Raw genomic sequence first — 72,089 nt, 5'->3', positions numbered from 1 at the left:
TCACTCCCCATCTCCTCCAGCCCTAGGCAACCACTAATCTACTTTCTATCTTCAGAGATTTGCCAATTCTGAATATTTCATATAAATGAAATCATACAATATATGGCTCTTTGTGTCCAGTTTATTTCACTTAGCATAATGTTTCCAAGATTCATTCATGTTGGAGTATGTGTCAGTACTTTAATTTTTTAATTACCGATAAAAGTATATTGTGTGGACACATCTATTTTGTTCATCCATTCATCTGTTATGGATATCAGGGTTGTTTCCACTTTGGGGCTATGGTGGATAATGCTGCTATGACTACTCGACTATTCGTGGACAAATTTTTGTGTGAACATATGTTTCCACTTCTCTTGGGTATGAACCTCAGAGTGGAATTGCTGGGTCATGTGGTAACTCAGTTAAACTTTTTGTGAGAGAGTGATATTTTCAAGGTAACTTTCAATATGTTCAGATTTAATTTTTGCAAGTAAATTATGCACAAACTTTTGATACTTTAGAATTATTTTTTAAATGACTTGCTAAACACTACACAAGCACTTACAGTGCATTGTTTCGAAGACGAAAAGACCCATGGGAGACAGAGTAGTAGAGGAGAGGTATTCATATAATGCTTGCTGATTGCTTAGCAGAAGGGTTAGCATGTAGATCCAACAGAACTGAGCAAACCCAGATGCCTGTTCTGCTCTTCCTTTGGTGAGGAATACCAAAGAGGCTGAAATATCTGAACTGACTTCTTGTTAGGCAGCTCTGTTAAAAGGCACTGTGGATTACACACCACTCTAAGGGGCTATGATTTCCATCTTTTTGCCTGGCTTTGAATGAAAGAAAACAGAGGGGCAAAGGACTGCAGGGCCCTGGAGATTTTCTATTGCTGGGAATGACTCTTCCCATTGTTTGTGTTCAAAGTTGATTTCCTTTCCTTGGGCTAGCTTGAATATTTTCTTGTTGGAAGTTTTATAATAAAAAAGGTAGTAGTGGAGCCTGTCTCCTCTTCTATAATGGTATGACTGTTCATCTGTCTTTCCAGAACAATCGCCAATGATTTCATCAAGTGAACAGTCTGACATGGAGGGATGCAGCATCTGATGAATTCACGTGTCATCTAAGAGGATGATCACTGTCTCCATGCCTCCATCCTCAATTTTCCTCCAAATAAGGTCTGTCCCTAAAGGATAAACTCATGAATCCCTTGGTGTATTTTGCCCCCCAGGATGAGAGGGGCGGAATTTACCTATTGCCAGATTATTATTTGTTTTCAGCAAACTCTGCTGCTACCAGAAATCTGTACCATGTGATCTGAGAGAAGAGTAGATTCCTTCTGCAATATGTTTTTCTCATTAGCTGTCTGCCAGGGCTATTATAGGGAGAGAAAACAGAAATCTTCAATACTGTGACCATATGGCCAATATATGTCCCTTTCTTTGGTTCCCAGGAAATTTCTTTTTTGAATTTCCAAACTGGGTGACTGGTTAATTTTCATTTTCTTGACCATCAGTGCCATAGTTGATTAATCCACAAATTCTTGTAAAGTATCAGCTTTTAAACAAAGAGACTTTGTGGCATAATGGCTTTGAAGTCAGGGATTTGAAACCTGATTGCAATTCAGTAGTTATATGTATGTACACACACACACACACACACAAACACACACACACACACTTATGTATCTTTGGGAAAGACACTTAACCTCTCTGAGCTTGGATTAAGTGAAATAAAGTATATCAAATTCTCATAACGGTGCTTATACATAGTGACATCTCAATAAACAACAAAGAATCTTTTTTATTATGTTATCACCATGTGATAAAGGCTATCACAATAGTATGGACAAGTTGCTGAGGTAACAGAGAAGGGATCAACCAACCAGCTTCCTTCATTCTCTCATGGCCCTTTTTGCTTTCTTTTTATTTCTTCTCCTGATGTAATGGTTTGTGTCTATTCAACTGCAGACGCTGGTCTAAGTATCGTCAAGACTCTCCTTTAACATATCTGGTCTGATTTTAACAGCTCTCCAGCTCCACAATTAGCACCCCCAACTCGCCCGGCGGTGATGAGCATGGAAACACAGCTGTTGAAGGCTGCATTCACTCTGGAGCCCCTTTTGTCTCTCCCTCCTGGCACTAGGCGTTCGCTGTGTCGGCTCTCCCCATCTCCCACTGCCGGCTCCGGTGCCCGTGGCACTGGCTTGCTGGGGTAGAGCCCGCATTAGCTCATGGTCTGTAGCAGAGCCGCAGTCGCAGTTCATCTGATTGATTTGCTCCTGAGTGCTAGAGAGCTCGACCAGCTCAGCAGCTCTTTATGACATCTGGCGCAGACAGCAAATTCCTTCCAGCTCAGCTCGTGGAGCTCAGCTCTGTCCTGCCTTAAAACCAGCCCCAGCTCCTCAATTACCTTCTGCCCTTATTCATGCCCTGCCAATTTCTCTTTGCTGGAATCTGAATGAGGCTGCTGCACATGCCAAGGCTGAGAATCATTTGTGAGGACTTAGGGGCCTCCTCTTTGTCAAGACGGTGCATGGAACTTGGCTGACGAAGCCTGATTCAGATATGGTTCATCATAGGTAAGAGGAAGATGGTAATCTTCGGGAGAGATCTTCCTTTAAGTCTGATGGGACAGAGCTATCCACTCTCTGACTCAGGCTGGGCTGGTACCCAGATCCAAAGATCACAGGGTGCAGCTTTGAAGAAAGGTTATTCTGAACGTGCCCAATGAGAAAGTACATGCACCCCCAAGTGACTGAGCCCATTGCTTTCATGCCTTTGAGATCATCTCCCTCAGGAAGGGGAACTTTCTCTCCTTCAGTCCTGAACTCAAGAGTTTTGCTACTTGGAGAAGCCACTCTTATAGGACTACTTGCTTCCCCTTCTCTGTAATAGAAGGACCTGCCACAAGGAGAAAACATGGGAAACTAAACTGTGCCACTGAACAGGGAGGCAGGTAGGTGGGGATGTTTACCTCAAGCTTGAGAGAAGTCCTGCAGAAGGCGTTTTTGAGTTTGCCCAGCTTTATTTCTTTCATCCCTTGTTTCTCTGTGGTTTTGCTGCGTGCCTGCCTAGACATGTCACACACAACAGCCTTATAACTAGAAAAGTCTCTGGCCTCACAGGAAGAGGGAGATCTCCCTGAACATAATCCCCAAAGGGTTGGCCAGGAGAAGGAAATGGGAGTCAAAGGGCACATCTGTAGGAGTAATTCCTCTTGCTGACATTTAGACCATCTTCCCTCTCTCCTCTTTTCTTTGATGATAGGAAGTGCACACACTCCAAGTTCTGTTTCCTCACACTCTGAAGTGAAAATATCCAGATAAGTAGCATCCCCGTAGAAAGGGATAAACTTAATTATTAAAATATGCATCCTTGTTTTGACATTCCAAACAATATTCAGCCCAAACTAGTCTCTAGACATCTGAGCCATAATAGACCATGAGCTGAGGAAGGGGATGGGAAAGAGTAATATCCAAGGAATCACTGGTCGCCACAGATTCTATGAGCTTGGACATCTCTCAATAACATGTCTCCACTGATTTCCCCATTCAAAGCCATTCCACTGAAAATCAAGCCACAGTTCACCTCCCTGTCCAAGTTCTGCTTTAGAAATTAAAACATCGTATTTGATGTCATAGAAATTTTGGCCAGATCATCAGCAGAAGTCCTTCTGTATTCATTAGCATTAGATGAAGGACGGCCTTTTTATCATTAATGGATGGAAAAAAGATTGAATACCGGGCCTCCCAGGTGGCGCAGTGGTTAAGAATCTGCCTGCCAATGCAGGGGAACCGGGTTCAATCCCTGCTCCAGGAAGATCGCACATGCCACAGAGCAACTAAGCCCATGTGCCACAACTATTGAGCCTGAGCTTTAGAGCCTGTGAGCCACAACTATTGAGCCCATGTGCTGCAACTACTGAAGCCCATGCGCTGCAACTACTGAAGCCCATGCACCTAGAGCCTGTGCTCCGCAACAAGAGAAGCCATGGCAATGAGGAGCCTGCGCACCACAACAAAGAGTAGCCCCCACTCACCGCAACTAAAGAAAGCCTGCGCACAGCAAAAAAAGACCCAACACAGCCAATAAAATAAATAAATAAATAAATAAATAAATAAATTTATAAAAAAATAAAAAGAGTGAATGCCATGACCAGAAATGTTTTGTTGGTCTCCCGTCTAAAATCAATGGGGTCCCTAGTGTGTTACCCCATTAGTTTTACTCAAGTGATTTTTAGATCCAAATGGATGTCATGGATGGCTTTGAGGATGAAAGCAAACTACACATGGGAAACTCAAGAGAAAGGCCAAGGTAGCTGTGGAAATTCAGTCCAACAAGTGCTCTAGGGATGAGGGACCCAAAGACAGCTATGACCCAGTCCCTGTTCTTGAGACACTAACAATCCAGTAGATAGTGTAGATAAATTAACAAACAATTACAGTGGAGTGTAGAAGTCTGAACAAGGTAGCTAAGTACTAAAATGAAGGGGAGGTTAATTTTTTTCCAAAATGATGGGGTCAGAGAAGATACCCCAGAGGAGGTGACCTTGTGAGGCAGAAGTAATTGTCACTCTCATTTAAAAGATGTGGAACCCACGGCTCAGAGAGATTAAATGATTTCCCAAAGGTAACATAGCTGTTAAAGGATGACCAGGTCTCCCAGCTCCTAGACTGTTTCCCTTTCCATTGCATCACAGCTTCCCTGGGTGTGGGATGGGGTGGTAGTGGGAAGGAGAGAAGCTTACAGGGGTAGTGGGCTAAGGCTAGTCAGAGAAGGACCAAATCAGCCAGTATGTCCTGGTTATAGCAGGAGAAATCTTAAAATCCTCAACAGGGCAGCTTGCATGCAAGCGGTGGGGGTAGCCACCTGTATGGCATGAATACATGCACTAAGATTTCTTGTTGAAAATTTTTTGACAAAAGGATGGAGTCTTTATTCTAATACCAAAGGTAAAATTTTAAAAAACATTTAATAAATGTTAAGAATCATCATCATCACCATTATTATTATTATGCTTTTAAAGATATTAGATTATTCCCTGAGAAAGGAAACACTGAGCATTCAAAGGATGAGAGAGTACAGGAAGATACACACCACGCTGTGGCATCAAAGGTTCATGAGAAGAAAGCTGTAAGTGGGAAGGAGACCCTATCCCAGCCTACCCATCCTGCCTCCTTTAAGAGGTGCACATGGGCTGGAAGTGTCAGGAGCATCTTCCTAAACTCCCCATCCCACCCCAGCTTCCATGAACCAAACATTTATCCAGCAACCAGAGAATTCGTCCATCAACATGGTCTCTGGAGTCAGACTGCCTGAATTCAGATCCTTGCTCTGTCTCTTAGCGACTATGCAAATGGGGAAAATTTCTTCATCATTCTGTACCTCCATTTTCCCATATATAAAATGAGTATAATAATCATAGTAGTAGCTTCCCTGATAAGGTAGATATGAGAGTTAAATCAAATCACTTAATCAGTTAAATTAAATATGTAAGAAGCAGCTATGCAGCCATTACTTTCATGTTGTAAGTGCTGACATTGTTATAATGTGTTATTATTAGCATGTACTAGGCAATAAAGCACAACCCCTGCTCACAATCTAGTAAACGAAAGACAGTTTGGAGATAAGTGCGGTGGTGGCAGAGATGAAGGGGAGGGTGAAATGCATCCTGGAAGAGGTAATATCCAAGCTGACTTTTTTTTTTTAATAAATTTATTTATTTATTGGCTGCATTGGGTCTTCATTGCTGCGCATGGGCTTTCTCTAGTTGCAGAGATCAGGGGTTACTCTTCGTTGTGGTGCACAGGCTTCTCATTGTGGTGGCTTCTCTTGTTGCGGAGCACGGGCTCTAGGCACGTGGTCTTCAGTAGTTGTGGCACATGGGCTCAATAGTTGTGGCTTGTGGGCTCACGGGCTCTAGAGCGGAGGCTCAGTAGTTGTGGCCCACGGGCTTAGTTGCTCCATGGCATGTGGGATCTTTCCCGACCAGGGCTTGAACCCATGTCCCCTGCATTGGCAGGTGGATTCTTAACCACTGCGCCACCAGGGAAGCCCCCAAATTGACTTTTTAAACAGCTAGGAAAAGGAGTAAAGGTGAGGGTATTCTAGAAAGAGAAAACTATTCAAAAGAAGAAGATATGACATGACATGGTGCTTCAGCAATTGTCTGTAATTAAAGATGGTGGGAGAACAGAACAGCAGGGAAATGAACTGCAGGGGTGGGTACATGGTGCCATAAATACCAAATGAGAATCCAGATCACATGCTCAGTTATGGATTTCAAAGAAGGGAGTGACATGATAAGACCTGTATCCATTCAAGATGGCTTGAAAGAAGTGTAGAAGGTGGGTTAGGAGAGGGGTTGAGATGACCAGCAGGAGAGACCTGCTAGGAGACTATTTTAGGAATTCAGAAGAAAGGATGAGTGAAGAAGATGAGATGTTAGGTATGGAGTAAAAAAAATATCAAATGAAATAGAAGTGTGATGATTTGGAAACCGATTAAATGGAGCATGTAAAGGGGAAGGAGTAGTTAGGGAGATGCCCGAGTTTCAGGTTGGGGTACCTAAGTGGATAGTGGTGCATTCACAGAGATGCGATAAGAAGATGGGGTTAGGGACAGGGAGAGAATATGTTCAAAATTGAAGTCTTGTTTTCAGCACAATTTACTTTAAGTTCAGTGAAAAATAATAAAGAGTTGCTATTTTAAATTTAGCCAATTTAATTTAGTAAAAGTTAAATATATATACCCCATCAGTATGCATGTGTACACACATACACACAAACACATACATATGGATACTGCTGAAGTTATACAAAACCTCAATTAAGATTACAGTGAAACTCACATATCAACACATTGCCAACAGGGGAAGAGTTGGTGTAACCCTTTGGAAATTAATTGCACCATATGATTGAATCATTTTGGAAGGTTTTAGTTACTCTTAGTAGAAAGCCCAGCTCAATTGACTTAAACACAAACAAATAAACATAAAAAGCTTTTTGCACATCAAAGGAAACCATCAACACCACCAAAAGGCAACCTACTGAATGGGAGGAGATATTTTCAAGTGATACATGTGTGATAAAGGTTTAATACCCCCCCAAATATATAAAGAGCTCATACAACTCAATATCAAAAAAAATCAAACAACCCTTTTAAAAATTGGGCAGAGGACCTGAATAGACCATTTTCCAAGGAACACATACTGATGGCCAACAGGTACATGCTAAGATGCTAAAGATGCTAAACATCACTAATCATCAGGGAAATGCCCTTATCAAATGAAAAGTATAATGAGATACCACCTCAACACCTGTCAGAATGGCTATCATCAAAAAGATGAGAAATAACAAATATTGGCAAGGGTGTGGAGAAAAGAGAACACTTGTACACTGTTAGTGAGAGTATCCATTAGTGCAGCCACTGTGGAAAACAGCATGGAGGTTTCTCAAAAAACTAAAAACAGAACTACCACACCAGCCAGCAATACCTCTCCTGGGTGTGTATCTGAAGAAGACAAAACCCCTAATTTGAAAAGATACACACACCCCAATATTCATAGCTGCATTATTCTCAATAGCCTCGATATGGAAGCAACCTAACTGTCCATCAACAGATGAATGGATAAAGAAGATATGGTATTACTTGGCCATTAAAAAAAAAAAAAAAAAAGGAATGAAATTTTGCACTTTGAGATAACACAAATGGACCTGGAGGGTATTATGCTTAGTGAAATAAGGCAGACAGAGAAAGACAAATACTGTATGCTTTCCCTTACATGTAAAAAAACAAATGAACAAATAGGATGAAACAGAAACAGACTCACAGATACAGAGAACTAGTGGTTACCTGAGGGGAGGTGGTGGGGGAAGAGGTAAAATAGGTGAAGGGGATTAAGAGGTACAAACTACTAAATATAAAATAAGTTATAACGATGTAATACAGCACAGGGAATACAGTCAATATCTTATAATAACTTTGTATGGAGTATAATCTATAAACTATGTGGTACACCTGAAACTAATATAATATTGTAAGTCAACTATACTTCAATAAAAAAAAGTTGGAAAATACTTTTTTCAAGCAATCGTAAATTTGATCGTATGCCAAACAAACATATTTTAAAAATCCATGTAATTTCACATGACAAGAACTGCAGAAGGAGGAAAAAGTTTAAGGGTTGATTTATTCAGTCATTCAAAGTGTAGTAAAGATAGAGGTTCTTTCTGTTTTTCTGCTCTGCCATCTGTGTTTGTTAGTTTTCCTCATCACCCCATGATGACTGCCAGAGCTCCATGCATCACATACTTACCTACCAATAACTAGAAATGCTGGCAGGGTGGGGGAGACTATCTCTTCCTTGAATCTATTTTTAAAGTCTAAGAAATTGTTCCCTGAAATTACCCCTGAAGACTTCCCCTCACCTGTATTGAAAAAGCTGTATAATATTTCCACATTTGTTGGATTAAAAAGTACCCTTATACTGGGGATATTTTAGATTGGATTTCTATGTGACCCTGCCAAAGAAAGTGTTTTTTTTTTCTTTTTTTCTTTTCCTGTCTTCTGTTAGGCCTTGTAGATGTCTTCAGCACATTCATTTTCCTCGATTTCTTTGGGGAAAAGAGTCAGCTAATCCAGCTTTTCATGCCTGAGGTCCAGAAGATGTACACCTGGGAAAGGCCACCGAACTTGAATTAGTCTTTCCTATTTCTGGGTCTCCTTGCACAACGGTCTTCCTCCTGTGCACGGCCCTGTTGTCAACTGTCATCCTGAAATGTTTATAAATACAGCGTGAAAAAAAGTATGAGGTCACCGCCCAGGATAAACCTTAAGCCACGTCTTTAGGACTGTTGCCATAGCAGAAATGTATCCAGGATTGAAAAACACTCTTGAGTCACAGGACTCTTATATGGTCCAGAAGCTGCAGAGCACCTGGTATGTGGAACACACACATCACAGCATGTGGGGACCAGGCTCAGTCAGAAGCCCCTGAAAAGAGGGGAAGCTTTTGTTTTTTTGAGTTATGTTCCTTCATCGTCTCTCAGTCACCTCGTCCTCAAGAAAGAATCAGGGGAGTACAGGGGAGACAGACTTGGTAAACGGCCAATGAGACACAAAAACGTAAAGACGTATTACCCATAATATTCGTTTTTAAAAATGGTGGGACGTTAACACCTCAGTGTAGGACAGATGGGGTTGTTGATATTCTTTCAACAGTTATGTAAACAGTTATGTAAAGACATCTAGAAGAGTTAGGCTGACTGTTGGTGAGGGGTGGCTCAGGGAAGAGGGACTGGCCATTGGGGCTTGTGCCTTTCTGTGCCCTCCCTTGTCCTCTGGGTTGAGTGTGTGCTGTGTGAAAAGTTCCATTGGCTGCAGAGCAGTGGTCCTTGCTTGCTTTTTGGTGACAAAGGAATTCGGATAATCTGGTGAGAGGATGGAACTTCTCCCCACAGAAATGCCCACATTCACATGAGTATACAATTTTGTACGTGCTTTTGAGGTCACTGAAGGGGACCCCCTGAAACTCATAAATTTCAGTGTCCATGGAACCCAGGGTTGAGAGTCCTTCCCCTAGAAAAGGGGTTGAAGGTGAGACCTTTAGTGGAGGAAGCGGTGAACGAGCTGATTGGGATTTGCTCTTGGCTCAAAGGATAGTTAAAGGAAACCTGAGGTTCCTTTGTGTGATGTCCCTACCTACTCCCTTCTCCCCAAAAATCCTAAACTCCACCCTAGTCATTCTGGCATCTTCCCATTCTGGCCATTGCCCAGAATGTACTCAAATTCTTTTATTATTCTATTGAGTATAAATCTACACACTATTCATATGACCAGATGCGTAGTATTTTCCCATATTTCACTGATTCCAAGTCCCATATATTTTTCACCTTTTTCACATCCTTGCAATTGGAATGAATCTTAAAATAGAAATAAATCTTAAAATAGAAATAATCGAGAGATTTTAGCATATCTTTCTCAGTAACACGAAACAAGCAGACAAGATAATGAGTAGGTACATGGAAGATGTAAACCATAAGATTAATCGATCTATTTGGCATATATAGAAAATAAAACAAATGGTTGCAGATATATGTTCTTTTCACATATACATGTAGGACTCACTAAAATTTACCAAATTCTGGGTTGATAAAAACAAGTGCCAACAAATTTTATAATACTGACAACAAACAAAAGTATGTTCTCTGACCACAGTGGCATTAAGCTAGAAATCAAAAATAAAAAGATAACCAGAAAATTTCCAAAATTTTAGAAATTAATCAATACCATGATGGATATTCCATGAGTCAAAGAATTCACTCCCAAACAAAACCCTTCTTTCTGGCCTTCAAGGCTCCACACCATCTGAATCCTCCCCACTCATCTAATTCTATTCCCACCTCACTCTAACTCTATGTTCAGACTTTTTTATTCACTAGCAACAAAATATATGGAATAGTGTACTGCTCCTATAGTGTATTACAATACAAACCTTTATCAGAAAAATACAATACTGACATTTATTAGAAAATAAATGCTATCTCTGTGCTTTAGGAGAGTAGCAGAATTCCACTTCAGGATAGGTGCCTCTGAGAAAACACTTAAAGGAGCTGTTAGACAAAGCTTGGACACAGGGTTTTACCTGGAGTGAAAGCAGTTGAGACAGCTTTTATTATGCAGACAATTGTTCTGTATAATGAAATAATAAGGATTTTTCTGCTTCCCCCTACTCCGCAGTCATGTTCTGAGAGATGAAAATTGGGGGAGTTCTGAAAGAGAGACTTTCAAAAGAAGAGGTGAGAGGGCAGGATGCTCTACGAAATCACGGCTGCAGGTCAGGATCCAAATGGCTACCTCCGCTGGGGTGGATACACAGATAACAGGGAATTGAGTTCCTGCTTAGTTGATGGAGTAGATGTGGGTCTCCCTGCCTGCAGAGAGGCTGTGCAGAGAATGACATGAGCACAGACAAAGAGGGGGAGAGTGGGAGAGACAGAGTAAGAGAGCAGGAGAGACCTGAAGACAGGTATCATTTGATACCCTGGGAATGACTCATGGGGTGGAGGTTCGGGTTGGGTGATGGTTGGTACAGAGTCAACAGCAAACAAAGGGAAGATAAAGACCACAGATAAAGAATCCAGGAATGTGGAGTGCCTGAAAGAACTTTCTTTCCCTCCACGTCTCTGAACAACTCTCAGCGGTGTTGGGATGTGAAAGGGAAGTGTGACCCGGAAGCCGGAGGGCTTAGAGGCAATGGAGCTACAGTTTGTAGTTATAGCTTGTTTTTAATTTTTTACTTTTGCTTCATGTATCAATCTCATTTCTCCAAGTAGACTTTTAGCTCCTAAAAGAAGACCAGATTTGCCATTTCCATCCAATTTATCTATCATCTGTCTATCTATCATCTATCTATCATCTATCTATCTATCTATCTATCTATCTATCTATCTATCTATCATCTGTCTATAATCTATCATCTATACCTAGCTAGCTAGCTACACAGAAAGATGTACACATATGTATATGTGTGTACATGTTAGTTATATACACACACATATATCTGTGAATGTGTGTATATGTACATATATGCACATGTATGTAAACACACACACTCATATTTCTATCTTTTAAAGGTCCCAGTCCCAATTAATTCACCTTGTAAATGGAAGGCCCTCTCCGATAGACTGCTAAATATGTCAGAAAAAAAAGATTCAGCAACCACTACTTTTGTGCCTATTTTTCGTTGCTGGGAGGCAAATCTTCGCAGTTTTTATAGCTAGTCTTTGCTGTGTTATGATTTTTAAATGGAAATCTCCAGTCACTATGATTGTACTTCACAGCTTTTATTTTATGTGTAATTTCTTTTTAAGCACATATACAGATTTCCTTTAAAATGTGGTGTCTATGTAGCACTTAAACAGGTATGATACACTTCTTGATTTTTAAAAACGCAATTTTTTTGACAAGCTGACTGCAAGCTATTCTGTCAGCATTTCTACAGAAATGTGGTCTTCAAGTTCACAATTGACATCATGTATATGTCAAGTAAGAGTTTGGGTGCTTCATCAAAACTGGCATTCGTGTAAATATGTAGGTTACTCCCATAACCAAGTGTCCTCTAACCTCTATTCAATGTCATCATAATTGTCAATTTCCAAAGCAAACTGAAAAAAAGTATTATATCAAAATACAGTAAGAAGTACTGTTTGCTAAACATAAAGAATAAGTACCGTTTATTCCTGGGGTTCAGTGACAAGAGAGAAAGAAAGAACACAGAGTCCTAGAGATGGGAACTAAAAATATAAGAGGCTCTTCTATTGCCCTGATGAATGCGCTTGAATAAGGCACTTCATTTTTCTGTGCCTCAATTTTAAGTTTTTGTCATAATAGTAAGGCAGCTTTTTGATGTCTTCCAGGAGGCCCCCCGGTCACTAATGAACTTCTGGCAGTTACTTTCCAACTTAGTGTTTATTACACTCGAGTACTGTTTACAGACCTTAAAGAAAAAATTGTGGACCTCAGTGCTATCCTAAATGAGCCATAAAAATAATGTCCCATAAACATGTACTAAAATAAAACTTGCTATAAATTTCCACAAAATAATAATAGATAATCTTTATTGAATGCTCTTGTGCCAGCAACTGTACCAAGCCCGCTATGTGCATTACCACATTTATCCTCATGTTTTTAGCATTAATGAAATTATATCACCGAAACCACAGTCAATAAAATTCAGTTTGACAATATGAATTTAAATGTGATGGATTATGTTGTTTTGCTGAAACTAAACCTTTGATGTGGGGTTTAATCATGGGGGAAAATTGAAGCCTTAGTTTTAATTTAAACCGGCTTTTGTGTTTTAACTTTAGTAATATTAATGCAGAGAATGCCTATTTACATACAACTAAATTGGCATTTGTAACGTCAAGGCTTTATTTGATAATTGAGGATAATCGAGTCTCATACTTAACCAAAACTCTGATGATGCACAATCCTCAGACATCAACTTTAATGGAGTGTCCCTTGATCTCTCTGTAAAGCTGACTTGTTCACATGGAAATAAGGTTAAGATGATGGTGTTATGAAAATCTGCATTAAATGGGTACCTAATCCCATGATTACAGGAGTCAGACATGGAAAAATTCCCCCTCAATGAAGATGAACTCCTGCTCTGGTTTGTTCAGTCTTTTTGAGTTCTCATGATAGTATCATGGTATATTTCATGACTCAATTCTTGCATTAGTGTTCTCCACTGGGACTCTTACGAAACCCGAATTTGTATAGTGAGCTGCGCTGTCAGTTGACCTTCACCCAGAAGAAATGCATTCATAAACATAAATGTAAATTTAAATACTGCAATAACTAAATAAATTTCTCAAAGAAATTGTGGATGTGCAAGGTTTCTTAGGCTTCAGTTTGAGAAACATAGTGTACACCATTCACTTGGCATTCTAGCATATTCTGCCTGATGCTGTTATTTAACCTTTTATGTATATTTCAACCTCTTATTTTACATGGAACTAATCTACACTTCTTTCGAAAAATACAAGAAGGCACTGGAAACCTTTTAAAAATATATCTATACTTATTTTGGAATAACTTGGCTTAAAATCATGCCAACTTTTGAAGGTCTTGTGTGAATGTATTTTTCAGAATACGTTGGTGAAGAGGGGGGCAGCTAATTACTTAATCAGGGTGCCAGGTGGTTTCCAAGACAGCATCTCCATACCCAGTTACCTTTTGATGCCATACAGGCCTGATTTTCCATGAAATCATGCTTTTGTTCTCAAGATATGTGCTTGTAATGGTTAGTTGTTTAAATATCTATTTAGTGAAACCACAATTATAAAATGTTAATTTTGTGATGGGCAACAGAGAAATAGGAAAGGTCTATTCACCTGAATCATATTTTTAATATAATTTTGTCATTCTTTTCATGGTCTCACGTTTTCCCTTCATCATCGTCTCTGTATTCAAGAAATTAAGCCTTTTGTTCTCCTTATCTCAAGGTAGAAGGCAAGAGATAAGAAATCCAAAAAAAAAAAGGATAAACATTCTGGCTTTGTGTTTCAAAAGCTATGAGGGATGATGAGGTGTAGAGAAAACAATGGAGAACAGCTATACTACTTCTCAACACACAACATACACACACACACATACTTCTCTCTCTCTCTCCCCCGCCGCACCCCGCCACAAAAAGAAAAAAAAAATCCCCAGGTAGGAAAAGCTTTCCAGAAAATAGAAAGAAGGGTATAAGTATGGGTGAACACTGTTTGGATGGCTTCCCATGAAGAACCCTGCAGAGGTGAAGACCAAGGTGCGTGATCTCTGAGAGCCCAGGGACCAGCCCTCTGCTTCCAGAGTACACTTCCGAAGATGCAGCAAGTCATAAGAAGGAAATGGTTACATGATGGGTTTTGACCAGTGGGACCACAGGGCCATAGACTAACCCATCCTTGTCCATCTTCTTGCTTCAGAGTTGTGTCATTCCTGAGTCTCTGAGTATGGCACAGAAGCAGTGCCAAGAAATCCTTTGTTAAGGATGCAGGCAAAGAAGAAAAAGGATCCTCCCCATAAAAACAACCTACATGAACAGAGAACTGGGGACCATATAAACTAATAGGATCCGATATTGATAAGCATTACTGAAGATTAGATGACCTGACCCCATATACATTCGTACTCAGTAAGTACTGACAACTTAGATACAATATGAGGACGCAGGAAACCTCAAATTGATAGAGATTATTCTGTCAGATAATATTGTTATATATGACAATGCATTGTTATGTCTTCTTGAGGAATTGGCCCTTTTATTATAATGAAATACCTATCTCTACCCCTTGTCATAATCTTCTCCCTAAAATCTATTTTATCTTTTCATAGGTAAAGTGTTGATTTCTTTTGGTAAGTCTTAGTATGGTACATCATTTTCCATCCTTTTACTATTATCTTATTTGTGTCTTTACATTTAAAGTGCCTCCTTTTTAGGCAGCATATACTTGGGTCATTTTTTTTAATCCAATTTTACAATCTCTACATTCTAACTGAGGTATTCTGACCATTTAAGTGTCATAGGATTATTTACATGGTTGAATTTAAGTCTTTCACCTTGTCATTTATTTTCAATTTATCCCATTTGTTTTTTGTTCCCCTTTCCCTCTTTTTTTTTTAACTTATTATAGATTAACAGAATTTTTTATGATTTCATTGTTGTCTCCTTTGTTGGCTTATTAGCTATAACTCTTTGTTTTGTTATTTTAGTGGTTGCTTTAGGGTTTACAGGATCCATTTTTAACTTACCAAGTGATGTTATACAACTTCATGTATTCAAATGATATTATACCGCTTCATATATAGAGCTAGAACTTTACAATAGTATTCTGCTATTTTTCCCCTCTCAGATTTTGTGCCACTATTGTCACAATTTTACTTTTATATATACTGCACGCACTAGTTATTATTTTTCTTTAAACAGTTATGTTTTAAAGTAATTTAAATATTAATTAAAACAGCTATATATTCATCAATATAAACACCATTTCCAGTCCCCTCCATTCTTTTGTTTAAATCCATATTTCCATCTGGTATCATTTTCCTTCAGTCTGAGGATTTCCACATTTCTTTTAGTGCAAGAATTCTTTCAGCTTTTATATGTTTAAAATGTCTTTAGTTTGCCTTTGGTTTTGAAAGACACTTACTGGGTATAAAAATCTATGTTGACAACTTTTTTCTTTCATTCTTTAAACTTTTCACTTCATTATCTTTTAACTTGCACTGTTTTAGATGAGAAATTTACTATCCTTCTTATCTTTGTTCCTAAGTATGTGATGATTTTTCTCCCCTTCTGTCTGCATTTAAGATTTTCTCATTATCACTGTTTTTGAACAATCTTATTAGGATGAGTCTTTTTGTGTTTTTTTCTATATTTCCTGTGCTTGAGGTTTATTGAGCCCCTTGGATCTTAAGATTACAGTCTTCATCAAATTTGGAAAAATATCAACTGTTATTTCTTCAAATATTTTTGTCCCTTCTCCTTTTGAGGACTCTATTTATACATACATTAGGCCGCTTAAAATTGTTTCACAGTTCACTGATGCTCTGTTCATTTTCTAAAATTTTCTTTTCTCTCTGTATTTTATTTAAATAATTTCTAGCACTGTCTTCAAATTCACGATTTTTTTTTTCTGCAGTGTCTACTCCTGTGTGTTTTTCACCTCAGACATTGTATTGTGTATGTCTGAATGACCATGTGACTAGTTAATTTTTTTCCACTTAACTTTGTAAACATACAGTGTACAGTTGTAATAACTATTTTACTGTCCTTGTCATCTAATTCTTATGTCCTTTTTAAAATAATCTTTTCTCCTCATCAGTGATAATGTTTTCCTCCTTTTTTTCACGCCTAGCAATTTTTGATTGGATGTCAGATTAATTTTACTTTTGGGGGTTATGAATATTTTTGTATTTCTTTACACATTCTTGAGTTTTGTTCTGTACCATGGTTAAGTAACTTGCAAACAATTTCAACCTTTCCAGTCTTACTTTTAAGGTCTGTTAGGCGAGTCTACAGCAGTACTCATTCCTTCCTAGTGAGGCAAGATCCCTTTCCCCTTAACGCCCTGTGAATCATGGGATTCTCTGTTTGGCTGATGGAAACAGGCAGTATTTTCAACGCTATGTGGCTGTGAGGCATTTGTATCTCTAACCATTTCAGGTGAGTTTTACCCTGGCCGTAAATAGTTTCCTCACATACATATCTGATGAGCACGCAGCTAAATGTTTGAGAGGCCCCTCGGTCAATACCCAGAATTCCTCTTCTGTGCAACTCTCCACCCTGCCGTGCTCTGCCCTGTATAACCCAGCCCTCCTGATCATGTCTGTCTCTCAGCTCTGCCTCCTTAACTCAGGGATTCTGCTAGGTTCTGCTTGGGTTCCTCTGCCTGCCCTTGCAACCTAGAAATTCTCTCAAAGTGGTAAATCTGGGGCAATTGTATAGCTGGCTTAATTAATTTGTTTTAAACTTTCTTTAATAGCTTGTTGGCCAGTGTCTTGAAAATCATTGTTCCACACACCTTGTTAGTTTTTTGTGGGGGGTTTTCGTGGGTTTTTTTTGGGGGGGGGGTTGTTTCAGGTAGGAAAGTAAATCTGGTCTCTGTTACTCCACCTTGGCCAGAAGCAGAAGTCTTATTATTTTTCGATTTGCCTCTTCTCCCAGCAGCACCTATAACTGATTTCCTGTGAGGTACAGAGAGTTCTGGTCCTTAACACATCTCCAAAATAATGGCTTGGACATTCGAATTTGCCATTGAGTCTCCAAGGTTACCCAAGTGAATGTCAGTGCTGTAACCATATGAGCATTTTCTTTGTCTGACAGAGGAAAATACAAAGTCGCAGATGAGTTTCCATGGAATATTATGCTTCCAGGTGTACTGGAGTAAAACATTATTGATTCAAAACTCTCTAACTGATAAGAGAAATCACGCAAATGATAGTAGACTAAGTTTATCTTTACTCCCTTGATTCTGTCTTCATTAAAAAAAAAAGACAAGTAGACAGTGTAAAGGATGGCAACAAGAAAAGATTTAAAGTATTTAAAAGGAAAACTACTTTTAACTTCAGCAGATAATTATGAACAAAAAGCTTTGATCATTTAAAATGAGCATTGTCTATTTAAATAAATTACTTAAGATCTCTAACAAGTAGTTAAATGAATGAGATTTTTTTAAAGCCTGCTTGAGTTATTCTGTCTCATCACTAGTTTTCCACAAATTCTTTTAGTTACCACATCAAACACTGATAAGAACCCCTACATGGCAGATGGCCCTTTCTCTTTTATACTTTAAAGTGACAAATTTTCTTTTCTGTTGAATATATTCTTCAATTCAGCCTGCTTTTCTAAGTCTAAATTATGTATTGATAAATGAGCAGAGTTTTTAAATAAATGAAGTCTTTTGGTGTGAAGATGCCAATACTCATATTTAGGAAATGTAAGTTTTCAGAAAAGATCTTCCCTGAGCCCAGCATGGCAGTCCCCATTTGCCAAAACAGCAATCTCTGACTTGCATTTTAGTCTTTCAGCAAGAAGGAGAAGATTATAAACTGAGAAAACTGACCCTCAAATAAAGGTTTACCTGTCTTTAAAAAGAGACAGAGGTATTGCTTATATTCAGAATCTAAAAAGGAATGATACAAATGAACTTATTTACAAAATAGAAACAGACTCACAGACGTAGAGAACAAATTTATGGTTACGGGGCGAAGGGTGGGAGTTAGGCATAGTTAGGGAATTTGGGATTGACATGTACCTACAGCTATATTTAAAATGGATAACCAACGAGGACCTACTGTATAGCACAGGGAACTCTGCTCAATATTCTGTAACAACCTAAATGGGAAAAGAATTTAAAAAAAAATAGATACATGTATATGTATAACTGAATCACTTTGCTGTACACCTGAAACTAACATAACATTGTTAATCTACTGTACTCCAATATAAAATAAAAAGTTAAAAGAGAGAGAGAGATGGCTTTCATAAACATATTTCAGTTTGCTTTAATTTATTAAACTCTTATGAGGAAATTTCATAAATTCTTATTACCTCTCTACAGTGATCTAAACACTGCATTTCTCTGCCTTTCAGGAATCCATGAGGATTTATCCCGCTTCTTGCTGGGAGTCTGGAGGAGGGAGAAGAAGAGACTGGGATCAGAAAAGGCTTCAACAGGTATGAGGTACTGAACACAGGACTTGAATCACAGATTACATTTCAGGGTGGTGCCAAAGGAGACAGTCAGAACATGAGTTGAGAGACAAGCAGGAAGAGGATGCATTTAGACAAGGGTGATTTTGCTAAAGCATCAAGTTTATGTGGAAGAATGACTGCCACTTATACTAGAAAGGGAAGTTCGACTTCACTGTAAAAGGGCTTCAACACTAAGCTGAGACACTTGACCTTAATTTAGCCACCAGTGGTGACTGTTAGACATTTCCGAGTCAAGAAATGATATGAAATGCCAGAGGGAAACTAGTTCATAGTTTACTGTACTTCCTTCCTGTCTTTTTTTTCCTACACAGATTGGAATTCATTTTTGAACGTTCATAACTGTGATAAAACCATATATTCTGAATTATTTTATAATACAACTCTGTACTGTTTTAAAAGCTTCATAGCACTCTAAACCAATGTAACCCAGTTTATTCAACCTTTCTCCTATTTTCAGACATTTTGCAGGTTTAAAATTTTTCACAAAAACAAGACAAGCAAAGTACTGATCATTGTCAAAGCTCTATGACAGGCACATGGGTTCATTTACCTAGTTTACTTTTGTGTATGTTAAAAGTTTCCACTCCAAAACCTTTCAATGTTTTCACTATAATGAATAATGCTATAATCACACACACAAAAAAGAAAGAAATGATATGAAAGGGATGAGATTTAGGAGGATTAATCTGGAAGCAGTGGTTGACCAGGTGGTGGGTAGAATTAGAAGGCGAACGGGGCTCTGAAGATCAGAAAAGAGGTGATGTTTCCCTAAATCTTCATGGTCTTTGACAGTTTACCATGTACTTTCACATACAGAGTCTTATTGATCCTTACAATAACCCTGCGATGTAAGTAGGAGAGACACCCTATTTCAGAGAAAAGAAAATCAAGGCTCAGTTCAGATCCTCTGATTTATGCCACGTGTTTTTCACTGTACCATATTGCTTTTTGACAATTCGGAGATTAGCTCTGCAACTGCAGGCCTTTAAATAGTGCTCAGCCTCGGAGATTCTGGACGTTCTTTCAAGGGTTGCAACTGTAGGCTTGAGGCAGTTCAGCCTCTTCCTCCCATAGCTGCTTTTCTTATATACTGGACTTTTGTATAAGATTTCCTTTGCTAAAGGGGTTCTAGAGGCCAACAAATAAATAAAAGACAAGTTAAAAATTGCCAGTCTATAGAACTTTTCAATTAACTATCAGGTGTGATGGAGAGAGGGAAGCAAAGACTTACCTTGCAAGACTTGTGCCTGGGTACTAGGTACTAGGAACAATGGTAGCAGGAGCAGTAGGAATGAAGAAGGCAGAGGGCTGGCTTGGAAGGCAATTATGATAAGTTTGGTTTTGAATGAAGAAAAAGATATTATTGAAGCATCCTGCAGGATCTGGAGGCTAACAAAGACCAATTTCTACTCACAAAGATTTGATATTTTAATAAAAGATCCTAGTGAATGATGCTTAACAGTTACACTGAAATGAATAACTCGGTCAATAAGTACTTCAAAGACAGGAACTAGTATAAACTGAAGTAGTCAGAGAATTTTTTATGGAAAGTTTGGAATTGAGCTAGGCCATACATTATGTTTGGATGCTTGATAGAGGATTTTGGTCAGTAGAGAGTCAGGCACTCACATAACTTGCCAACTCTGCTTGGCATTAATTTGGCAAAAGGTAATGCTTTATAACTTTGCAAATGTGTTAGGATAAATTCATTGTCTGCCATTAGCACAGGAAAATGCACAGAGAGATTCTCCCAGAACCAAGAGAACCTCCTGTGGACCAGGGAAATCAAATAACGAAAGCTGGATGTGAGATGGTATTGATGACAGCAGCTAAATCAACACGCAGGAGCCAATCACTGGCTCCTCCATCACATCAGCTGATGAGGTTGAGTCTAGACAACAGACAGTAGAATGTGAGCTTCTAGCGTCATGGACGTTTCTACAGTATCACTAAAAGGATCAGACAGGAATGAACCTTATTCAGGAAGAGGCAGCAAGGAAAGTAGCAGCGGTACCACGAACGAGAGGAGACCTAACAAAAGCAGAAGCTGGAAAAGCCATGATGATTTCCTGTCTATTCTTACTTCCATGTGGCAAATGAACAATGGCTTCCTCTGCAGGCTCTGTATCTACTGGACCTGGCTAAGAATTCTTTTCAAGTCAGTTCTTTGTGTAGGATTTCAAATGTCCTCCTGCTTATAAGACACCATGTAAAAAGTCCTGGAGAAAAATACGAAAATACAAGCATGCACATCAAACAAAACATTGCCTCCTAAAAGCATTTCAACCTAGAATTCAGCCTGAACAAAGAACCCTAAAACATTCCCTTTCCCATTGTTCTGAAACATTGTAAAAGTTTTCTAAATGTAATTTTTATCACCGTTCTTTTCTTCCTTTTTTTTGCCATTTATGAACATATGTGTTTTTTATGATATTCACAACATGCTTGTGTCACAAGATTCAAATTTAATTTCCTGCAATTACTGCACAATATGCATGGCAAAAAATGATATAAAAATGACAGAAAATAATGAACAGTTACTCCATTTCTGCTAAGTTACCTTTTGGAAATAAAACTCAAGCATACCCCAGTCGAAGCTTTTGATTGGCTGTCCCCAATCCATGTTGTTTAGAGACACTGGTAATAATCGTTAGAAATTTTCAAATCTTCCGATAGGAGCAGGATTTGGTTTATTGGGAAATTATCATCCTGCACATCCAGAGATTTAAGAGAGGTTGTAACTTCCTTCTAACTACTCAGGAAATGTGAAGGTAGGATGGTTAGCTGGTGGTTTATCAACAATGTTTTGCACCTTCTAATTTGGAGTCAAATGTGCTTGAGCTAATTTATTCACATCACTACATATCTCATTTCTTACAGGCAGCAATAATGAACTTATAGACAAAAGCTTATTTATAACAGAGGTGGAAGAGAAATCCTTCTTCCTACTATTTCGGTGGAGGCACTAAAGCACTGTGATTACAAACTCTGTATCTGGGGCCATCAGACCTGGTTTAAAATCCTTATTTACTACTCAGCAACTGTGACTCTGGGACAAGATTTTTAGCCATACTAAGCCTCAATCTCCCCATCACTAAAATGGACATTTGAAAAGTTTTTACCTCATAGGGATGCTGTAGATTAAATCACGGAATGTGCCGTGTGTGTGTGTGTGTGTGTGTGTATAATGTGCCTAGTATAAGGTAAGCACTTGATACCTGTTAGCTATTGTTATAAGGATGACGATGCCGCCCGCAACAAGAAGACAAGTGACCATGGCCTTCTCCCATGTAGAAAATAATAGCTACAGTGGATTGAGGTAGATGTCGGAGTACAGTTATTTCTGCTGCATGAGTGACACCTCCCACCTGTGTTTATTTGCTTAGTTCTAATTCAGGCATCCAAAAGAGGGACAAAATATGTTTTGTCTTACTAGGTGTAATTTTCATGAAATGTCATCCCTGAATTGGCTTAACTTCTCCCAAATGTTCATGAGTGGGAGAAAATTCTCAAGTAAATAGGAAAAGGAAGAAAGAAAGAAAGGAAGGAGAGAGAGAGGGAAGAGAGAGACACACACACACAAAGAGAGAGAGAGAGAGAACTGCAAAAGATGACCAACTTTAAAGATAAATTCTTTGCGGAAAAAAAAGATTAAGCATCATCTCCTGCTAAATAAGATGCACAGACATCCATCACGTTAGCATTTGATGGCCTACAGTTCCGCAAGAATAAGCTATGCCTTAATATTTTTACTCCATGAAAGCATAGAGAAAACTTCCTGAATAGGATTAGGGCTCAACTATTCGCTTTTCTTAGCAAACTCACTGCCAATAAAATGCCCAGCTATTGAAAAAATAAAATGACACAATGGAGGATACTGAGACTTATGTAAGACTCCTTCATGTTGTTTGCATTCCCGGGTTGCCCACTGTTTCTTTACATTTCACCTATTACTTAAGGTGTATCCAGTCTTCCAGCCCTTGGATGGGAATGGACAGGAATGCATGTGTTTAGCAAGCATCAAAATTTCTTGGACATCTCTGCTCAAGGAGAACAAACGGGAAGAGTGATGGGTCCCTGAATGGGACTGAATGAGAACTGGACCAGTTCTGTATACTGGCTGCTGCCCAAGTTGAGGGTGTGACCTTGTGTCCAGGCTCAATGAGAACAGGCACCGTCAAGTATGATTACTGAAGCCTGCCAGGGGCCCTGTATAAGAGCCACATGTTTATTTCATCCTTGATCTAAAAGTTAGGGGCTCACATTGGATCACAGAGGCAGGTCAGGGCACAGGGGCAGTGGTAATAAATGAACTAAGGAAAGTAGGGCCATAGAATCCTAGTTTTCCTGGAAAGCTCATGCCTGTAGATGACCCATGGGCATCGGCTGGTATCACTTCTTCTCTCTGTGGTAGATACAGTTGAACAACGAGACTGGGACTATTTAAACCACCACGCATTGACCACTGATTCACACCATCACCATATTCACCCCCTGCAAACACACACCCTCTTTTTACTGAATTGAACTAAAAATCATTTAACTTGGATTCTTTTAAGTCATTTTTCAGGGAAGCCCAGGTCACCTTACTTAATCAGAATTTGGGATACGTGTTTATCACCCAGACATTTTTCATGTTTTGAATTTCATGAGCTTCCCATGGTTATTGAAACATTTTTAATGAAAACACAGTCATAATCATTTTGAAGTGATTGAACACACGGATGTCTTGCCTAGCATGAAGTACATTTTTAAATGTGAGTAATAAGCCAGTGGCATGGAAACAGCAGGTTTCCACCAAAAAGCCATCTTGAAATCACATTTTGCACAGACCCGTTTCATGTAAACAGAAGTCTCTCGTCACCAGAATTTCCACTTCAGTTAACAACAATGAAACAATCCACTGGTATCTGCTTTAGTCCAAGGTTTTTCCGTGGGTAAGTGCCCCCAAGCTAGTTCCCTTCAATGAGTTAAGGGTCCATGTATGGGAAACATGAATAGCTCTGTTGTAATGCACATGTAAACATTCATGGAGTTGATTTATTGTGACCCCTGTTTTCTTTTGAATTAATACCAAATGTAAAAGAAAATGCTTTAAAATTAAATGTTTCATAACAGTCACTCATTGGAAACAGTACTAGCAGATGTGACCGAAGGATTAAAACATTGGTTCAATATTGTCAAAAGTGTAAGTCAGCGACCTCTTTGCAGGAGTGGAAGTTTCAGACCCAAAAACTCTTCCCTTAGGTTTCATTAATGCAAGTAGAGGGCCATATCACCCTCTGTGCTCTGCGGAACACATTTATGATATACTTTTTCAGTGCTGGTTCCCTCCATATAAGAGGGAGAGTGACAGAATCGAATTGTCCAGAAGAGGACAAATGTAAGAAAGAGGGGAGTTTACAAAGTGTGTTTTATGAGAAACAAAAGAAGTAGATGATTTTTTTTAAAGACTCTAAGTTGTCTTCATGGAATTATTCGAACAATTTGAGAAAGAGGGGCAAACTGCCTTTGGTTGTTTTCCTAGAGCAGAACAAAGAATGAGGCAGAGGTATCAGAAGAGCAAATTTTGCCAAAATATGAAATGGATGTTTCTAAAGGTCAGAGATTCAGTTTTCCCATTATAAAGCTTGTTCCAGCAAAGGCTGGTCTCTGTACTTCATCTGCTATAAAGGGTGTATCCCTGCCCTGCGAGGAAGGGGATACTCCCTTCAAAAGATTCTCAAATTCTCTCATTTCTTCCCTATCGCTCTTTGGTCTGTCAGTTTGGTTTCATTCAGCCTTTGGAATATATATAAATATGTGGTTTGTCTCATAGCAGTCAATGAACGGATCTATTTGGAAATGGTGTCAATCAAAGTTTTTCATAGATGAAATCATATTATAAATGCACTTAAGGACCTCACGAGTTAGAGGAAACAGAATGTAAATCTTTTGTCAAGAATCCTTTTGCGGTACAAATAATTACTTCCAAAAGGAAACGTTTCGATTTCCTTGAATTGGATTCTCTTACACAGAGACATCTGTATATCCCAGCAGTGCAGGATGCCCCACAAGTCATGAAGTAGCAGAAAAATCCTGATTTCTTGTTGTGGCTGAAACACTGAGGCCCCACCCTCCTCCTCCCCTCATTGAATAAACACTTCATTAGAATGTTTCACACTGGAAATAGTAACACCAAATTAATGAAATTCGGTGCCATCAGGGAGCTACAACATTAACTTCTTGTGCCCTGTGTGGGAGTTCAGAGTCTTCTTAGCTGGAGTGCCTTCCCAAGCCTGGCTCTAATTAGCTATGGGTCCACTTCACCTGCTTGCTCTTGAATTTCCTCATCTGTAGAATGGTAGTAACAGCACTGTATGCCCTTGGCCGGGAAGGTGGCATTCAAAGACACTACCATATGTAAAGTGTGTGACTTTAGGGTGCCTTGGAGGACCAACCTCTCTTCTGTTCAGAAATATTTGAGTAGAGGAGGAATCTTTAAAGGAATCTTTCATCCAATGTCAGTTGCCAAAGTCCACCTCGCCACACACTTTGGGGCAGTCTTTTACCTCTAATTTCTCTAAAAAGATTAGGAATTAGAGAAATATCCCATTTAAAGCGATGAATGACAAGAATGCTCTCTAAAGCCATGTTCAAGAGAAGATATTTAACACTACACATTTAACATTTAAAGGGATTTACATAAAATTAGAGGAAATTACATAAAACCATGTGATAATTTACAAGATCTTACTTTCAGGGGAAAAAATCTAGGAGTTTGCTTAGGGGCAAAATCACATTTCGCATGTTCTTGGCACCATTAAAAACAACTTTTTCTGCTAAAAGATTTGCATGGTCTCAAAGCTCGTGTCTTGGTGAGGTTTCTAGTGAATGGCAGGTAATAGTATTTTCACAAACTTGAATACATACCCCATCAGATCAATGCCCAACTCGTCTCCGAATTGTCCACAATCACAAATACATCTCAGAATACACAATTATGTTCTCCAACCCAACATTTTATATTTTCAACAATCCAATGTCTACAGTTATCCTCTATGAATCATATTTCTCTTTTGTTCTTTCTTAAAATGAAAAGAACAAGTCTGGTCAGGAGAAGAAAGGGGCCGTGATACCTGCTCTGTGACCCCAGGCAGATCACTCCCCCTCTGGATCTCCATTCTGTATTCGTCAATAAGGAGGTTGGAGGAGACCAGGTGTTGACAAACTAGTTTGTGGGCAAATCCAGCCTCCTGCTTCCTTCTATACAAGTTTAAAAAAATGGCTTTTCAGGACTTTCCTGGTGCAGTGGTTAGGAATCCGCCTGCCAATGCAGGGGACACGGGTTTGATCCCTGGTCTGGGAAGATCCCACCTACCACGGAGCAACTAAGCCGTGCACCACAGCTACTGAGCCTGTGCTCTAGAGCTCACGAGCCACAACTACTAAAGCCCGAGAACCCTAGAGCCTACGTGCCACAACTACTGAGCCCACATGCCACAACTACTGAAGCCTGTGTGCCTAGAGCCCATGCTGCACAAGAGAAGCCACCACAATGAGAAGCCCGCACCGCAACGGAGAGTAGCCTTTGCTCTCTGCAACTATAGAAAAGCCCGCACACAGCAAAGAAGACCCAACACAGACAAAAAAAAATTTTTTAATGGCTTTTCATTTCTAAGTCATTGATAAAAAAATCAAAAGAAGAATATGTTGTGACATGCAAATATTATAAGAAATTCAAAATTCTGTGCTATAAATAAAGTTTCATTGGAACACAGCCACACCCATTCATTTCTGTGTTGTTTACGGCTGCTTGTGCACTAAAAAAGCAGAGTTGCGTAATTATAGTGGGCCTCACAGGGCCTGAAAAGCCAGAAGCATTTACCATCTGTCCCTTTGCAAAAAGAGTTTGCTGACCCCTATACAATTACTAAGGCACTTGCCAACTCAAATCGTTCATAATTTCTTCCCACTAACTTTATCTTAACTCCCTTTCATTCCTTGATCTTTAGATGTCAAGAATTATGGAAACAGAATCTAAAGTAAGTGAAGAAGTACCAACGAAGTGATATGGCAAAGCCAGGGCTGGCATGCAGACCTCATTTAGTGCCCTCCTCAGCTTTCTGCTCTCATCTCTACTAGGACATCTTTCCATCTGAACCTCTGCTCCTCCCCTTTGACCTTTCTTGCTTGGGCTCACCAAGATCACTTCCTGTTTGCTTCCCCTATTGTACTGCAATGAGAGTCAACCCTTAGATTCCTATAAAACATGTCAAACAAGACTAGGGAATACTACTTTATTTTACAAAGATATGAGCACACCTCAGAGATTGCAGGTTCGTTTCCAGACTACCACAATAAAGTGAATATTGCAATAAAATTGATCACACATATCTTTTGGTTTCCCAGTACCTTTAAAAGATACTGTAGTCTATGAAGTGTGCAACAGCATTATGTCTGAAAAAACAATGTACACACCTTAATGAAAAAACACTTTATTGCTAAAAATGCTAATGATCATCTAAGCCTTCAGCAAGTCATAATAGCACATCAAAGATCACTGGGCAACGATTGCCACAATAAATATAATAACAATAAAAAAGCTTTGAAATATTGCAAGAATTATCAAAATGTGACATAGAGACACGAAGTGATGAGCAATTGATATTGGAAAAATGGCACCGATAGACTTACATGATTCAGGGTTGCCACAAAACTTCAATTTGTAAAAGATGCAAAATCTGCAAAGCACAATAAAATGAAGCACAATAAAACAAGGTATGGCTGTAATAAACAAAAATGTCAAAGGAATGATGGTGGAATTAAAACCCTAATCCCATCTCAAGCTATTACCCTCATCTCTTTTGTCAGTAACCCCTTCCAGCAATTCAAATGATTATTTACTTTTAACACTTATTGAGCATTCACTATTAAATTGAGAGAGAGTCTTGAACCTGGAAAAGCAGTCATTTTGGCTGTGATCACAGCCACAGCCAGACAACCTTCCTCTCTTCCATCACCTTCAATCCCTGTCATCTTTAAGAGAAAAAAATAGGCATTCTCCTGTAGCATGTGTAATCAGATATAAACTAGTGCCCGGAATCTTTTACTTTCTTTTACACACAAAATACATATATAATTCTCACATTTATAGGCTTTGCCTTCTGAAAATAAGATTTTGCAAATTATCAAAATGTTGTAGGGAAATTCCTCTAAATATCAACACCAACTAAGGCTGCATTAAACGTCTACTCTTAATCACAGATTAAAGAGCATCTTTGTCAGTCTGTCACATGGCTCTTTACCTGTAGGAACCAGATTTTTTTTTTTTTTCTTTTTTGGCTGATGTATGAAGTTCACAAGTTTAAATCTCAATGAAACTCAAATTTAGACTTTTCTCAGTCATGGAAAAAACAAAGAGAATATATGTAATCTCTTCAAGGCCATGGGAGTAAATTTGTAATAAGAATTTAATAAGTCATTGATAAATTCAGCACAAAAGCTTATTTGTGCCTTCTGGGTTCAAGATCATATGACACATACTAAAGAATAAAGAAAACAGTACCCAATGTGAAGGGCAGGGCAACTAAGACAAAGAAGGAAATCACAACATAACTGTAAGTGGCCCAGTGAAGAAATGCCTATGGGAGTTTCGAGGTCCATTTTCTGGAGGAACAAAGACAGCTTCTTGGAGAAGGTGGTATATGACCTGGGCCTTGAAGGCTTGGGAAGGATTTCATCGAGAAATATGAAAGAGACATTTTTTGGCCTGGATGGAGATTACAAGGCCCTGAATAGAGGCGCACTGAAATGTGTTTCTGAAAATTTCTCTAGCAGATATTTTTTTCTTGGTTTATTGCTGAAAAAAAGAAAAAGAAAATGGATAAAGTATAGTTCTGAAGTCAGGATTTTTCTACATTGCTATTCCTCACTTCATATCTTTAAAGTTCAAGTGCCCTTTGAAGACACTGCTCTGAAGCTTTTATAAACTAATCTGAGGACATTTGTACCTAATTTATCCAGAGATGATAGGTCCTTGTACTGCACACATGGTCTGCATATACTGGATTGCTAAAGCCACTCGGATGATTATTTTTATTGGTTTTATGATGGTGATAAAAAGAAAGTGTGTTGCATTTACAAAGATTTTTTACACATTATTTATACCTAGGATATCTGGTTGCATGCTCCTAAATAATAAAAACAAATGGATTTCTCTAAATTTGTGGCATCATATGGGAGGAACAGAAGAGCTTTTGTCTGTCAACATGAAGAGTGCTAGGGCAAAAGGATTAGGGAAAAAGATTTTGAAAATCAGAGTTCTTTTTAGTGCCTCTGAATGGACTAACAGTTTAGACCTAATTGATCACAGCTTTAATTGTCCATAATTTCTATATAGTAGGTTAGCCTTATGGGATGTTACTAATCAAATTAAAACTCATTCAAAGCAATCTCCAATTACAGAATGTTTTGTCTCTCTTTCAGGCTTGGGGAGTCAGGGGCAATGTTGTGTTGATGACAGGGTGAGCCACGTGCCTGCACAGTTTAAATGGCTTTTAAAGACTCATTTTCACGGAGTTGCACTGCCTAGTGGCCTTCTGAGATTGCATGTAACAAAAAAAAAAAAAAAGAGAGAGAATTCAATTTTTTTTAAGTTAAGAAAAAATGATGATGCAATTGTGTTTCCAGTTCAAGTGTATGGATCTACTGGGCTCTTCACATCCGGTTTGCGTGGTGGCCTCATTCATTACCAATATAGAGTCAGGTAAGTGTTATAGACTGAATGTTTGTTGCCCCCAAAGTTCATCTGTTGACACCCTACTCCAGCCCCCATGTAATGGTATTAGGAGGTGGGGCCTCTGGAAGGTAATTAGGAGTAGATGAGGTCACGAGACTGGAGCCCCCATGATGGGATTAGTGACCTTATAAGAGTTCCAAGACAGCTTGCTAATCTCTGCTCTCTGCCATGTGAGGGTTCAATAAGACAGACGTCTACAATCCAGGAAGTGGGCCCTCACCAGACACCTGATCTGTACTTCTCAGACCCAAGAACTGTGAGAAATAAGTGTTTGTTGTTTAAGCCACCTGGTCTATGGTCATCTGTTAAGGCAGCCTGAACTGACCAAGGCAGGGAGCAGTGACAATCCTTGTGGACCCTAAGAGCAGATATTTTGTTTCTGGTCAGTGTCGAATCATGTGATTTTATTGTGTTGGATTACAGAAGAGATGAGTGGGCTTTCAGGACTCTTCTTTAACGGAGTAAACCTTAACCTAATATTCCTGCAGTCACCTCCCAGAGAAAACACAAGGAAAATACACCAACTTTTCCTACCCCAAATCCATGGCCTAATCCATCCCCATACCCTTTCCTGGCACATGAAAAATGCCTGTCTATTAAAAGCACTTTTTAACCAACAAAAGGAGGGACACATTTTAAAAATCTACTCTGTGGTTGCTAACAGCTGATAAAAACATCAGAAAAGAGTGCAGGTTTATACCACATTTCAGCTGGCTTTCTTTTGGGGCTGATGGCAATTCTCATATTTAGCCCTACTTGTTTTCCAAGATGAAAATTTTAAAGCATCAGTTTCTACAGGCCTCCAAATTCATCAGCAACCTCTTAGTTTTCATAGTCTTCTGATAAAGGAATTTAGAGTCCCTCTCGCTGCCCTGCCATCAAAGTTCACATTTCCTGCCTCATCTGTTACTGTGGGAACAGCATCCTCCACTGATATTCCCATGCACTTCACATTTACCTCCTTTTTAACTCTTCACATGCTGTGTTAAATTTGTCTATTTATGACTATAAATTTCTTGGGGACAGAAACAATATCTGATATTATTCACATAATATCCCTAGTATCTAGCTTAGACCATGGTACAGAGTAAGCACTTGATAAACGCATTGAATAAATTTGTAAATCCTGTGCGTAGGGTCCAGTCTGAGCAACCTCTGTCTTACCCTGCACCTGACCTGAATCAAAATTCAGTTCATAAGTGCACTTTGGAATTCTAATTCCATAACATATTGGAAAGTTTTTAGTTAACATCTCACGTAGAGGTGGGAAGAAGATTCACACCAAACACTACCTGAACATCAGATTCTTATTCCTGATTAGACATCTCTGGTTTTCCCACCAAATTTAGTTTTCTAAACCAATTTTTTATCTCTTACCACCTTGCTTTCCCCACAGCCTCTAAGAGACCCCCTTCTACTGCCTGCAATTCAACTCCTCCCCTCTGCTTGCATACCCCATTCAAAACAAGTTGTCAAATTAGCCTAACAGGATGATCTCATTTTCCTCAGCACGCTAGAATGTGTTGGGGGAAAGGAGGAGGAAATCGGAGGGGTTGAATTCACCACAAATAGTGGATTAATAAATGAACAATAGTATACCAAAAGCTAACTGGAGAACACACTGTTTATCTATTCAAGCTACTTCTCATTTTTTTCTTAGAACAAAAGTTCTAATTCCAGCCTGTTCTCTGCCCTCTTATTGTAAATTTTCTTGATCTTCAGCAAATATCTTGAGAAATTTGTCAATACTACCTCAAGTTGGACCTCTCTAACAATTTTAAAGAAATAATTTCTTTAAAGTTATTTAAAGTTATTGCCTTGGAGAAATCAATTCTAAGCTCGGGGACCAGTCTCTTACCAAAAGTCTTTTGTTCCTTAATGAAGATGATAAGATATCTTTATGCAAGAGACCAACTCTGGGCATTCTGGTGGAATTTCTGGCCACAGTAAATGCACCGATATGATAATACCATCTACATTATAGGGTAACTATGAGGACAAAATGAGGTCCTATGGTTTATAGCAAATAAATATTAGTTTTTATTAATAATATTAATTAATGCTAACATTGACTAATGATTATTGTAATTTTGAAGAGTTGTCTAAAGAATTTTGGCAAAAGGCCTTATAAAAATGGTATAGAAAGGAATTGTACTCATCATTAGCATACTAGGCCAGCAACCCAACTTAAACTCAGAGCCATTTAATACAATTACTCCTACACCTATATCCTGAGGCATCTTGACCTAAATCTTCTGAACATCCGTATCATGAAAGACTCAAACTTAAAATTCTCTAAAAAGAAATTCACTTGTCATTTTTCTGTTAAGCAGCAAAATCTCATGGTTTTTTTTTTCTTTCCTCCTTTTATGCTATTTTATTAGGGGCTCAAAAGCAAGAATGAGAGTTTTATAAGGAACTGATGCATCAGGGGCCAATCACGTTGGCCAAGGAAGGGGTCACTTTTTTCAGGAAACTTTGTAAATAAAATTAGAAAGAATGTTGAAGAAATGGAGGATGGATTTCAAGGACAAGATGTTTTGTGACTAATTCCACAAAGGCAAGGAAGCCTAGCTTTAACAGAGGTTGTCTGGGTCCACAGCAAAGAAGACAAGTCTAACACTAGAGATAGAATTCAACTTTTGTGATAGTGCACAATGGCACAGAAGCCAAGGCAAGACTGACCTTTAAAGGACCATCTGGGAGATGCTATCTAGAAACCCAAGATCAGGGATCCTGAGTTCAAGTCATCTGTGGCTTAGTTCAGTGGAAAACCTTATGAGACTTTCTAGTTTAAGGAAAGAAGGGCTTTAAAATCCTATAAATGAACGTCCCTAGCTTCTAGGAAACCAAATAGCTCTTACCAATCATTTGATGAATGAAGTGCAAATGATTTAAAAACATGTGGATTAAATTTCCTTTAAAGGGCACATGGGTTTTTAAAAGTTAAAAGGAAAAAATTTGCTTTGTGAAACTCATTTTGGTTTCTTTTTAAACCCAATAAAAGGAGGCCGATCTTTGTTTCCTCCCATGAACATATCAATGTACTAAACACCCCAGTAATAATCAATTATTGTTCAAATACTATGATTTTCCTTGGGATAGAGAGGAAAATGAAATTCTGTATTATGTATAAGGCCAGACTCAAATAAACTGGCCACACGAAGATTTGGGTTTCTCATATCTATCAAGAGATTGCAATAAATACAATTTCAGGACAAGTTCTGAACTAGCCTAAATGTTATACATTATCTTCTTCACTCTTATGGAGAATGATTATAATGGAAAGAAAACAAAATGTGCAATCAGAAGTCGTGGAATTAGGTTCTGGCTTCTGAATCATAGTTTAATAATATCTACTTGAAAAGACTGTTGTGAAGATGCTTACACGATAGAGGGTATATAAAGACACTAGGTGAGCTGTTAACAATTTTTAAAAGGTATTTTTTTTCCGTAGATTTCAGTAATGAATAGAAGGAACTAAAGCTCTACCTAATTTCTAATTCATTGGGAATATTTAGAAACTAACTGAAAATCAAAGACAGTTTTCCTTTAGGTATCAGACTCACAGGTTAATGATCTGTTAAAACTTCTCTAAATTCCCCTTTGAACTATTCTGGACTTTTCATCTCTATGAACATTTTCCAAAATGTATTCCTTGTGTCAACATTTATACAGGATGATATGGCCTCAGAACAACACTGTGTGATCAGAGAAGTTTGCAAAACACTATATATTGTTGTAGAGTTGGATGCTCTATAGCGTATCAAAGTCGCTGAAAATGAATGCCAAATGGGTGAATCATGGAATCTTTTCTAAATTTGAGACCTATTAATACCATGGAAGCACTCTGACAAATCCTTTAGGAAAATTTTTTTTTTCTTTAATATATAGATTGGTTTGGTAAACAAGAGTTTCTTTTTATTCTCCTTAAAACAATTTCTTCAAGCTCCAAGAAATGATCCGAAGAGAGAAATTTCCTATTCCAGGATTTAATGCAAAAACTGATGTTCCACAATCTATATCTTTAAGATTTTATTTTAGCACAAGGCCTACATATAACATGTACCTTATACATATTGATACATAAACTTTGGTCTTCTTTTAACTTATTTTCTCTTTTAAATATTTTTTTTCCATGCATGCCTCATATAAAGTTACTCTGTACTCTGTGCACTTGACAATTCCAATTTCCTTCTTTTCAGTCTTTTTATCTCTTCCTTGAGGTAAACAGATCAGAATAGCTCCTGAAATATTTCAGTTGTGGATGGACTACATATAAGATAAGATTTGCTATTTTGCTTCTGATGATGACCAGCTCCTTGTAGACTTCTTGGTGTAAACTCAGGAGGCAAGAGGATTTCCACACTGGACTCTAGCCTGTAATTTACAGTCACCTCGTACTTCTGTTTTATTGAAATACTGTATTAAAAATGAGGCATATTGAGATACCAATATGCTCTAATTTAAGAATACTCTGTAACATTTCTTTTTGGGGAATTTTTGCTACATATTGCATGTGACAGTAATTTGAAGCAAACATTTTTTTAAAACTTTGATTTTACTGATCTGCCTTCTCAGAAGCCAGCTCCTTCCCCACTGCCTTCTGCCTTTTGCCCTTTCCCCATGCCTATTTAAAATTCTCCTGCCTTTCACAAACTTTCTCAAATCATTCCTCCCTTCATAGCTTCTATTGTTATTCCAGCATTCCCTACCATGTTTAATTAGCTATTCACACCAGAGAATTCTCAATGAAAGAAAAAAAAAAGGTTCCACGTCATATACGTTTTCAAAGTGATATATATTGTCTCTTTCTTTTTTAAGATTGCCAGGGCACAGTGGCATATAAAGGCTCTGAGAAGCCCTGTAGAAAAAGAAACCTGGTGAACAAGGATTAGTCTAGTGTTTTCAAAGGATTTGATCCCTGTATACTTTGAGGAGAATGGTTGAAAAGACTCATGTTAATAAGCTTATGATGCCCTAATGCACAGGACAGTGCCTGGTACTCAGTAAACACATACGGAATTATAAGTATTTCTGTTCAGCGATGATGTGGTACAATTGAAGCCGGAAGTGGAGGACCTGAACAATGCTTTCAAGATGCTAAGTGGCAAATAATAGAAACTAACCTTCTCAAATTTAAGCAGAAAAGAAATTAAGAACAGTGACTAGCTTCCAGCAATTCTGGGGTACAAGTTTAGAGACACATCCAGGAACACCCTAGAAGAACAATGATGCACTTTAAAGCTGTGATTGAGTAACATTTTTTTTTAATTTGTTTATTGTTATTGTTCTCTTTTAGTTTTTTGTTTGTTTTGTTTTTGATGGTGACAGTATGGTGTTGTGGCAGAGAGACCTGGGCTTGAATCTCAATTCTTTCTAAGCCTGGCTTGGGAAAGTCAGCCATCTTATCTGGGTTGGACAAAATAACGATCAGAAAACTTTGGAGGGCTCTTATGAAGTTGAAACAAGGAAATATGTGTGAAGCTCTTGGTACACAGTAGGTGATTCATAAATGTAGCTATATTACATTCTAAATAGAAACGTGCTTCTAATTCAGAGCACAACCTTTGGGGGCACTGAAGGGCCAAGGAAGAGGGAGCAGGTTAAAAAGGCAAGGGCTTTCCCTGGGAATCGGCACTTGTCAACCCATCTGCTCTTGGTTCACAGACAATGCCTTGGAGGCAGAGGTCTCCCTATACCCAAACCCAAGGGACTCTTTCCTTCCTTCTAGAGAACTGGCTGAATGTTTGGACTAAAACACTTGGACTTCAAGTTTTTAAAAAATGATTTATTGATTCTAATTAAATTTTTTTAATGTATAGCAGAAACCAGTTAACTTTAATTTAGGACTGACATTTACATCCTGCCTAAGAAGTGGGAATCCAAGGTGGACAATTCATTTTCATTTGGGTGAAAAGCATCATTTAAATGTCAGAAAACTGCATATTTAACATTTGCAGTAATTAAGGGACTTTAATTTAATAATAAATCTCTCTGTCTTTATCTATTTACACACTTTTCTCTGTCCCGGTCTGGCACTTTCCTTAGTGAATCAACTATCACTAATTGCTTCTTTTTGAAGTGTAAATATGTTTTAATTCTTCTTACAGGCCAAGTAGCACGTTTACTATTTAATTGGTAATTACCTTTTCCATGAATTACTTCCTTTTGGGGGCTTCTCTCAGGGGAGCAAAGAATTCTGTTTACACTTTGCCACTATGGAAATCAATCTCCCTCTCCTTCTGAGGGAGGCGGCTTCATGACATCCCTCGTGAACAGGGCTTCACTTGATTTTGTTTCAGCTCGGGGGACACTCATCCCAAGTTCAGTGGGGACAGTACAGTATCCCACGGGAATGCACTGTGGATGAAAACTGAAAGACTACAGAAATACTCTGAGATCTTAATTTGCCTTACATTGCAGTATACATGCTTAATATTTTAAAAAATCTTTCATTGAATTATGGTTGAATTACACGTAAGGATTCAGGTCGTGGAGGTCTGGCCTAAGGAAAACTAGGCAAAGTGCTGGTTTCCATGACCCACTGCCAAGAAGCTTTGATGAGGTGAATGAGACTTGGGAAGGAATAAGGGGCTAATGAATGCCCTTTGGAGAGTGGAGGTTAAAATTACACGTCCCAGACAGAGCACAAGATGATCCTTTATACTAAAAACAAATTGATAAAATATCAAGGCAGTTCATACATATGATTTTCTGATACCCTGGACTACTCAATACAGGAGGAGCAATACAATTTAGCCTAATGTGAACATTACTCTTTAGCCTGTTAATTTAAATTCTTTTCTTTTTTTTAACTTAGATAATGCACACACGTGACACAAAATTCAAGAGACGGAGACAAATGTTATGTGATAAATTAATCTCTGGCTGAAATCAGCCACCCAGATCCCCTCACCAGAGCTAACAGTTATTTCCTATTTTCTTCTGGACTCTCCTGGGGATAATCTTCAGCATATATAATACATGCATGCATAGTCTTTTGTTTTTTATAAAGGATAGCATACTATACACAGTGTCTCGTGTCTTTTTTTTTTTTTCACTTGACAACGTTTCTTAGCTATAGTATTAACTATGGAATAAACTCACTATTTTTAAGGGCTGCTTAGAATTCCATTGCATGGATTTACCAAAATGTACTTAATCTGTGTTATATTAAACAAGGAGGCCATTAGACTGAGGTGGCTCTAATGCCAGTGGTGGCCTACAGAAGCAAACAAAGCTGTAAGCCTGTAAATGCCTCAAGGTTATGAAACTGAAACCTAAGGATGACCAATCCAAATAGCCAACTAGGCTTTAAAGTATAGCCGATCAGTAACTTCCTTGCTTCCCTTTCCCCTTTTCTCTCTAAAAATCTCTCCCAGAGCTGCTGTGGGGAGACCACTCCTAACGACTTTCAGTTTGAAAGTTGATGAAAATTGATTTTTGCTCAAATAAATTCAGAATTTTTAATGTGGTACTGATGAACCCAGTGACAGGACAAGAATAAGGATGCAGATGCAGGGAATGGACTGGAGGACACGGAGTTGGGGGGGCGGGGGGCGAAAGGGAAGCAGGGAAGAAGTGAGAGAGTAGCACAGACATGTATACACTACCAACTGTAAAACTGATAGCTAGTGGGAAGTTGCTGTATAACAAAGGGAGATCAACTCTATGATGGGTGATGCCTTAGAGGGCCAGGACAGGGAGGGTGGGGTGGGAGTCATGGGAGGGAGGGGATATGGGGATATATGTGTAAATACAGCCGATTCACTTTGGTGTACCTCATTAGCTCGTACAAGAGTGTAAAGCAATTATATTCCAACAAAGAGCTTCAAAAAAAAAAAAGCCTCAGTTTATCTTTTAACGCTTGTCCCCCATCATTGAAATTCACATGGTTTCTAGTCAATTCTTACTACAAAATACTATAGCAAATGTTCTTGATTATAAATTATTTTATACCTGTGGAGGTATGTCCGGAGAATAAATATCTAGAAGTAGAGTTGCTAAATCACAGGGTATATGCTTCTAAAATTTTGATCGATGTTGCTCTGCAAGAAAGTTGTAGGGATTTATGCTCCCACTAGCAGTTTACATGCTTCTTTCCCCACAAGGGAGCCTAGCTCTTATTTGTCTGCCAGTACCATACTGTTTTAATCACTGTACTTGATCACTGTATCATGCTATTGATAACTGGTAAACTTAGCCTTCCTTAATTACTCTTTTTTTCCTCAAAATTTTCCTACCTGTTCTTGTCAATTCATTTCTTCCTATACACTTTAGTTTATCATATTTTGTTCTAAAATAACCCCTGCTTACATAACGATTGAGATTCAGCTGGATAAATGAATTTATGAAAATCAGCATATTTCTTACATTGAGTTTTCCTACAAGGGAAAAAAAAAGCTCTTTCTTTTTTTCAATTCCTCTTTTATGTTTCTTGGTAGCATTTAACAAAATCCAGTAGCCATTCCTCATTAAAACTCTCAGCAAATTAGCAATAGTAGTGAACTTTCTCAGCCTAATAAGTGGTATCTACAAAAAAGCCATCGCTAACAAGACAGTTAATGTTGAAAAACTGAATGATTTCCCCAAAGATCAGAAGCATGACAAAGGTGTCCTCTCTTACCACATCTATTCAACATTATACTGGAGGCCTAGTCAGCAAAACGAGATAAGAAAAAGAAATAAGAGGAAGCCAAATCGCAAAGGAAGAAGTGAAACTATTTATAGACAATGTGATCATTCCTGCAGAAATTCCTATGGAATCTATAACAAAGCTACTAGAAGTAATACATGAGTCTAACAAGGTTACAGACTGCAAGATACATATACAAAATCAACCGAGTTTCTATATACAAGCAATGAAAAATCAGAAATTGAAAATTAAAAAATAGCATTTACAATGGCATCAAAAAACGTGAAATACTTAGGGGTAAATCTGACGAATAATGGGTAAAACTACCAAACAATCTGAGAGAAATAAAAGAAAACAAAAAAATGGAGAGAGATACCATTGCTATGAATCTGAAAACTCAGTGTTGTTATGATTTCAGTTCTCCCCAAGTTGATATAGAAATTTAATGTGGGACTTCCCTGGTGGCGCAGTAGTTAAGAATCTGCCTGCCAATGCAGGGAACATGGGTTCGATCCCTGGCCAGGGAAGATCCCACATACCGTGGAACAATTAAGCCCGTGCGCTGCAACTACTGAAGCCACTGCAGTGAGAAACCCATGCACCACGATAAAGAGTAGCCCCCGCTTGCCACAACTAGAGGAAGCCCGCGTGCAGCAACAAAGACCCAATGCAGCCATAGGAATAAATAAACAAACAAATAAATAAATAAAATAATAAAAATAAATAAATAAATAAGTTTAATGCAGTCCAAATCAAATTCACAGCAGGCATTTTTGTAGAAATTGAAAACCTGATTCTATAATCCAAATGGTAATGCAAAAGACCTAGAATAGCCAAAACAACTTTAAAAAAGAACAAAGTAGAAGGACTTAACACTACCTCATCTCAAGGCTTATTTATAAAGCTACTGTTTCCAAGAAAGGGTGAAAATGGCATAATTGTACACAAGTAGATCAATAAAACAGAATATGGAGGCCAGAAATAAACCCATATATTTGCTGTCAATTAATTTTTGCAAAGGAGCAAAGACATTTCAGCGGAGAAAGAATAGTTTTTCAACAAAAGGTGCTGTAATAATTGAATATGAATGTGTGTGACACATAAAAGTGAACTCAAAATGGATCATAGAAATAAACATGAAACTTGAAAATATAAAACTGCTAGAAGAAAACATAGGAGAAATCCTTGTGACTTAAGTATAACTTTCTTAGACACACATGCCCAAAATATAAAAAAGCAAAAAATGATAAATTGAAATTCATCAAATTGAGAACACCTGCTCTTTGAATGATACCGTTAAGAGAATGAAAAGTCAAGCCACATACCATACAAAGAGAAAATACTTGCAAATCTCATATCTGATAACAGACATTTTTCCAGGATCTATAAAGAACCCTCATGTTCAGCAATAAGAAAATAAACAAAGCAATTAAAAAGTTAAAAGCCAACATTTTAGGAAGCTAAATTTAGAAGCTAGAAGAAGGTAAGCCTTGATGAGATATAGAATGGAGGCTAAGAAATCAATTATGATGAATCCTTAGGGGTTTTTTAAATTTCATCTGTAAACATTCCAGTATATGTCCTTAAATTAATAAGAACTCTTTTAATAACATATAACTGTTTAACCATTTTCACATTTTGGGAGAAATTCCATTTGACAATCCAAGCATGATAGTTACCTGCTATGTGGCAGAAATTTTAAAGAAATTGTTGAGCTCACAGCAGCCCTATAAGATAGATATTAACATGCCTGCTTCAAAGATAAGGGAACTGAGGCTTAAAGACACTGAATGACATGTTCAAGATCATGCACCTCAAGAAATTGCAGGACTTGAATTAAATCCAGATCTGTCTAGCTTTAATATCAAAATACCTCCACTGTAGTATTCCATCTTTTAGTAATTGAAGAAAATAGTGGAAAGTAAACAAAGGTTTTTTTTTTAATTTCATATTGTATTCATTAGGCTATAGACTAAGCTCCTATAACTAATTTAAACATGATAGAAAACTTTAAAAGTATAAATAAGATAGACATTCATTTCTCTGTCATTGAGCAGTAAAGAAACAGGTGGTCCAGGACCAGTACGGTGCTCTGCTCCATGAAGTCATCCAGGAACCTGAACTACTTCTGTCTGTTGCTTTACTCTCTCGACTAATCTCCCCATCCATGTAAGTAAAGCTAGGTAATTATTACCCCTTTCTGCTCATAGCAAGAGGAAAGCGAGAACAAGTTGACTCTTTATAGCAATTTGACCCAGAAGTTGCACAACTCTTGTACTCGCATCCAACGTTTTCAATCTTTAGCAGCATCTAGCGGCAAAAAGGCAGAGACAGGTCTTCTCCAGCTAGGTACCTAAAGAATTCTACTTCTAAAAGGAAGAAAAGGTGGATACTGGGGAGCAATTAAATATCAGCTGACTGTTCTTTCTCTAGCCATTTGTTCCTGACACAACACATATGACTTCTACTGCAGCATGCCATTGGGAGATTTGTGGCTGTCAACTCAATGACCTTGTGAACACTGGGCAACCTAACTGGTATTTCCATAGCTCCTATACTCTTATTTCTTGTGATTTGTTTCTCTCTTAGCCCATAGCTAGAAAATAGTGACACTGTGAGCTTGGAACTCTCAAGTAGTAGCTACAAGTATTTGTATACAGCCTGTGTTGTACATAACCAGCCATCCAATTTGGGGAAGGGAGTAAGGGTAACAGGATGGTCTTGGCCTCCCCTCAAGAGGAAGGCACCCAGATTAAGAGTCAGACTTCAAAACCTTTTTTAAATTAATTTATTTAATAAAATATAACCACTATATTTATTGGCTGCATTGGGTCTTCGTTGCTGCGCACGAGCTTTCTCTAATTGCGGAAGTGGGGGCTGCTCTTCGATGTGGTGTGTAGGTTTCTCCCTGCAGTGGCTTCTCTTGCTGCAGAGCACGGGCTCTAGGCGTGCAGACTTCAGTAGTTGTGGTGTGCGGACGCAATAGTTGTGGTCCCAGCACTCTAGAGTGCAGGTTCAGTAGTTGTGGTGCACGGGCTTAGCTGCTCCGTCACAGGTGGGATCTTCCCGGACCAGGGATTGAACCCGTGTCCCCTACATTGGCAGGAGGATTCTTAACCACTATGCTGCCAGGGAAGTCCCCAGACTTCAAAACTTTTAGCTAATAATTTATTAATGGGTAAAAGAAATCAGACCAGGAGAGGTGTGCCATGAAAGCTGAAGAAATGTCTTTCTCTGAGCTAATCCCAGCTGCTGTGGCCACAATAATTCAAAATTATTTACTGATTATCCTTTTTCCCCACTTGAATTTTGAAATTTGGATAGAATAAAAGACCAAGGCTAGAGAAAAATCAAAATTACATTCAGAGCTACCCTCAAGAGCAATCCATGATCAGAGTCATTCAGAGGTTGTAAGAACTTTCTTGTCTTAAGGCCAAGGAACTTCACCTTAATGATGACATGATGCTCTCCTTTCAAAACCCATTTACGTCCTAACCATCAGAGTAATGTCTGAAACACAGAGGAAGCCCTCAATTCAAAGACAGAAAACGCTAAGTTTCCTCCTGGGTAGACATAAGACTAATTCTACCACAATATGGAAGGCCCAACTTCCCATACCAAAATAGCTAAATCATAGCCTCAAAGATATTTCAGTAATACAATGTAAATAAAGATAAGATGGCCACACACTAATTTCCTGGTACTAATTTTATAGTGTGGAAGTTATCATTATGGAGATGACATACGTATTGGGCAATAACTTCAAAAGAGGATCTCTAAAGAGGACTTGGTTTCTAGAAGTGCGTTCAGCATTCCTTTGGAGCCAGGGTATGGCTCAAAACTCAAAAGTTGAGAGTGTAGGGGAAATGGAAGAAAGGGACGGGATATGCCATTCAGTATAAGAGGGATGTTTTGCATCTATTCTCAGAGTTTATTAATTCCATCTTTGCTTTCTGCAAATAAAACTTTTCTAAGACATAAGCAACATCTTTCAGAAACTGTAGTTAGGTAGAAACTTATTATTTCATTCATCTTCCAGGACAGTTTTGTTACATGACTATGTAACAGATATGTGACAAGCCATGACATTGTATGTGATACCACTGGCAGATCTGAGTAGATTAAAATGACTCTAGCTACTGGCAGAGTAAACACAGAGCTGTGGGATCCTGTTTTCTGTCATGGTTCTGAAGGACAGGCTGGCTATCTCAATTATTTTTCCATGTATTAATAGTATTGCTCTGTTTTTATATATGGAGTGAAACATCCTTCTAAACCAGAGACTACAAACTAGTGATGGACAGGCAGATTTTCACAAGGTCATGTTTTGATGGCCAGCACGGTGTTTATCTTTTTAAATTTGAAATGGTTATTTTCGTGGAAATTTGTCATGCTTCTTGATCACCCATCCCTTTGAATACTCCTCTTGCTTTGTTTTCTCCCTTATAAGTCCTTATTTCTCTAGGATAGAAGACATATGATCCCTCCCCCAGGCTGCCTTGGAGCAAAAGTTTGGGTTCTCCCAACCAGATGCACTAGAGTGAGACTTCACTTCAGAAATAAGCACCGCAAGCAACGCTGTCTGACGAGGGTGACAGCAGCAGTGGCAGACGTTCCTGCACAGATCAATGGTGTGAGTTTCAGCGTCAATGCTTATTGGTAGCTGCAGTAGAGTCTTCACTAGGCTAGTCCTTCAGCATACTGTGGATGCTGCTGTTGGCTGCTTAATCTCTAAGACTTGATTGTCTTAGTCTGTTTTAGCTGCTATAACAAAATATCACAGACTGGGTGGCTTATGAGCAACAGAAATTTACTTCTCACAACTCTGGAGACTGGAAGTTCAAGATCAGGGTACCAGCATGGTTAGGTTCTGGTGAAGATACTCTTCCGGGCTGTAGGCCACCAACTTCTCCCTATGCCCTCACATGGTGAAAGGAGCAAGGGAGCGCTCTATGACCTCTTTTATAAAGGCAGCATTCTCATCACAAGGACTCTGCCCTCGTGACCTAAACACCTCCCAAAGACCCCGCCTCCTAATAACATCACATTAGGGGCTAAGATTTCAACACATAAATTTTGGAGGGACACAGACATTCACACCATAGCAATGAATCTCTGATCTCCTGGAGCCTGTGTGCATGTACTTTATTTTAAAAATTCGTTTGTTTCTTAAACTAACTAGAAGAGTGTCTGTCATTTGCAACTAAACAGTCCAACTGATATATTTTCCAACCTTAAAAAACTGAGAACATTCACCAAAAAAATCTGAGTTTCTGGTTTATTTTGGAAGAGCACAGCTGGCAACCCTAAGCTTATATTCCTATAGGCCAACATTCAACAGGACCGCTCATACTAGGCTATGATATTATGATTTATAATAAGAAATATATATTTGGTCTTCATCCCATTTCTGGCACAGAGCTTTTAAAACCCTTGGAATTTCCTGAGAGATAAGGACAACGGGAACATCTTTTGTAATAATATTTGGTCCTCAGTTCCTGAAGCTATAAAGACATAAAAGTGAAACGCTGTCTTTTTATTCCTTTCCACAACTGGGTTTATGTTAATGAGGTGACTTTTAGAAAGCACTTGAGGATGGGGACTGGTTGCCAGGGGGACCAGCTGTGAATAGAAGGTTGAAACCTTCATTCTTTCCCCTGGTTTCCAGGGAGGTGAAAGGGGCTGGAGGTTGAATCAATCACCAATAGCCAATGAGTTAGTCAATCACATTTACGTAATGAAGCCTCCATAAAAACGGAAAAGGAGGGGGTTTGGAAAGCTCCCAGACTGGGGAACTAGAATGCTTCTGTGTGCCACAGTGCCAGGAGCCAAACCATAGGGACAGAGGCTCCTTTGTTCAGGACCTTGTCCTGTGTATCTCTTCATCTAACTATTGATTCTTATCCTTTAGTATCCTCTGTAATAAACTGGTAAACTAGAAAGTAAACTGGTTTCCTGAGTCCTGTAAACTGCTCTACCACATTAATTAAACACAGGAGGAGATCATGGGAATCTGTGACGTATAGCCAGTCTGGTAAAAGCACAGGTAACAACCTGGACTTGCAATTGGCATCTGAAGTCAAGGGCAGTCTCGTGGGACGGCGCCCTTCACCTGGGAGATCTGATGCTGTCTCTGGGTAGATAGTGTCAGAATTGAGTTGCATTGTAGGACACCCACCTAGCCTTGGAGAATTGTTTGGTGAAGTACCCCCCAACCGCCCCTCTCCCCCACCATACACACACACACACACACACACACACACACTGGAACTTGGAGCAGAAGCCTTATAGGCACATGCTGTGCACTTTATATACATTTACCCTGTCTAAGTATTTCAATGTTTAATTCCTGTGTTAGTTTCTCACAGGCCCCACCATCCTCACTAGACATAACACCTCAGAACACATATTTATAGCATCTGATGCCTTGACCAGTTCAAAATATGGTATTTTTATTCATTTTTTAAATTAATGTATATATTTACAGCCTGGATCAATACATCATCTTTAAGAACTGTGACTTGATCAAGAAAAGACAGAGTAGAAACTAAAGAAGTCACTGTGCAGGCTGTTCATAAGCTAAAGAGCTTCCTTTGTGTATCGTAGAAGCCACCAATGAACAAATGATTACTCATTCACTGATTCATTCACTCAGAAAACAGGTATTTGCTATCTAGGCACAGTGCTTAAGGTAAAGCTCTTTCTTTTTTTTGGCCGTGCCACGTGTCATGTGGGAACTTGTTCCTCGACCAGGGATCAAACTCTTGCCCCCTGCAGTGGAAGTGCTTAGTCTTAACCACTGAATGGCCAGTGAAATCCTGACAAAGTTCTTATAATGACCCAAATCTTTCTGAATTATTTGCCTCTACTTGCCTACTCTGACCACAATTTTTGAGGAATAGTCAAAAAAAAAAAAAATGGAAAGGAAAGGAGGAAAGGAAAGGAAAGAATAGAAAAGAAAAGAAAAGAAAAAAGAAAGAAGAAAGAGAAAAGGGAGGGGTAGATAAAGAAAAGGGAAGGAGACAGGAGGGAGGAGAGGAGGGGAGGGCTGGTGAGATGAGAGGAATGGAGAGTATATAAGTCTGTAAGTGTGAGTATCTGAAGGTTACTGACTGTCTTCATAAGGAAGGATGCACTAAAAGGGGTTCACTGAACTAGTTTGACCCATGTTTCTCTATCAAACCGCCACATGACTCCATCAGCTACATCTAAGTGTTAATTATGTAGATTGATTATGGAACCCAGACACAGTAAACCAATTAGATCATATTTAACTGTCTCATTAAAAATTGTTCTCTAGAATGTATGGTGGTGTCGATATTCAAAAAGGCAGAATCTATTGTTATGAAAATCTTAGTACCCAGGGTGGGAATCCAAATAATGAATGGTTGAAAGGTGAATGTAAGTAAACTATAAACAGTGACACTTCACAAATCAGATCATTGGTGGGTGAAATTGATTTATTACTAATACACACACACTGTCTTCTTAAATCATTAATCATTAACCATAAATAGAGCTTATATTATGCATTTGCTTTGGAGTTAGATATTGCTCTGCAAGTTAACATGATTTTGTTGTCTTGAGTTAGTGACTTATTAACCCTGAGTCTCAGTTTCCCCATCTGTAAAACAGAGATTAGAATATCTACTGTGATCGGTTTAATAAGAAATAAAGGAGTAAATATACCAAACTGGATTGATGTAGAAGAACACACCCTAACCTCCTCTTCCTCCTGCCCCAACATACACACTTACCATCCTCCTCAGTTCATAAAAATATAGAAATTCTAAGGACCTACTGTATAGCACAGGGAACTATACGCAATATTTTACAATAACCTATAAAGGGAAAAGAATCTGAAAAAGAATATACATGTGTATGTATATTATATACATATATATAATATACATAATTGAATCACTATGCTGTATAGCTGAAACTAATACAACATTGTAAATCAACTATACTTTAATTTAAAAAAAAGAAATATAGAAATTCTAAGACCTTAGCAGCAGTAAAAATAAATTAAGACACATCCAAGGGACTTCTGGTTAAACACAGCCTCGTGAACACAAGCATTTAGTGTCATTCTTTCCCCAAATTCCATCACAATAAAGGAATAAAATGCTATAAATCCTTAAAGATAAGTTGAACAGACGATTCAACAGAGAAAAAAATGTGTCAACAAATGTTGGAAGCTAGGAAGAAGACAAGGTGGCGATAACTGACTCAGCACAGAGGAGAAAACTCCAACATAAATGCAGGAGTGTGATATCATGCAAAGCAAGCTTATTTGTCAGGTAGAAACTGAGACGGTGTCAAGAAATAGAATCAGGTGATTTGATGGAACATGGTAGAAGGGGAAGGAGAAAAGAGCTAAAAATAGGAGGATTGGTTAAAAATTTGTATATCAAACAACCTCCCCAACCTTCTCCCTCAGATGGACAATGCCTTCATTGCCACATTAGGGATGTATTCATTTCTCTGGGGATGAAAAAAAAAATAACTAAATTGGAAGGCTTCAGACTTGAAAGCCAAGGTCCAGTAGAGGGGAGTGAGTCATTGACTAAACTGAATGGTTAGACACCTACCCCACATCTCCTACAATTCTCCCAGACCATTGCTCACCAGGCGGGAGGCTGGAGGATTCTTCTTCTGAGAAGCTGAATAGCCTCAGAGGGGAAAAAATACATATATACTACCATTTGGTTATCTGCCAACCAAAAAGCTCTTCTACTCTCCAACCACCCACTACAATGAAGCCCACCACTTAAATATGAAATGAGAGCCAAAGGTCACAAGAAATTTGAAGACAACCTACAACGTGAGAGATAGAACCCAAAACAAACAGGAAAGAGGAACTTGGAGAAATGCAATGGAAGGAGCAGAAGAAAACATCAAAAACTATCATTAATATATTTGATGTGATAAAGGAAGACAATGTATACAAGAGACAATAATAGATGCTACATTTCAAAAAAGGAACAGAGAGCATGAAAGAGCTTTGAAAATTAAAAATGGGATAATAAAAACATAAGCTATCAATAAAATGAATAAAATATAAAGTCTCAGAGGTAGAATAAAAAGACAATGACACGCACCAAGACATTTTACAACACTAATATCTTCTTTAAAAGATAAAAAAGTAGTTGAATACACAGAATGAATCATTAGATTTTCAGGAACAACACTGGAAGCTAAAAGACAATGGAACAAACAAACTTCAAAGGGAATATGATTTCTATACCCAACCAATCAATCTAATCTAAAGTCAAAATAAAGATATTTTGGGGAGTTCCCTGGTAACCTAGTGGTTAGGATTCCGGACTTTCACTGGAGTGGACCAGGTTCAATTCCTGTTCAGGGAACTGAGATCCCACAAGCCGTGTGGTGTGGCCAAAAATAATAATAATAATAATTTTTAGAAATAGTTTTTAAAAAGATATTTTCAAATACATAAAGTACCCAATAGCTTACTCCTTATATGACTGTTTATAAGAAGCTACTGGAAGATATAGGTCCACAAAACAAGGTAATAAATTTAGAAGTAGTAAATATGACATCCAACAATAAATAGCAGAAAAGGGAAATCTCAAGACAATAGTTGTATACCAGGCCTAAAGAAAACTAAACATAGATTAGAGAAGGAAAATGGGTGTGTAAAGCAGGAGATTTGCCAGGGGAAAAAATGAGGTTGATGAATTGCTGCGTTTACAAGTTTGAATTAAAACACAAAAACAAACAATAGTTGTATGTTGTTTAAAAGAAATATTTTTGCAATAAAATAGCACAAAAAAGATATTTTACACAAAATATTTAACAAAAGTCAAAAGAAAACTGCTCTAAAAGTATGGATATTAGACAAAATATACGTGGCAAAAAAGCACCAAGAGAGGGGCACTGCTAAAAATAAAAGCAACAGTTCACTGATGAGCTGTATCGAGTTTGTCTTCACTTAAAATGTTAGCCTAAAAAATTAAAGCAACAAGTGACAGACTTCTAAGCAGAACATGATACAGTCATAATTATAGTAGATATTTCAACACCTGTCTCTCAGAAACTGAGCTCTCAATCAGACCAAAAATTAGTAAGACTGTAGGAATTTTGATAAGCATTAACAAGCTAGTAGACGTCATAGATGTTTCATTTACTTGCTCACTGCTCCATCCCCACTGCCTAGAAGAGTGCTTGGCCCATTATAGATACTAAATATTTCCTGAATGAATAAAAGAATGAATGAATATAGAGAAAACTGCACTCAAGAAATAGAAAATATACATTTTTAACTACTTGCAACATGTATAAAAATTGATCAGGTACAAGGCCATAGGAAATCAAAAAAATTACAAATAGCGAAATCCATGCCCTATGACAAGTTGGTGTTCATAATCATTGTCTCATTGTTTTAGAAGAACATAAATCAATCCTTTCTGAATTTTTTAAAGAAGTTTGTATTTCTAGAGAGTAAAATATCGACATTACAGAGAGGAAATGTGTGGAAGTTCTTGTTAGTAGTTCCTGCACTGCCTGAGTAAACTTCTAGTTCAGCCCAAAGAAAGCAGGTCACTTAACTCTACAGAAGCTTCAGTGCTCCCTTGGGATTATTTGTGTCTTTGGCCCCTTCTAAGACTTATCTACTGCTTATCCAGTATAAAAGTTCTGTCCATCTTTCTTTTTTTTTCCTCCCAAAATCTGTTAACCAAAGAGTGTAATGTAGCTTATTTTTTAATAATAAAAATCATTTTGACCCACCCTACAGGAGGCTAAAAAGACATCCTCAGAAAGTTTTCACCTTGAGCATACAGTAACATTACCAGGTATACAGTGAAGCCTAAATAAAACATACCACAGGGTGAGGAGCTGTCAGCTGAGGGAGACTTGATAGCACATACCTGTACAAATGGAATCCAGATTTAAAGAAGAAGGTAATTTCTGAAATGCCACCCAGTCCTTAAAGGTGGCCTCTTGGGGTCCACAATTTCTCCAGAAGGGAAAGACGCATCCTACCTTGATCTGGAAGGGTCTTGGCATTCTCCCCTGCTTCCTTCCCAAGTTTAAAGCCTTTAATATCCATTCAAACTGTCACAGTACTCCAATTACGTCTGGTTCAAAAATTACCCCAGTTCAGTACTGTAAGACATTGTGTGGCTCATAAATGACTAAGTTTTGCCCTGACTGATAACATTTTCCCAAAGTCAAACAGACTCTGCTTTTGTCTCTCCGCTTTTCTCAGTATAGCTGCACTTTATTTCAATACTTCTCTTGTAATTGAGCAATTCCATAAAATCAAATAAAATGATTTATAATGGAATGATTACTCCAGGGTAACATTTCAAGTGAAATTAAGATTGAAATCTAATTTAAAAGCTTTAATGTAAATGGGTCATTAGAGGAGGCTCTCCAGGGAATTAGCAATTAAACTAAAGTGACAAGGGTTTTGTAGGGGTGATAGACCTAAAGGTGTTAGAATACTGATACGTGCTCATTTCAGTTGCGGCTGGCCTTATCACGACTGCTCAACAAGATCAGAGTTGCTGAGTGAAAGCTGGAATCAGAGTCGAACAAAAACATTCCAACCCATTACAAGAATTTCTCGTGAAATGAAAAGTTCTGATTTATGGAAGGGCTTTAATGAATTCATTACGTTTAATTGACATGAATTAATCGAATTAAACTACTGTTAACCATCACCATATTATTTTCATATCAGAATCTTACTTTTACTAACTACAGAACTATTCATCTCACAATAACTAAGTTTTCTACTGATGCAATCTTTGATATATGATTCGCTACTGTATAATCTCTACACACAATAATAGAATACTCTGCCTAGCCTTTTTGAATCCTAACCACCTTCACTCTCAGAGGTTTCCTTTTTGCCTGCGCGGGTCTTTGACAATTAGTCATTTACTATATTTTCTAAATTCTTTTTATTTTTCTTCCTAGATCCTCTATTTGATAGTGAACCTTCCATGTGAATAAGTCCTAGTTCTCCAAAAAGAAACCCTGCTGAATTATTTTTTGAGTCCCTACAGTGCTTGGAATACTGCATTGCACATCAGAAGGGTAATAAATATTTGATCTTATTAACAGTAATAATTATATTAAGAATTAACTTTTATTGATCATTTTAAATGAGTACGGCATTGTTAAGTCCCTAATGTAAAGGATCTCATTTAATCTTCACAATCATCCTAGATAGCAGAAATATTATTATCTCCATTTTTTAAATCTATAAACTGAAGTTTAGAAATGTTTCAGTAACTTGTCCAAGGTCACAGAGCTAATGAAGGGAAGACCCAGAACTTAAAACCACCATTACATGTAACCAAAGCCAGTGGTTGTACCTACTATGCTCCATGTTTTTGAAGCTTGAGGTTAAATATGATCAAAAGGAGAACCAAGGTTATGGCGGTCTCTTCTTATTGTGACTATCCACACATCTGATTGATTTTGTACGTGATAAGATTTCATTGGTCCCAGCTCTTCAAAAGCTGGACTCATTCAGAAATAATAAAAATGAAGTTCCTGAGCCATCCAACAGATGTTTCCAAATGTTTAGATTTATTTTTATGAAGGTTTTATAAAAATCAATTTCAATTTATACGCTTTATTTTTTGTGGATGACAGAGATTTGAAGAGCTCTATTGAGAGAGATGGCTGAAGTTTTACTTATTGCTTTCAAAACTCTCCAATTTTATATCTAGGATGGCTTTTGCAGAAGAAGCAACATGAATGGTTTATAAGCCACCCTTTTTCTCTTGGATAGCACCTAGAAGGCAAGGGTCCAGTGATTGGAGAGGTGTTCAGATCATGAACTATATAGCTTGACAGCAGAAAATCAAGAGATTGCAAAAACCACTTCAAGGAAGGGAATTGGAGAGAAAATAAACAGTCTGAGATAGATACTTTTTTGCCATCCTCTCATAAGAGATACAATCTTTCCTTCAGACATTAAAATAATTATATCATTCATTTTAATGTTGTCATATTTGGCAACTTGCACAGATTTGATTGGCAGAGCCTGGGTGGCGCGGGTAGATTAAGCTAGGGTAATAGTTTCCAGAGGGAAGGAAAGAGCCAACAACTAATAGATCATTAAGCACCTAGGTAGTTAGAATTATTGGCAGCTCCTTTTAGCTTGTTGTGCCAGAACTTCACATGAAAAAGCAGATATTGTTGAACTGTCTCGGATAATAGTCAGATATCTGCCTGTCCTCTCAAGAATGAGCTTGGGTTGGTTCTTACGGTCAGAGAAAGGCTGTCTGGATATGAGTAGTCATAGCTTAATTCCACCTAGAGCTGATTTTTGGAGAATTATGTTTTATGTTGTAAAAGACACAAAGGAAATCTTCCAGGAAAGATATCACATTTACAACTATGGCCTCCAAGCCACTAATGACCTGGCCCTTCAATCCAACCAGCCTAGCTTTCCCTTGTTCCTTGAACACATCACACTTCTTCCTGCCTTCCTGCCTCAGGGCCTTTGTATGTGCTACTCCCTCTACCTGGAACCCTCTTTTCTAAGCTCTTTTCATCCCTCGATATTTCTCACGTTTTAAATTTAGGTCTCTATTCAAGCATCACCTCCAGAGAAAATTCCTTGACCTTTCTGTGCATGAGCTCATGTGCGCACACACACACACACACACACACACACACACACACAATGGTTTGATATTTTATACTCTCTTTCCTTTTCAAAAAGTCAACCGCTAATGAAAAACAAGGAAAGATGGAGAAGCTGTCACAGGTTACAGAAGACTAGAAGACAAGATGACTATATGCAGTGTAGTCTCCCATATCAGACCAGGGAAACAAAAAGAATATGAATGAAAAGCCTGGTGAAATCCAAATAAAGTCTCTAGTTTAGCTGACAGTATTGTACCAATGTTCATATCATAGTTTTGACAAAGGTACCATAGCTATGTTAAGATTTTAGCACTAAGGGAAGCTGGATGGAAAATATATAGGAACTCTCTATACTATCTTTGCAACTTCCCTGTCAATCTAAAATTATTCCAAAATAACAAATATAGTGAAAATATTAACCTCTATATAATGTCTATAAGTTCTAATAACTTTCTGTGTCATGCAGAATGACAGTCAGCTTGTCTTCCTAGTGCCTTAGTTTTCTTTCTCTTTCCTTGCACTCAGCATGTTCAAAGCTTGGTTTTCCACAGTAAGACTTTCGAGAGAGGGCTTGCATCTTTGGTTCATTTAGGTGGAGGTATGATGGTTGGGAAGCATAATGAGAAGGTACAGCTTCACATAATCGCGGGCACTGGGCTCAGTTCCTTCCTTCATTTCCGGGGTGTGCTCTCCGCAATTCCCTGGGCACAGACATCAGAAGATTTCCTCTCTCCCTCCCTCAGATGGCCTATATTAGCCAGGTGTTTTGACACACTCTGAGATTTATTAAAAACTGTGGGTGTCACATTCCTGGTGGTGAGTTACAAAACGTTCTGCATGGCCAGATGTTTTGAATGTAGAGACACATTTTCATTTGATATATTAAAAGAAAGTAAGATTTGGTTACTGCAAGTAACAACAATGGGCAAAGCGTTTACTTAGCCCTTTGGGGACACAAAGACACAGACACTACCCCAGAGAATCTGTTAGAGGACAGAATATGTTTTGAAATAGAAAAGCTATGTTTATGACACAAAAATCATAGAATGAGCGGCCCTTTCAGATAACCTATATTTTAAGCAAAACCTTTGCAATGCAGACTCTGCCACTTACCAGCTGAATAACATTTGGCAAGTTCCTTAACCTATGTGCTCTAGATTATGCATCTGTAAAATGGGAATAATAAGCATACCTACATGTATGGATTTAATGAGTTAATTTCTATAAATTACCAAGAATAGTGCCTGCAACATGGAAAGACTCAATAAATGCTAGTTGGGACTTCCCTGGTGGTGGGCGCAGTGGTTAAGAATCTGCCTGCCAATGCAGGGGACACGGGTTCGATCCCTGATTTGGAAAGATCCCACATGCCGCGGAGCAACTAAGACCATGCGCCACAACTACTGAGCCTGCGCTCTGGAGCCCTCGAGCCGCAACTACTGAACCCTGCACACCTAGAATCCATGATCCACAACAAGAGAAGCCACTGCAATGAGAAGCCCATGCACTGCAACAAAAAGTAGTCCCTGCTTGCCACAACTAGAGAAAGCCCTTGCACAGCAACAAAGACCCAACACAGCCAAAAATAAATAAACTTTTAAAAATATATTGAACCTAAAAAAATGCTAGTTACTATCATTGTTATTTAAATGAATATGTAAATAGCAAATAATGCTAACGGTAAGAATTAAGTTGAAAAACTACCATCTATTACTGCTCTTCAGTAATTTATTGTAAGTCATTCGTCCATGTTATAGTTCATGGAACCCACAATTAAAATAAGAATATCATTTTATTTGCTGATTTGTGCAAATTATAAGCAAAAAAGTAATATACACATCTATTCCTTTCCAACAGAATACAATATAGCCCCCTCACTTTGCCCAAAAGATGTTTCTCAAAGTAGAGTGCAAAATAATTTTGTAGTTTGAGAAAAAATTCTCATTAACTTACATTATTAGTTTCATATCTGATTGATCTTAAATTGGCCATCATCTTGAGATGTGAAATTTTGGTATCTCCTTCTTGTCTGGTTTTCCTATCAGGTCGCTAATGATATACATAATTTTATAAGGCATTTGTCCACTACCACTACCATTTCAATCTCCTGGATCAATGAAATGGCACTGATGATTGGTAATAATCTTCAGACATTGTAAAATAAAGCTTCTGCCATTTTAACTGGTAGGTTAATTCTGATTATATTGATGACAGAATGGAATGAGCTAATGATTTCATATGAGACAGAATCCCTCAAAATCACTGTGCTATTAGACACAGAGAGAACGAGAGCTCCTCAGTAGTAAGGTCTGTCTGTCTGTCCCAGCATACAGTCTGTCATCTAACCTCAGAGGTGAGCTTTGAGCAGAGAACAAAGGACGAGAACAGAGAGGAAAGTTTAATGGGCTTTCTATCCAGTTTTGCTTAGCCTCAGAACTCGGAAAGCAGAGATCACATCCCAAGAACATTGTTTTGTAAACACAACATTTTTCTTTGCTTAACATGACTAATTTCATGGAAAGACTTCCACGTTGTAGAAGGAAAATTCTCAAAGAAAGAAGTAAAGACCCTGGAATAATCTAGGTTTGAACTGCATGGGTCCACTCATACGTGGATCTTTTTCAATAGTAACTACCACAGTGCTGAATGGTCCTCTCCTCGGTTGGGTGAATCCTAGGATATGTGGCTTTGCAGGACCTGTGGACACAGAGGGCTGACTATAAGTTATACTTGGATTTTTGACTGCAAGGAGGGTCGGCCCCTAACCCCCACATTGTTCAAGGATCAAGTGTAAAATCAGTTCTCATATTAAGGTACTGGCCCCTGACAATCCTGACAAAATCATCCACATTTCCTTCTTCTTCTTTGTTTTTATTTTTAACATTCATTAACTGTCTTTTTAAAAAAGCAATAGAGAGAACATGAACTATTTAGTTAGAGGAAGTGAGTTCAAATCCTTGGTCTATTACTCATAATTTTGTGACTTTGGCCAAGTTACTATTTCATCTGTCAAACAGTTGACATTTCAAGTGTTAATGCATAGAAGACCCCTAGGTGCTATGATTATGTGACATGATGTTTACATAATCCTCCTAGCAATTCTCAGAGGACTCCTGAGAGATGAGGACACCGAGCTTGAAGAGAGAGGGCCTTGCTCAAGGTCACAGTAATTGCTAGAGCTGGAGGACAAACCCAAATCTTGTCTGACCCTAAACAATAAAATAAGCTACACCTGCTGAGCTCCTGTAAGAAGGCAGTACAAGGCTTCCCTGGTGTCTCAGTGGTTACAAATCCGCTTGCCAAGGCAGGGGACACGGGTTCGAGACCTGGTCTGGAAAGAGCCCATATGCCATGGAGCAACTAAGCCCGTACGCCACAACTACTGAGCCCATGTGCTGCAACTACTGAAGCCTGCACACCTAGAGCCTGCGCTCCACAACAAGAGAAGCCACCGCAACAAGAAGCCTGCTCACTGCAATGAAGAGTAGCCCCCTCTCTCCGCAACTAGAGGAAGCCCTCATGCAGCAATGAAGACCCAATGCAGCCAATAAATAAAAAAATAAGAAGGCAGTACAGCGCCCTCTGTGTATCAACTGATTTAAACTTCGCAGCAATTGTAGGAGGTAAGAACGATCCTTACTTCTCAGACTATAAAATCCATTCTGGTGATACACTTCTCATCATGTAACCTCCTCATTTATACGTGCATGTATGACATTTTCCTAACGTCTTTGTGACACATTTAAACACAAAATGCTAATAAAACCAATGCATGTTTCCCCGATGTTTTGAGTAGGTTTTCTCTTTCACTGTAACTTCCCATCAAATACCCTTTCTCCAGGCTACTTTGGGGCATATGGAGGACAGAATTGATCCTCAATTCACAAAGCTTCCTTTGGTCTATATATGTATGTGTTAAAAAGCCAACCTCGTTTATAAAACATCACCATCAATTTAAAATCTGTGTGTGATTTTCTGCTACCTTTGTATTTTTCTCCTGAAGAAAAAGACAACATTTTATTGTTTCGAAACCACAAAGAAGCAACGAATTTAATGAAAAATTAATGACCAGGAGAATTATTTCACTCAAATTCTGAACCAAGTTGAACCCTAGGATTTTAAAATGTTCAATCAAATATCATCATCGTGGTGTGTGACTTTATTTTTTCTTGGCATCATGTAACTTCCTGTTTCTAAGAAAAAAGGATTAAAGTGTCCCATAAAAAAAAAAAAGCTCCAAAAGCTTCTTGGACATCAAAGGGACCTTACACAACAACATTTTGATGAGTTAAGTGTAAAGGAATCAAAAACACATGGATTAAATTTCCCATAAAACCCACATGTGTTTAAAAATCAAGGGAAAACGTGCTTGGCCAAATGCGTTTGGGGTTTTGTCAAACCCCAAACATTTGAGGAATAGTGTGAGATGTTTAAGGAACACAAAACACAGCTGGATCAGCCTATATCATTCCAAGAGCATACGCCAGTGGGAGATGATAAGGAAGATAAGCCCACAAAACTGTAGTTTGGACCTAAAAGCCACATCCCTGATTACTGATAAGAAAGTTGTGGCTTTCAAATATATATGTTTTTAATTGCCTCTAAACTTAGAAAATGACAATTTACATAACCGGTTAGAAGTCACTTAGTAAAGAGCTCTTCTATTTTTTTAAAAAAAGAAAAAAGGAATCATCATTTCCAACCTTCAGATTTTTCCAACTTAACCAGATGGGATCTTTCCCACAGCTTTCAAACCTTAATCAAGTTGCCCCATGTTTTGTATTATCTTTGATTTAGCTTTGCTAGACTAAGCACATTATTAATTGGTTCTCCTTTTATTTACAATACTATTGCTTGAAATATATACTAGAGTGTATAATTGAATTTGGGGTTTACTGTAATTAAAAAAGTCAAAAGAGCAATAAACATAAGCGTTAGTAAATAATTGCCTCTGAGAACCAGCATAAATCATCAAGATTAAATGATTTTATATCATATTTAAATTCCTTAATTTTAATTTATGATTGCCAACCTATTTTCAGTCACTGTTGACTAGAATTTCTTGTGAGCGCTTTACATCTTCAGAGGTGACAGCAAGGGACTCCTGAAGATTCTCTTTTTATGGGGGCGGAAATAATGCATCCATGTCTTTTCTTGCTTATCATTTTCCTAGTGCATTCTATTTATTTTAAAAATTAGCCCAAGTAGGGGGGAGGGCAATTTGATCATGGATTTAAGTACTTTTCCAAATCTACATTCTAATTTAATAAATAAGACTTTCATCTTTGGGGAAGATCTAGTTTATAGATATATAAATAAATAGATGTTTCCCTTGGCTAAGCAATACCGTACATTACGTTTTGGGTGATAAAAATAATTATTGAGAGCACTGTCCTGGTTTCCAAGAGGGTACAAAAGATAATGAACCCATGGCTGTGCTTTCTGGACCACCCCCCACCCCAACAGCTAATCAGCAATATTGCAAATTCCTCTTTCTCCTTTTCCATATAGACAACACAGAATCATCCTGCAAAAATATAATGCCATGAAAATATAAATAAACAGAAAGTATTTTTTTCCAAGTGAAAGCAGCACTGATATGGGAACAATGTACATATTTTTCTACTCTCAAACACTGCAACAGTGAATTAACAGTTTCTACACACTTGAATCCAAGTTCTGCTCTCCACATGGTAATTTACCATGCATAGCAAGGTCATGTCTCAAGAGCTAACCCTGAACATTAATAAAAACAGCAATAGCAACCAGAATACCATTTATTGGAGCCCATCATTTGCAAAGATTGGAGTCAGACATTTTAAGGCATTAGCTTTAAAGCTCACAACCTGGACGGGGAGATTTCCATCGTTTCCATTTTACCTTTGAGGATGTCAACTCTCAAAAAGATTAAGTCACTTGCCCATGAATAGGTAGACAGACCTGTTTGGTCACAAAGCCCATAACCTCTCCTCAACTCTGTTGCCTCTTACATATTTAAGGCAAATAAAAGAAAACAGTGACCGTGTCTTAGGAGACTGAAGAGAGGGACCATAAGAGGGACAAGAGTAATATAATCCTGTCTTAAGAGGTTGACAGCTTCTCACATCGATATGGTTTGTAGTTCTTGAAATCACAGATCCTGTTCTGTTGCCCACCCTAATGGCTATTCTGTGTCCCAACGTGATACATCTTCCACTCCAGACATGATTTGGATCGGTTTGCTGCATTTATACTCTTTTTAAATTTCCTTTGCACATGCTCAGGGCATCATTTTGGAGAGCAGTCAATTGCTCAGGGAACTGATTCCATGATGCTTTCAAGGCCGTCACCTGTTTCTCATTATTTCTTTCCTGAGCTTAGTGAACAGACATGAGTGTTCTCTACCTTGGGAATGAAAAGTCTGTGGCCAGAAAAACAAAATCGCACTCACCATCATCGTGCTCTTCCTATTACAGTCTCGTCTCCCCCGTCAGTGTGATGTGTCCTGGAATGAAGAGAAAACCTGCTAAACAACAAGTTTTTTATTCATCACAGCCTTAGAGGCCTTTCCATTAATGCCTGGGGTCAGTAACTAGGCTGATGGGTCACAAGAGATGGGCAGTGTGTGGTAAAATAATTAGGAGGCTATCCTAGACTCGAGCAGGTGCTGTCCTGTGAATGAGAACCACAGAGAGTCTACAGCAGGCCAAGATCGTGAAGAATGATGCCAAAACCCAAAATCACTACATGAGAACAAATCAGCAAAGTGAAATCACGAAAGAGGTACAGCTCCTCCAAAAAGAGATGAGAAAAATGTGCTGGCTTGACAATCAGAGTGAGTAATTTGAATTACGTTAAAACCAAGATTGGGGGAAATGGTAGAAGAGATGGAAAAAGCAGACACATTCAGCTATAAAATACCAAATACATACATTTTAGGTGGCTTAAAAAATTGGAAGCAAATATTTTCAAAAGCCTAATATGAGTAGTCAATAGATAAATGGACAAATAAAGAGAATAAATAATTTACAAAGGGGAAGAAATATAAAGGAAAAATATCCCTTTTCACTAGAAATAAATCTATTTTTTTAAATGATGCATTTTTCTGGTCTATTAAATTCATATTTTTTAAAGGGTATAAGTCCCACTGAAGGTGAAGATCAAAGGAAATAAACACTTTCAAACATTGCTGATGGTACTCTGAATTAGTGTAAATCTTTTACAAAGAAGTTTGGCAATGCATATCAAAATCCTCAATATTTATAGATTTTAGCCTCTTTAGAAATTGACTCTAAGGAAATAATCTTAAGTACACATACAAAGATATTCATTGCAGCATTATGTGTAATTAAAATACAGAAACAATCCCCAAAATGTCCTGAAACGGAAGAAAGGCAGAGCCAGTCAATGAAATGATGGCAAAAGTGATTATTATGAAGACTAAACACTTGGGAAATGCTTTTGCTGTCACACTAACTGGAATATTACTCATCTGTAAAAAGCAAAGAAACTGGGACCTTTGTAGAGACATGGATCGACCTAGAGACTGTCATGCAGAGTGAAGAGTCAGAAAGAGAAAAACAAGTATCGTATATTAACACATATATGTGGAATATAGAAAAATGGTACAAATCAACCGGTTTGCAAGGCAGAAATAGAGACACAGATGTAGAGAACAAATATATGGACACCAAGTGGGGAAAGCGGGGAGGGTTGGCAGGGAATGAATTGGGAGATTGGGATACCAAATTGTACACTCTAAATACATGCAGTTTATTGTCTGTTAACTGTATCTCAATAAAAGTTCTTTAAAAAAAAGTGATTATTATGAAGAGTAGACACTTGGTAAATGCTTTTGCTATCCCACTAACTGAGAAGGAGCAAAAAAAATTCTATGATAAAAACTATGGACAAAAAATTCTGTATCAGGAAAAAAAGACTGAAAAGAAATATACTAAAATATTAGCAGGGATTGTACTAGCATGGTGGGACTTGCTGATTGTATTTTTTTTTTTCTTCATTTGCCATGCCTTCCTCAATGTGATTGCATCACTTTAATTAATACAATTTTTTTAAGGAATAGAGCTAATATTTTAAAATCAATTATCTTTTTAAATAACTCACTGAAGGATCAGGGGAAAAAACCCACAAAACTATAAACTGACAAGACATACATAGCATTTATATTTAAGGGAAAGATATTAGAAAGGCATTTAAATAGGTCCTATAGTTTATACAGAGATAAAACTGTTCTCTCTGGAAGACAACAATGTATTGAAACATCCAAAAAAGCTTGGCAAAGAGGAAAGCATGCCAAATGAAATGAATTTCCTTCTAAAACAGGTTGAAATATACATAGATAAGGGAAGGAAAAACAGATATCTATGATATACCCTGGGCTAGAGTATTCTGTCCTTGCCATTTTAGGCCATATGGACTCAATAAACAATTCTGTTTGACATTGTTTCAGAGTGTCTTCCCTGTGACCAGAAGGCTCTACTAGACTTCTTGAATTCTATTCCGACTCTATAATTCTATAAAATGTATTAAATAATGAACAATAAACTAAGGAGCAAGCAAGCCTGACACTTGGTTCCAGCGGATGAATTCAGTGAGACCCAATCACTCACCAAGAGAAAAAATTTAAAAAATTTTTCTTGCTACAGCATGGTCACCTTTCACTGAAATAATATTTCCACAGATTATTCAATGCCTGTTCAATCAAGAAATGGAAAGAAGAGGCCCTTTTTACTAGCAAATTTTTTAAAAAATCTTGTTGTTAACTATAATAATATCTACCCAAATAGAGACATAGCATGGTTAAAATGGCTGGGAGCGGGCCAGGAAACGCAGTCTGATGTAGAAGTGGTAGATTCGCCACAAAATGGTATAAATACCTTTTTTTGAAGAAGAAGAAGAAGAATTAGCAATTTTTGTACTTTCATGGGACAACAGACTGTGATTTAAATTTCAGTTTGTGTAGCTCATTTTTGCGTATCACAATGTTTTGTGCTCTATCACGTATCTGGCCTTTATATCCTTTGACTTTTCCTCAAGGGTACTGGATGTCACATTGTATCATATTGGGTAAGTGGTACTGGAGGCCAGGTGGGGACAGGAGGGGATAGGAGAGGACAGCTTCCTCAAACATTCTCAGAAATACCTTCATCCCATTCTTGTTGAAACCCACATCAAGACAATATTCCATCTGGCTCCAGAAATGAGGAGTGAAAACATAGGTGTTTCCTATGCAGGTGAAGCAGAGAGGAAACAGAATCAATTTTATAAAGTGCTTGCTTTTTGCAGAGTATGTCATTGCCACAGATGAAGGTCAAGAAGACTTTAGACATTGTCTATGGTCATCTGAAGAGTTAATAATCTAGTTGGGAAGATAAGCATACATGCATAAAGGAAGACAGGGTTAATTTCTACTAAAAAAATGAAATGGAACAAAAGAGACAAGAAACATAATATAATAAAGCCCTTGGTTGATGTAAAATTTGCCCCTAAAGTGTATAGTCTAACATCTTTGCACAAGGAAAGTGTCACAGAAACTTTACCAGCAAGAGCAAGACATGAGAGTAGAGAAGTCATTTGTCTCTCTGGTTGTAGGCATTTGTTCATGAAATATACACCAAATGATAAGGCACGCTTCACTTTTTAAAGCACATTCTTACAAACATCATGGCTCATTAGTTTTACATCTTTAGCGATGTTTTGTCAATTATATTGTTAAGATTCAATGTGTTTTTAAGAAGCTGTATTTTACAGGAACTACCTCAGTGCTAGGGTCAATAATTTCTCTTTGGCTTGACTATGGGCCAAATTGGAATAACAGAAGCCCTGAGAGTCAATACAGTAAAGTACTGTGCACTTCTCAAATTCACAGGAGGACTCATTAAACTTTGTTGTCCATCCTTGACTGAATTCCAAATAATTTTGATGCTTGGGTGGGAGAGATGCCGTATAAAGATAAAAGAAGAAAGATGGACTTATAGACTGTTTCTTTATACGCTTTTCTACTTGTTTGCTTTCTTGCTCTTAAATTTCAAAATCCTACAGTAACTGGAAGGGGCTTAACCGTGTACTGCCCAGAAGGGATTAAGGCAATAGTGAAAGGAAATTGAGGTTCAGCCTGAAGAATGCCCGCCTGTGCTGGCATGGCAAGTATGTCATTTTATGAAAAATATACACAGCTCCCTTTCCTTAAAAATCCTGTGTTTTGTTACGATGGTAAATATGCCACCCTTCATGTGGGCCTGCTGTTCCTCTGCTTGGTACGTTAGTAGAGAGGACAAAAGTCTACTTTCATGCCAAGGATAAAGTCCCAAACTGATTAGACTTTGCAAATGAGAGCCCATGGCAGTCTCTTAGAAATATGGTCATTGTCCCTGGAAATAGGAGTAGACATCTCTTCATCATCCAGACTTTTAGAACATCTATTGTCCCCGAATGACTCCACCAGCCTGGAGTTTGCGGAGTTTAAAGCTAGTGATTTAAAATGCTATACGTAGCTTGTACCTGCAGGTTTGAGTGAGGTGAAAGTAACATTTTCAACCAAACAATAATATGCTCCAATTATTCACACTGCCTTCTTCCATAAAAGACTCCTCCTCAGACAAGAAAAATTACTAAAAAATACATTGATTAAATATATAATAGAATGATATATCTACATGTGAGTTGGACACTTACCTTTCTACCAATCTTGTCTTAATCCAGAAAATATCATAAATATGAAACTTTGGCCAGAATAGGCCCTTAATTTCATCTGTATCAACCATTATTTCCTGAAATCCAAGTGGCAGGAACTGATATTTACTGGAAACTCACTCTATGAAAGAGATATTACCAAGTCATTTATGTCTATTATCTCCATTGATCCTCATGACCTACTTTTGAGATAACTGTCATTACCCTTATTGTACAGATGAGAAAACCGAGGCTGATAAAATTTAAGTAACCTTCCTGAGGTAATTCAGCTGATAAGTGGAAAATCCAGTACTGAACCTCAAATTTTACACTATTTACTACATCACTGCTAGATAACCACTATGGAACTTCTGGTAGCTTATAGTATTCATTAATTCACCTCTCCTTTAAAAAATATTATGCGTCTATGAGCATAAAACTGGGAGTATCCAAGAGATTAAAAAGCAAGGATAATGAATAAGGAGGGAGCCTACAAAGAATCCTAAAAAGTCAAAGGGCTAGATTAGCAGGTGTTACAACAGAATGCAATTAAGACATATCTGATAAGTACCAAATATTGCATCCTTAAAACACTGAAGAAAATGATCTATCTAGATTAAGATCTTGGTAAGAAGATTATTCATATGAGACAAGTTGTACTGGAATATCATTTCAAAGTCCTTTTTAAAAAATATAATTTTAAAAATGTTGTGTTGTAGTGGGTTTCATTGGGATGGATTATTACTGCCATTAATGTCTGATGTGAACATCCCGTTGTCTTAGAATGGTCACTGCTGGAGGGCACAGAGCACACTTGATTAGTTTTTGATAGAGCATTGATAGGTTGGTAAAGCAATCTAGTTGATTTTGAGGCAGCCCCTGATGAGATCTGCAAGCTTGGGGAGAAATGGCTTTGATTTTGGAATTTGGTGACAAAAAAGTAAGAACCTGCCAGACCTGAGGCTGGGTTCTTGCTGGTTGCTAGTCTACAAGTCTGAGATGTTTTGTGCCTGATGGCCTTGTCTCAATGCCAAAGTCGGCTTCTCCCTGTTGTATTTTGTTGCCTTCTGCTGCCTTGAGTCCTTTACTGGCTACTGGCATGGCTCCACCTCCTTGGTTAAGTAGGGGGTTCTAAAATCTCCAGTTTATTCCTATCCCCGAGTACCCCACCTTTCTCTGAACCTTCCTGTGTAAACTATTATCTGGTCTGAACAAGCTGGGCAAGATATACAGAATAGCAGCACACAATCCAAAAGCATTTTATGATATTTCTCTGCCTAGGTGACACAATTCATAGCAAGGTGGGTTTGGGGGGATGGGAAGAAGTGGGGGAAGCATGCCTTTCATTCTTTTTCTAAAGCACCTTCTGGAGTTTTTTGCTTTTCTGTTTTGCTTTTCCGTTGTCACAATTGCTTAGAAATAAGAAAGCATCCCAAATATTTCGACTTACATTTTCTTACACAGAGACTCACCCATGCGTCAGATGACAGACGGTTGTGTGTGTGTGTGTGTTTTTAAATAACTTTGCTCCTTTCTCTAAATCACAGATAATCACGAGCAGAGTTGGTGGTTTTTTTCAAATGGTTGCAGATCCCCAGCCCATGTGATAAAAGATGCTGACATTAATATTCTGGTGTGCAAGCTAATTCCTTCAGCCCAGCTGTGAGGCAGAGGCTCTGCGACCGAGGTGAGACCGCGGCAATGTGCAGTGTGTGCGCGGTCCTCCGAAAGGCTGATCTGTTATTTGCACCTTGTGCAAATTATGGCAGCTTGACTGTTTCCATGGGTGAGCAGAAGTGGCTGTTTTCTTGCTGCTGTGTTCAATTTACTGGCCGCCTCGAAAGGTTCAGAGCAGGGCCTAGGTTTGACTATTAACTATTTACATCCTGTCAATTTCTAATTTCAATCATCCTTGACCCCTCTGGCTCATAGAAGAGAGATGAGTAAACATAATAGTGTGAAGTCAAATAGTATTTAGCTCCCGTCTCTGCGATGTGTTCTTTAAGCAAATCTCCATGTCGCTTCAGGCCCCCAAGAGCATCTAGCTGCCCGGTGTTTTAAAGAGTTACAGGATGCTTAGTTGCAAAGACTTCTTCTTACAGAGGAAAGGACCCTCACCCTCCTTGTGACTTTCGGGATATATACTAACAATTAACCCTATACTTTCTTATATCCTCATGTAGTTATTTCTTATATTTTCTTATCTTCCCATATAGATTATCAGGTTCTTTTTCAAAATTTTCTTTTTTATACAATTTTTAAAGGTTACGCCCCACTTACAGTTATTTTAAAATATTGGCTATGTTCCCCGTTACAGCCTATGTTACAGCCCATAGTTTGTACCTCCCACTCCCCCATTCCTACATTGCCCTCCCCCACTAGTAACCACTAGTTTCTTCTCTATATCTGTAAATCTGCTTCTTTTTTGTCTGTCTCACACACACACACACACACACACACAGGAGTACAACTCAGCCATGAGAAAGAATGAAATTTTGTCATTTGCAGCAACATGGATGGACTTGGAAGTCATTTTCTTTTTCTTTTTCTTTTCTCTTTTCTTTTTTTGGCTGCGTTGGGTCTTTGTTGCTGTGTGTGGGCTTTCTCTCTAGTTATGGCGAACAGGGGCTACCCTTCACTGCGGTGCACAGGCTTCTCAGTGCAGTGGCTTCTCTTGTTGCAGAGCACAGCTCTAGGTGCATGGGCTTCAGCAGTTGCAGTGTGAAGGCTCAGTAGTTGTGACATGTGGACTTATTAGTTGTGGCACAAGGGCTTAGTTGTTCTGTGGCATGTGGGATCTTCCCGGACCAGGAATGGAGCCCATGTCCCCTGCATTGGCAGGCAGATTCTTAACCACTGTGTCACCAGGGAAGTCCTTGGAAGGCATTATGCTAAGTGAAATAAGTCAGATAGACTTTCAGGTCCTTGAGTTTAAAAAGTAATGTCTCCTTTGAATCCTCTTCAGCTTCCAACCATACAGTTGGTTTAAACACAACCATTCCTTCACATGAAGAGCTAAGCAGTGTCAGACACACAGTAAATACTCCATAAATGTTTGTTGCTAGTTAAATTAAAAATTGAAATTATTGGGGGGTGGTTGGTGTGGGATGCATTGGGAGATTGGGATTACTATACATACATTACTAATAAGAAAAAATATCAAATTGTACACTTTAAATATATGCAGTTTATTGTATGTCAATTATATCTCAATAAAAGTTCTTAAAAATTTTTTAAATTAAAATTAAAAAAATTAAATAAATTGAAATCATTTGGGAAAAAAAGCGACAAGCTTTGACGTGACTAGAGAGCATCTGGGCTGTCTGGGCAGCGTCCTCCTTTTCTTCCCACCCTTCCCGGCCTCTGGATTGCCGCGTGGAATTCCAGGGCTCTGCCTTGGCTCTGGCTGCAACTAAACAAGGCCCTTTACAAACAGCTCTGCCCATCAACCCCTCCAGCTCAGTCGTTGTGAGTCACGCCCCAGCGGCGCCCTGCTCTCCAGCGGAAACCGACGCTACCGTCCCAGCTGCGGAGTATCTGTGCCTCGCCTGCTTCCTGCTTTCATGCTCTATCTGGAATGTCCTCCTGCCCCATATCCAGGTGACACTTCTTGGCTGGAGGCTTTCCTGACCTACTCCATCATACTGATGCCTCCTTTTGTGTCCTTGGGGTAATCTGTACACTCCTTAGCATTATTGAACTTGTTTGTTAGAACACCCTCTTCCCTAGCAGATATAAGTCCTCGGCAAAGAGGACTGTGTCTTGTTTATCCCTGTAGCTCAGTGATTGACATACAAAGTGTGGTAAATAAATGTTTTTAAATAAAAGCATGAACATCTGTCCCCATGTATCCATTTCTAGGGTAACACGTGTCTTGTCCCCAACCCCCCACGCCACCCCAGCTTCTGTCCGGCCTCAAAGGGCTACCTGGTTGCCTGGCCCTGGCTCTCTTTTTGGCATTTTCGTGACCACTTTTACTTTCTCTTACTTTCTGGATTTGCTCTCTACCTCTCGATGGAGATCTATTAATTATTATCATTTGGCACCAAAATGCTTTCTTCATTGAGAGGGAGATGTGCTTCTGAGAGTTTGCTGAGGGATAAAATGAGAGATAACAGCAAACTTGAGATAATTTAGTTCAATCCAATTATCCAACACTAGGTGCTGAGGCAGATCTCACGAGAGGTCGTTCCTGCCAAAAGGAACTTAAGGGTCACAGTAGACAGGGAGAGTCTGGGGGAATGAAGAGCCTGCAGATATAAAGTCACAACTTTTTAAAAGAGGGAGGTGAAAATAAGAGAAATAAAGAGCCGCGTGGACTGATGGAGAGAGGAGACACAAAAGCAGCCTCTGGCCCACTAGCTCAGAGTCACAAAGTTTGTAGGTGGTGGAGCCTTTATTGGAAACAAGGTCTCATTGCCCATGGAAGACGTGTCCCATCAGTGTTTAGTCAGAATGAAAGCATCCTGGGCTGTCAGGCATGACCATTCCTTTGGTCATAGATGTGGTTAATGGGCTTATCCACTGAAGAACCTGAGTCTTAATGTTGCCTCTTGTGGGTGGAGAGAGAAGAAAACAGAAAAGTTTTTTTACTTTTTAGATTTTTTTTTTTTTTTTGGTTTTGGTTTGAAATCATAGACCAAGGAAACAGGATGGCTAAGAGAGAAATTCTGGGGCCACACTGCCTGCATTTGAGTCCTGGCTCAGCCTCCTTTTAGCTGTATGAACTTGGGTATGTTACTAAGTAGCAATTTCCTCATTTGAACCATGTGAAGGATAATGACCCCTACCCCCCAGAGAGGATTAAGTAACATAGTGCCTATGAGACTTTTAGCCCAATAGCTGGCATGTAGTAAGTGCTCAGTAAATTTTATCTGTTAATAATTATAATGTTTAATTTGATTTTCTAGAAAAGAGATTCCTACATTCAGATGGCTCTATCAGATTAATTGATATCTCCACCAGTCATTTGAGATCATTGTGATTTACAAAATACTGCAAAATATTCTAATACATCATATTTACTCACTTCTGTAAGTCTATGTGCATACTATTTTCAACAAAGATATTTCTCACATCATGCACTGTACATACACCATCTGAGAACAGTGCAGGATGGCTGTTTCTCTGATTGCCACAGATGAGGCAGGATAAAGGGAAAAGTGGCAAAAACAGAAAAAAAAAGATGCTAATGTCCATGGAAATAAGGATAAGGTACAATGAGTCAAGCCGGGTCAAGCAGAGAATTAATCTGCCTCTTGGCATTACTTCACGGAGCTGAGAGACAGCCTTGAAAGGGCTGTTCGGGGTCCCCTTTCCTTCCAGGGCAAGGTCACCTCCTCTCTTCAGCCAAGACCCTTTGAGAAAGGATACTTCTGGGTCATCTTTTACATTCATAGCCCTACAGCAGTGCCATGAACAGATAAAGGACACATATGAGCTACTGAGCTCACACGTGGCTAGTGAAACCAAGACACTGCGTTTTCCCTTTCTTTCATCTTAATTAATTTAAATTTAAACTACCATATTTGGCTGATGCCTTACTGGATCACACAGCTCGAGAATATCACAGTGGATTATGGATACATGTGTTAAGCAAGTGTTTTAATTATTTATCTCTGCCTAACAAAACACCCCAACACTTAGTGGCTTAAAACTACAACAACTTTTCTCACAAGTTCATAGTCTAGGTTGGGTAAGCTGTGTGGTTGTTCTCCACGTGGTGTTTGCTGGGACCGGGAGATCAAAGACGGCTCCTTCACTCACCCATCCCAGGCTTCAGCTGTGGCGGCTGAAACAGTTAGGGGCTGGCTGAGTATCTCCCTCTCTTCCCACAAAGTCCAGGCTTTCTTACAACACAGTAGTCTCAGGGTTGTGTGACTTTTTACATGGGACTGGCCTTCAAGCAGAAAACAGGATGTTTTTAGACCACTTAAAGTCTGGGCTTAGAACTCACACGATATCACTTCTTCCACATTCTATCAGCCAAAGCAAGCCACAAGGCCAGCCCAGATTCAGGAGGGAACTAGACCTTAGCTGGCAACGAGGGGTGTGGCATGTGCATATAGGGAGAGGAGGGTGTCAGCAGCCGTCTTCAGAGGCCACAACAGCAAGTTTAGCAGAGTGGACTGGCCATCAAGAGGGCTGACAAAAAACTGAAAAGCAACTTAGAACACCAACAAAAGTGGCTTTGTAAGGATCATAAAAAGGAGAAAAGAGAGGGGAGTGGAGAAGAAAGCCAACTATCAGGAGACCTATGAAATCAAAACATTATCAAACGAAGCATAAACCATGAGGATGACCACCAGCCAATCCAAAGGTCCATAGCTATGGGTAAGAGGTCTGATGGACATCCATGAGAGATCTAACACAAAATATCCACAGAACTGTGTCTCTGATCCAGCTCTGCCTGATGACGTTCCTTACTTGAGCTCTTTATTAGCGATCAGCCTGACCTCCTGGTCCTCCAGGATGCTTGCCTCAATGTTCCACTCCTGAAGACCTTAGGGTCCCTCAAACAGAATCAGGAAACCTCTCAGCTTCTTCAAACAGGAGCACCAGGCTACATTTTTACTTTTATTTAATTGTAATTAATTTAAGTGTAAGCAACCACGTAACTGAAAAACATAACTGGAGAAGGCAGTAAGGGCTCTTGCTTCAAGGGTTCATCCTACTAGATGAATCAAACAAGAATGGCTGGAAGCAGAATCCCTCCAGCCTCCCACAGCTGTAGCAATGGCACAGCAGCACCCATGAACACAAGAGCTGGCTATGTTCCGACTGGAATGATGTGAGGAGTTTTAACACGATGTTGACCCGTTATCAGAAGAGCTGATGCTTCTTTAGTGAAACGGTGATGGAACAGGGCAAGAGACCTAAAACAGAAAGGCTTGAGCTGTCTGTGTGATCTTGGACAATTAATTTAACCTCTCTGGATTTCTGGTTTCTCGTGCAAACGGTGAAGATGATTCCATCCACCTTGTAAGGCTATCACGGACAATTAAGTGCCAAAAAGTATGGATTCAGTGCATGATAATTCCCTTCCCTTAACCTCATCCTGAGTTTCCTTGTTATGGGTTTTAGGATATTGAATGGAGATAATCCAACTGTTAAAGGGATTATTAAAAGGATGACCTGAAAAGCGTATATTGTGGTCACGCTCTGATGTTCCCCATGAAAAAGAAGCCTTGAGGAATTTAATGCTGTCTGTAATAAATAACCTTTATCAGAATTTAAGTTGCTTTCTATGCATTCCACACTACAGTGAGGTTTAACTTTAGTTGTCTTTTCATTTGAAAAAGCAATGTTGCATCGGTCAGTAGCTGAAATGGTCTTATCTAAGCCTGATAATTTTGATCCAACACAAGTCTGCAGAGATTAACTGCCACGGGAGTACATCACTGTCAGCTCATTCTACTTGCACAGACTTCCATACAATGCTTCATCACTATTTCAGCCAGCTGTCATTGAAAGCCTACCAGGTACTAAGGCCAGAGGGTACAAAGAGGCATCATAATTTTTCAGAGAATGCATGATCTCGGAGAGAAAAATATAAAGATTACACGATAGCTAACAACGCCGGGCCATGCATGATGCGTTCCAAATGAATGATAAAGACCATATGTGCTCTGGGAGGTCACAGGAGAGCACAGGCCCACTGGGCAGCACTGTAGGCCCAGGGTGCATCGAGAATGGGAGGTTTACATGAGGCCACATATGAGAGACAGTGTGTAAAGAATAGCAGGGGAGAAGAAAAGTGCATTATTGAAAAGGCAAGCCATGTGAGAGCGGGTTCGCACGGGGCTGTGCAAGATTTCACGCAGACACAGTGAGAATGCACGTCTGCCTGGGACACGCGCTACCCTCAGGCACAGTGAGAGAGACAGGGACGAGGCTGGGAATCCCCGAATCCTTGAACAACAGGTCCCAGAGAGAAAGTGCTGGGAAAAAATGAATTTGAGATCTAGAGAATGACATGTACCAGTTGTTCTGGGTGGGGCTGGATTTACGGCCCCTCATACCCCCATTTATATATGTATCTTAAATTTTGGTTTAAAAATGACAGCTCCTGCTATGAGCAGATCACAGAGCACCTATGACAATACCTGTGTATTAGAGATCTGTAACTTCCAGTCGAGCTGAACTGGAAAGTAATACAACTAAAACAGTCTTCTAGAACTTGCCTTGCTTGAGCCCTATCAAAGAAGTTTCCAACAGCCATTCTCATCTTATTCCTCTTCCTAGAAATGCAATGTCTTAGTCCGTCTGTCAAATACGGAGGCCAAATAGTCTAGATCATCAGTGGAAAGGACCAGAAAAAAAAAACCTAAAGGTAGTATATGAAATTTTAATATAAATTTTTCCTCATTCATAAATGTAGCAAGATGTGTACACAATACCCAGAAACAGTGAGGACCCTATGAGTAGACTCACATTCTGCATGTGACTTGAGGCAATTGGGAAGAGAATACAGAGAATCTTCACCACCAACCTAGAACCTACCTTCAGAATCCTGGACCCTTGTGCACTGAGGTTCTCTCAGTCCGAGCAGAAGAATTGATTAAATGTTTGCTCTTGAACTTCTTTGAACACTAACTTCTGCTTTTCAGTTTGTCGTGTCAATTTGTCTGAAATGGAAAACTGAATAGTTATTTCAAAAGTACAGATGGAGCCCCTTGTTTATAGTATAATTCTTTACACCAAATGGAACTGCAGGAGGTTCAAAATTTGTAAAGGTCTTCCAAAAATCCAAACACATTATTCATTTCAACAAATCTGACAATTTTTGAACTACATAATTTTTTGAACAATTTTTTTAGTCCATTCGTGTTAACTGAGGTTAATTTGAAGATACCGCTACTTTCCAAAAAGTAGTTGAATTCCAGAAGGCAATTTACGCCAGAACACAATTCAGTCGGACTTTCTATCTTGGGTGAACAGAGAAAGTACCTGCAGTAAAGACATTAAAATTTAAAAAAAAAAAAAAAAAAAAAAAAAAAAAGCAGTCTAACTCATTTTACAGTTAGCAGATAAATGCTTTTTACAAAGCAGTAATGGGTTTTAATCCACTTGCATGAAAGCTATAACAGACATTAGCTTTTCCCATCTCCCGTTAATTCTGATACTATTGTAATTACATTTGTTATAAGCATTTAGTTTTGTGCTTTAAAAAAACAGATTTTTTTTTTTTTTGGTGAGGTGGGTAGAGTGAAATTCAATGGGAAAATCCAACGATTTTAATTTATTTCAGTAACTCATGTTGGCTAGAGAGATTATGGCCTAAACTGGCTGCTATGTTGACAATTCACCATGGACAAGGTGTTCCCATTTACAGGTGATTTTCAAAGCATGCTTTTGGTGAGAGCACTGTAAATGTCCATTTTTGGGGGTTTTTGGCATATTTTAAATTTTTGAATGCTAAAGCTGTTACCTATAAAGAGAGATGAACAGAGAACAGGGAAAGCAGGTAGTCCTGCCAATTGTGGGGCTTTTAGACTTTTCTTTTTTCCAACAGAGAAATATAAATTGCTGCCTGAAATAAAATTAGTTTCTATCTTTGGATGCCCTTGATCAGATGCTGGTGTTGTCTGTGATTTAGATGGG

The sequence above is a fragment of the Hippopotamus amphibius genome, chromosome 11 (genome assembly GCF_030028045.1).
Source record: "Hippopotamus amphibius kiboko isolate mHipAmp2 chromosome 11, mHipAmp2.hap2, whole genome shotgun sequence".
In the NCBI taxonomy this organism is placed as follows: Eukaryota; Metazoa; Chordata; class Mammalia; order Artiodactyla; family Hippopotamidae; genus Hippopotamus; species Hippopotamus amphibius.
This window is presented reverse-complemented; position numbering follows the sequence as displayed.